At 51.7% G+C, this 71,065-nt stretch overlaps 1 protein-coding gene across 1 annotated transcript; it reads left to right on the top strand.

Moving 5' to 3' along the window:
- Positions 1-47,107: 47,107 nt before the first annotated feature.
- Positions 47,108-50,186, top strand: LOC136993016 (olfactory receptor 14J1-like; the record flags this gene model as incomplete). The annotated part of the gene is made up of 2 exons (XM_067303034.1): positions 47,108-47,851; positions 50,079-50,186. Coding segments are annotated over 2 exons (852 nt in total), but the record flags the coding sequence as incomplete, so codon positions are not given.
- Positions 50,187-71,065: the final 20,879 nt, after the last annotated feature.

Here is a 71,065-nt window from a genome sequence, read left to right as displayed (position 1 = left end):
TGGGAGAGCTTACCAAACCATTGGTCCAGGCAACAAAAACGGAGGAGACAGAGCCTTTGACCTGGACTCCAGAAAAAGAGAAAGCTTTTACATCTGTAAAAAGGGTGTTGGTCTCAGCCCCGGCTCTAGGACTACCAGATTATAGTAAGCCATTTGAATTATTTGTTCATGAACAACGGAGTAGCAAGTGGAGCATTCAGTCAAAAACTAGGTCCTCACCGTAGGCCAGTGGCCTCTTACTTCACCCAACTAGATGCGGTAATCAAAGGCACTCCAGGATGCATCTGAGCGATAGCAGCTACAGCAGCCCTTATTAGAAAAACACGACCTGTAGTTTTGGGTCACCCAATGACTGTGTATATGGCGCAGAAGAAGAAAGAGAATTGGAAAAAGTGGGAAGCAGTTCAAGATGAAAAAGGAATTTGGACTATCAGGGGTAAGCCCATCCTTTCCTTAAGGTATTTACTTTCTACGGATAGGTGATATCATGATCGTGGACATGGAGGAGCATCAACTGTCGCCTCATGTATTCTACAAACCTGGGCAGCTCCCGAGTGCATGTGGTTGCGAAATGCATAACAACAACCTGCCAAACTTGCCAAAAATTTAACGATACTTATCCAAAGATTAACAGAGGAGGCTGCCCAAGGGCTTATTTTCCATTCCAGCGTCTACAAATTGACTATGCTGACATGCCAGCAGCAGAAGGATTTAAACATCTCCTTGTGATAGTTGATCAACTAAGCGGCTGGGTGGAAGCCTTTCCTACCTGCAAAGCAGATACGGCTGCAGTGATTAAAGCCTTGTTAAAAGAAATTGTCCCTAGGTATGGAGTCCCAGAAACTATAGATTCAGATAGGGGTTCTCACTTTTCAGCAGGACTTTTAGGGAAATTATATCAAATGCTAGGAATTCATAGAGAACTGTACACACCTTATTATCCCTAGTCTTGAGGACAAATTGAGAGAAGGAACAGAACTGTTAAAAACAAGTTAGCACGGGTATGTACACAGGCAAGACTCAAATGGCCTAATGCCTTAAACTTAGTGTTGTGGGAAATTAGAACAACCCCTATACAACAGGTAGGATTATCCCCAGCAGAAGTCTTATTTGGGCATCAATTGGCTACAGGAACTTATATCCCAGCTAAGACCAGCCTGTTGGATGGAGATGAACAGCTAATCCAGTATGTTCTAGGTATGCAAAAAAGGTTTGAAAATCTTAAAATTATATATATATTTATTTGTGAGAGAAACACTGTCAAAGCTCAAGACATTTGTCTTGATACTGAACAAAATGTTTGTCATTTTGAAATACCTCCTGATGAAACCCCTGAAACTATACTTGTATATATTGGAAAAGGATGCATTTGTATGAGAACCCTCTGCAATCTTATATTTGTAGATAACATTACTGTAGACACAAGTAATCATTCAAATATTTGTGTTTGTAATTTCTCTAAAGTTATGGGCTGTGACTTTAATTATTCAGCTCCTGTTGTGTCTCATCAATTAATACAATCTAATTATACCTTAAGTCAAGATTTATTGCCTACCCCCATTGGAACGAACCTTACATTGGTACAGAAACTACTACAGCATGATGACCGTGTCAACTGTTAAAACGCATCCGAAACAATGGACAAAAAACTCTAATCACCGTTCATCATGATACAGAAGCGATACAGCACATCTTGGAAAGAGTGAAGAAGGATGGAGAATATCATTGGTGGGAGACACTTCTGGGATGGTCACCAACCACAACAGGGATCTATAATCACATGTTGCACCCAGTAGTAGTTGTGTTAAGTTTGACCATGTTATGCCTATTGCTTACAACCATATTGTACATAAGATTATGGTGAGTGATAGTACGCCTCGAAAGGCTTCGAGAACTCTGCTTAACATATTAGCAGGGATGCTTAATAAAAACAAAGGGAGGACTGTTAGAGAATATCAGACTGAAGCTGTCTAGAATTAATTGCTTAGCATAACTTGCTTAGCATTAGTAGCGAAATTTGCTGAAGCCTTAGGCCTGAGGCTGTGAACTTTTACTTAGATAAGTAAAAGGGGGCCCCAGAGCCGGTTCAAGCTGGAGAGATAAAGAAGTTACACAGACAGCAGGAGTAGCCAACCTTGAAGATAAGAAGCAGCCTGCCTAGAGACAATGAAGGGGCCCAGTGAAGAAGGGGAAGAACCCAGACCTAACTATTACTATTGGTCCAAACTCTCGCTTAAGGGGTGGGGAATTTAGATTGTAAGGGTATAATTGCCCAGGGATTTCTTTGTTCGGGGTCCCTCTTCAGAGGCACCCAGCTCGAGCTGTAATTACCACACGTGTATCATTAAATTTTATTTTTCTTCAGTCTGACTTTGAACTTGTGCCTCAGCAGGAACCTAGGGTTGGACCCTGTTATGGTGGCTGGCAAGCTTAATATTTTCCATAACATCCTCCTCCACAGAGCTGCTGCCCAGCCAGGCACTCTCCAGCCCCTATCACTGCAGGGTGTTGCTCTATCCCAGGTGCAGGACCTGGCATTTGTCCTTGTTGACCTTCACAAAGTTCCTGACAGCCCATTCTTGCTGCCTGCTGAGGTCCCTCTGAATGGCAGCCCTTGAGCTTATGACTGTTCCACCCAATCAGGTGTCATCTACAGAAGTGATCAGATTTCCATTCTGCAGGTCACTAATGAACCTTTCAAACAGGACAGGATGTGGAGTGTAGACCCCTGCATACCCCACCTTTACCTGGCTTCCCCGTAAAGCATGATCCATTCATGAAAACCCTCTGATCTCGATCATCCAAGCAGTTTTTTGCCCATCTGGATGTCTACTGGACATCCACTACTCTCCTCTCCTCCACAAGTACTGGTCTTTTATCACAGAAGGCAATCAGGTTGGTCAGGAATGATTTGCCTTCAGTAACTCCATGCTGACTGTTCCCAGACACCTTCTTCTCCCTCATGTGCCCAGAAATGTGATCTGAGAGGATTGCCTCCATGACAAACCCCTCACCAATGTGAGGCTGAATGGCCTGCAGCTCCCTGGTTTGTCCTTGTGGCCTTTTTAGAAGATGCGCACAACGTATTCCTTCTTCTGGTCTTTGGGACCCCTCCCCCCATCCCCGATCTCCACAACCTTTCAAAGATGATAGAGAGCAGCCTTGCTGTCACAGCAGCCAGCTCTCTCAATGTCCATGGATGCCAGCCATCCAATCCCATAGACTTCTCTGGGTTGCCCAGCAACCACTCCTAAAAGGCCTGGCTTCCTGTAGGTCCCATGCTGGAACTGCTAGAGACATGTGGATGTGCTGGACACCCCAGGCATCTGACATGGGCTGCCAGCCTATTTCTATGCCATTAAATCAAGTGTCTGCACTGAATTGCATTAGCTGTTTGTAACATTGGGATCTTCCTGCGTCTCAGCTTCATAGTGAGTGGAGCTCTAGCAGTAGGAGGCATCTAGTGTCATTTCAGATGGCCAAGGGAATTCTCCACCTGACCCCCAACTCATGCTACAGAAGGATGGGGGTGTCACAGTTGCTCCATCCGAGCAAGAAGACTCTGGCACATGCCTTGGTCCACCTCTTTCTCTTCCAGTGTCACCAGGTGTTTGTGTGTTGAGCAACTGACTCCCACCCTCCATCACCAGTGATTATAGTGGGCGATTAGACAAGGAGCTCCCATGCAGACACCTCTGTTGTGCACACTTCATTTTTTTGCAAGGGGAATCCCACCTCCTGTGTGTTTTTTGTGGAGTTCACAGGAGGGATCTGCATCCCACGGTATCCCAGGGACTTCTAAATGGGCATGCAATGTCCAGACTGACTCATCTAAATGAAAACGTGAACCATGGGTGAATGACCTCCCTTCTTGTCCGCTTCTAGGTGTCCTGCCTAGTTAAGACATGGGAATATGGATTTCCAGGGTGCGATGTTTCCACCTGTCATACATAACCATCCTCTGATGAAACAAGTGACAATGCTGTAACTGGTCTCTCTGTATTGTTTCAAGAGGGACCATCAGTGATTATTTCAGTTAGTTTCAGTGAACATTTCCCAGGAGGAGGGAGCACAAGGGACAGAGAAAGTCACATCTTCAGCTGGGCCTCTGCTCCTGAGCAGGGTCAGGCTCTGGGGATGGAGGCAATTCATGGCAACCAAGCAGCACTGCCCAGACAGCTGTGTGCAGGAGCAGCTCCTCTGCAAAGAGCAGCAGGACTCCAGGTGCTGCCGGCTGCTGCTGACATGAGAGGAGACAAGGCAGAGAGAAGTGCAAGGCAGTGTGGAATGGGAGGACAGAGGAGAGCTTCTTGTGAGAGAAATCTTCACAGCCCCTGAAACAGTAAGTCTCTGGCTGCAGGGCAATGCTACTGAGGTTCCTGGAAGGGTCTTCTACACCTATTTCATCCCATGACTGATGATAGGTTTTTTTAAGGATTGCTTTCCTTTGCAGAGGAGGGAGAGATGCTTCAGAGCAGGGAATCCCCTGCCACACCGTCACAGGGACAGGGCATGCTGCTACTTTCTCCCAAGGATGGCTGCAGGGCTGTGAAGCTGGGATATGCACACAGGTCTGCACAGGGCTGTCATTCAGAGCAGTGTCGCTGCACTGCAGAGGAAGGTGCAAAAAAGGCTACTTGAAAGGGAAGGAGCTTTCCTTCCAGGGTTTCCAGGTTCCTAATGTTGGCAGGGAGAAAAAAGGAAAGAGTCTTCTGGTTTGGCAAGGAACTGGGACTCACTGACCTTCCCTCTCAGAGATCAGTAGGGCTGTGAGAAAGCTCAGCAAACCCTTTCAGCCCGACCTCCACCTACAGCAGCACCAGCAGCACCTTTATGGACTTCTCAGGGTTTATGTGACCTGCTCCTTTGTACCTGTGAGCACAGAAATGCCCTGGACAGTGCCCTGATCCAGGAGGTTTCTGTAGGGCAGAACTGCGCAGAGAGAGGGTGGGACAGGGTCTGTGAGTATGGACAGGGAAAAGATGTTGGGAGAGAGAAAGCTCCAGGCAGCAGGAACAGCCCCAGGCAGTAGAGATGGGCAGGGAATGAGGGGGAACTGCCAACAGAATCATCATGGGAGGATGGATTTGGGCAAGTCATGGTCAGTGGTCAGTCCCTCCGATGCAGACACCTTCCTCTGAGCAAGCTCCCTGTGTCTCCTCTCCCACGCAGCAGAGCTTCTGCCCTGACAGCCATGGGGTCCAGGGCATGAGTTGCCTTCTCTGCAGCCAGACCAGCGGCAGAGGAGAGGTGCCTGACAAAGGGACTGAGAGTGACTGCCCTGCGATGTCACTGCCTACGAGACGGCATGCCTAGCTGGTAAGGTGAAGGCTTTCCTGAGTTCCTGTCTGTCTGTCTCTTCTTGCGTCCCTTTGCAGCAGGATCATGGTGTTGCTCCTTGTTTCCCCTCCTCTCCATGATGCTCCTGTTCTTGTTCTCGGGCTCTCTGGGGTTGGTGGTTTTCAGCTGCAGTTCAGACATTGATGCTGCAAGTTGTGCAGCAGAGGGGGTCTGCATGGGAATGAGGGTGCCCCAGCCCCCTTCTGACTTGTGGAGCTCCAGAAAATGCAGTCCGTGGGTCTGGGAAATGAGTTGACTCTCCCTTAAGGCGAACCCATCTTCAGCCCTAAGAGTCCTTTGACTGTTTTCCGAGAGTCCTGGCAGACTGCATGCTGCCCTCTAGAAAGGCACTGCTGTCTCATAGCACCTCTGTGATATCTGAGAGACCCGTGAGGAAGGTGGAGAGACACTGAGAGTATGGAGATGGTGGTGGGAGGCTGTATGTAGGCATCTGCAAAGAGCCCTGTGTGTGCTTGGCTAGAAGGGGAGTGTGGAGATCTCCCTCAGGTGCCCGGAGAAAGGGTGAGAAGTTTGGAGCTGTGCACTTTGAAGCTGGACTCGTGTGCTCTCAGCAGGGGCTGGTTTCTTTCTAGGGCAACATATGAGTGTGATCATCCTCCAGCTCAAAGAGGTGGATGCACAGGACAGCTGGGAATGAGACTAGTAGACAGACTAGCTGTCCTCAGTCTGCACCAAATGACAGTGAATCTGTTTTTCTCAGGAGTCACAGTGGAAACGTCGAGTATTTCTACCTTTGAGGAACACTCCCCAGGGGTGACAACAACATCTGAAAGAAAAAAAAAAAACCTGAAACTCTCTTCCTCAAACCTTATTCTTTAAAATTCAGAGTGAAGACACTGAAAAGCCCTTCTACACGCTGAGTGGATTTCACCTGCTGGAAATTGTGCATGTCAGAGCTGGTCACCCCTGTTCCCGTGTGCCCACAGCTTTACATCAGGGTTGACTCCTGTGGAGCCCATGGGCAGAGGTCCCTGCTCCTCACAGCCCACTCAGCCAGTGCAAAGCTGAGCCCAAGCAAGGGAGCTGCACAAAGATCCTCTCATTAAAGAGAGAAGCAATGTGGGGGCTTGTATGAGAACGGCAACATTTGGGGGTTTCTTTGATTGAAAATTCTCTGCTAACTTCTCAATGTCTTTTCTTCTTTGCACAGTCCCCCATGCCTAGAGATAGAAAAATGTCCAACGGCAGCTCCCTCAACGAGTTCCTCCTCCTGGCATTTGCGGACACACGGGAGCTGCAGCTCTTGCACTTCTCACTCTTCCTGGGCATCTACCTGGCTGCCCTCCTGGGCAACGGCCTCATCATCACAGCCATAGCCTGTGACCACCGCCTCCACACCCCCATGTACTTCTTCCTCCTCAACCTCTCCCTCCTTGACCTTGGCACCATCTCCAACACTGTCCCCAAATCCATGGCCAATTCCCTGTGGGACACCAGGGCCATTTCCTACTTGGGATGTGCCGCCCAGGTCTTCCTGTTTTTCTTCTCAGTTGGAGGAGAGTTTTCTCTTCTCACTGTCATGGCCTATGACCGCTACGTTGCCATCTGCAAGCCCCTGCACTATGGTACCATCATGGGCAGCAGAGCTTGTGTCAAAATGGCAGCAGCTGCTTGGGCCAGTGGTTTTCTCCATGGTCTTCTGAACACTGCTAACACATTTTCCATACCACTCTGCCAAGGTAATGTGGTGGACCAGTTCTTCTGTGAAATCCCCCAGATCCTCAAGCTCTCCTGCTCAGACTCCTACCTCAGGGAAGTTGGGCTTATAGTGGTTGGTGCCTGTGTTGGCTTTGGGTGTTTCATTTTCATTGTGCTGTCCTATGTGCAGATCTTCACTGCTGTGCTGAGGATCCCCTCTGAGCAGGGCCGACACAAAGCCTTTTCCATGTGCATCCCTCACCTGACTGTGGTCTCCCTGTTTGCCAGCACTATCATCTTTGCCTACCTAAAGCCCCCCTCCATATCCTCCCCAGTTCTGGATCTAGTGGTGGCTGTTCTGTACTCGGTGGTGCCTCCAACACTGAATCCCCTCATCTACAGCATGAGGAACAAGGAGCTGAAAGATGCCCTGAGGAAAGTGATTTCCTGGACATTTTTCAGCAGTGGTAACATTGCCATTGCTCTCCACAAATGACTCCCACTGTGTTCCGTACCAGGACTGAGCTTTGTTTGTTCACTTTATTTTTATTATTACAGTTGTTACTATCATTATTAGTATTTATAATCATGTTGCTACACAAATGCTTGGGTTCATTCCACCTTCACTGAGCCTGCTCTGTCTCACTTGGTGCCCATATAAAGTTGTGTCTAACAGTGGATCAGAGCTGAGTCCCTCACAGTACCTCTTTAATAAAGTAGGTTCTTCCAGGTGCAGTGCCTGAAGGCTGGGCTTCCTCCAAAGCTAGTGTCAAGAATCACCCCAAGGAATTGCAGTCCAGGAGGGCCTGTTGCACAGGGTTCTCCATGGGTCCAGGAGCAAAAAGCTCATAATCATGTTATGATCTCTTAGAGATGAAGGGCTGGATTTAGGGCTCACCCATCGGTGTCCAGTGATAGTGGAGGGGATGAATGGTCATGGATTTACATATCCACAGCTGTCCCACAATTTAAGGCCCAGTGTCAGATGTCCATCCTTCTGGAGGGGAATCTGAGGTGCCAGGAGAACACAGGACATCTCCTGGGACAGCGTGTGCCTGGCATGGGCGGTGAGTGGAACCTTACAAAGGGAGAGATCCTCCAAGGTGGAGTCACTTAAAGGTAAAGCACTAAATGCAGCGATCTAAAGGCAAAAGGGGACTCTGCAATCCCAGGAGAGGCAGTTGGGACCTAGCTGGTATGGGGAAGGGAGACTGGAGAGTGACATGTCACCCTCTGTGAAATACCAGGGGCAAGATCTAGAGGTGCACCTGGACACAACTAGTAGCTTTGGAAATACTCCACAGCCCCTCCAAGCACTTACCACATCTGCAGACCCCTGGAGGGATTAGAGGCCGTGATCCCCATTTGGTTGGATCTGCCTCCCACCCTGACCAGCACAGCCAGTGCAGAGTCACCCTGTGGTCCTGTGGCCCCCCAGCCTGCTCACTCTGCAGAACAGCACTGTCAGCTTGGTGCCCAGTGGGGAGAGCAGGGAAGGACGTGCAGAAATGGCCAGCGAGATCAGAGGAGGGACTGGGAGAGATGAGAAGGAAGTGGAACTGGCCTTGAAATTGTCTTGGAGAGAGAAATGCCAACTTTTAATCCAAGACAATGTTCAGAGTGTGGGTACATTAAAGCAAGCTCATGGTGCAGAGCCAGAAGTCCTTGTTGTCCTAGCTCTCCACATGGCCTCAGAAGCGGCTGAAGAAGGATGAATGCTCCCCACCCTCCCAGCTCCTAGTGCCATCATCCCTCCTGAAGGGAGGCACCAAAAAGAAGGCTGGGACCCCTTGTGGGAGCTTGCGTTGAAGGAAGCAGGACCTGGGAGCCATATCAGTTTGCTGCTGTCCCTCACGCCCTGTCCCCAGCACATCTCCTTCACACAATCTATCTCCCCCACCCTGTGTGCTGGTCCTTACCCCAAAAGTCACCCCCAGACAAGGCTCCATGTCCAGCTGGAGGACCGGATGTCCAGCTGTGAGCCCTCGGAGGACGAGCCCTCTGCTGGGTTCTCTGCAGGGCTGGCAGGGAGCATGCAGAGGAGGTCCTGGGGCCATCTCCTGGGCCTGTAGACCATCCTCCTCCCATGGGGGCCCTCAAGCAGGGTGCCTCAGTGCAAAGATCCAGCCCAGCTTGTTGCTGCATGAACAGAGGGGAGAAACTGCCCCAGGAAACTCCTCCCAGACCCAGACCCAGACCCTCATACCAGCCATTTCCAGCACTGGCCATTCCCCACAGTCCTGGTGAGGGGTGATCTTTGAATGTGACCAGCTCTGTGTGCCTGCTGGCCGCAGCACCTGTATGGGGGTAATGGCCAGTCCTGCCTGGCCCTTCCCTTTGGGCTTAGATCTCAGCAGACCTTGGAGCATGGCCTTCTGCTAACCCCGAGAGGACAGGATCAGGACTGAGCAGGACCTGGGGACTGGTGGGAGGCTGCAAGGCAGGAGGGCCATGGGGGACAGGGCACCAAGGGCTGCCATGCAGACCATGCCTGGAGGACATTTCCCCACCCCTGAATGTACCTTGTCCTGTGCAGTGTCAGTGCAGTGGGGCCATGGGGCCACATGGAGGGCAGCAGGGCTGAGTCAGCACAGGGACAGGAGGGAGATGGGAGCCATGACACCCCAGAAGCTCCCACCAGTCATGGAGGGGACTCACTGCTGCTAGCAGGGTCGGGGGTTTCTCAGGGTCTGCAGGCACTGGCACCGCCTGCCAGGACTCCCAGACCCATCACAGATGGTCAGTGCCCAACAGTGCAGTTCACAGGGCCCCCCCGTCCTGTTTCACCATCCTCTCTCAAGAGCACCACCGGGTGCATCACTCCCTGCTCAGGTGCGGAGAGTAGCTGCTGGAGGGCTTCTCTTCTCATGCCTGCTGCCCCAGCGCTACCCTGGCATTGGCTCACAGGCTCTGCCCTGGGTAATGTTATATCTCCATACACTCTACCCTGAGACCATGTAGGGATCTGCAGTGCATAGCTCTGCTTGGAGGTGGCCACCACAGCCTGCCTGTGTGGTCCCAGGAGATCCCAGCAAGGCTGTGCTTGGAGGTGAGGCTGTGACTGTCCTCAGTCAAAGTAGATGGGATGGTCTGTCTGGGGCCAAGGGGAGGAAAGGACAAGAGACAACAAGGAGAAGAGGCAATAAAGCAAATATCAAAGGAGTTTAAGGAAAAAATAAAGAAATAACCATGGTAGTTGAGCAGCACTGGAGCAGGGGACAGGAAATCTCTAAAAACTCTCCTGGAGAAAGCACCTACCAACCTGATCTAACTGTCAAGTTAGTCCAGCTCAGAGCAGATCATGCTGCTGGAGATCTCTGGTGGTCCCTCCCAACCCAAATCCCCTAGGAGGAAGGGGCTGGAAGGCAGAGTCCTGGGCGGGGGACACTGTTGTGATTTTGAGGCCTTGCTGGCCTTTGTACTGCCTGGTCAAGCTTTTCCTCAGAGTCACAGTGAGCGAGTTGATCCTCAAAAGGAGTCTCTGCTCCATGGGCAACAGGAGTCAAAACAGTGCTGGGAAACTACAGAGAAGTTCTTAGTAACACGCCAGGCATTCAGGCCCTTTGACTGCTGAGGTGTCCCCAGACCAGTGCTTTGCATCCTGGGTCTGAAAGGCTGAGAAATCTTTAGAGCCAGAGCAGATCAGAGTCCCATCTCCTGGACTCACGAGTTACAGGCCATCAGCAGGGCTGTAGCGACTGCAACAAGGGAATCACTGCCCAGGGCATGAGCAGATCCCCCTCTGACCTCCCCTCTCTCTTCACACCCCGGAACAGACATGGTGTTTCCCGTGTTGTCCCTCTCTGCCAGGCTGTATTCCCAGCTGGAGGGGACGCAGCCTTAATACTGGGGAAATGCAGGAGAGACCAGTCTCATCTAGAGGAGCAGGATCGCACCACACCTGCTTGGTGGCCAGGGCTGCAAGCTGCAGACCCCACTCTCTTCCCCGCACATCTCCTGCCTGGGTCTGCAGGGTGCCCAGCAGCAAGGCAGGCATGCCTGGGGGTCTGGTGCCATTGGGGTGGTGGCCTTTGGAGCAGCCTCTGTCAGTGAGGGACTCAGGAGCTTCTTTGGCTCCATGTTAGTGGCAAAGTTTGTGTCCCAGCTTCTTCTTTCTGGATAGCCGAGGATTTCATTCTCGGAAGAAGGGGAAAAACCCTTTTGTCCTTGGGATCACCCCATCAACCCTCTACTGTCTTCTTCTCTATCACCCCCAAAATCCTTTGACAGGAGTATTTTTTTGCTTTCTGACCCTCTATCTGACCCTGCTTTGAGCAGCAGGTTGCACTACAGGTCTCCTGTGGTCCCTTCAACCTGAATTATCCTGAACACCTATGATCTCAGGCACCATTCCAAGCACAGAGCAAATGTCTCTGGGACAGGAGTCCTTTGTGCTTTATGTGACCATCTAAAAGAAGGCAGGTGAACAACTTCTCCTCCCCGTTGACTGCAAGGGCAGCCTGGCAGGCACTGCCTCAGGCATAGCTACGTTACTCCGTTAATTCTTTGAATGCACCTTTAACCACCTGAAAGGCCATTGCCTGGATCCCCTCAGGGGTGAGGGGAGAACAGCAAGCTTTTCTGTGGTGTGATTTCTGTACCTCTGTAGTTCGTGCCTCTAAGTAGATGGTGCCATCCTCCCCTTGGTTTCTTGCCTGAAGCTCAGCCTGGATGGGGATGTGAATGTGGAGGTTGCCTGTCACTGCAGTGACCGTGAGATGGTGGAGAGGTAGGAGGAAGAACAGAATGACCACCCTGGACTGCAGCAGAGAGGATTTCATCTTGTTTGGGATGGAGATAGGCAAGCCAAAGCTCAGCTGGAGCTAGAGCTAGGAAAGGATGGGGAGGGTAACCTGAAGGGCTTCTGCAGTTATGTTGTCAGCACAAAGCAGGCAGCCAAGGAAAATGTGGTGTCCCTGCTCAGTGGGACAGGGGACGTAGTGACAAAGAGAGGGGAAAGGCTGAGGAGCTCATTGCCTCTTTTACCTTGTCTTTTCCTGGTCTTGTCTACTGCCAGGCCTCCCTGGCCCTCGAGTCCTTTAGCAGCACCCGGGTTGGCAAAGCCTCACCCATGGTAGAGGAAGACGTAGCTGGGGAGAACTTTTGCCCAGTGGTCACACACAAGTCCAGGGGACCAGACGGGAAGCACCCCAGGGTGCAGGGAGAGGTGCCTGGAGTCACTGCAACGCTGCTCCCAATTGTCTATGAAATGTCATGGTAATCAGGGAGGTTCCTGATGACTGGGAAAAGGCAGACAATGCACCCATTTTGCAGAAGGGCAGGAGGGAGGGTCTGGGGAACAACAGGCTGGTCCTCTTCATCTCAGTCCCTGGGAAGATGGTGGAGCAAATCCTCCTGGAAACCATCTCCAAGCATAGGAAGGAGAAGGCCTGGAAGAGGCAGCATGCTTTGACCAAGGGGAAATGGAAAGCATGCCTGACCAACCTGATTGCCTTCCACCGTCAGATGAATGTCTGCGTGCACAAGGGGAAAGCAGGGGATTTTGTGAACTTTCACTTTAGCAAAGCCTTTGGCACAGTCCCCCAGAGTCTCCTTATCGGCAAATTGTTGAGCTCTGCCCTGGATCAATGGACCATAAGGCCAGTGGAAGATTGGTTGGACCAGCAGGCTGAAACGCTGTTATCAGTGGTACAAGTTCCAAGTGGCAGCCGGTTACCAGCAGCATCCCTCAGTGATCAACCTGTGGGGCAGGACTGTTAACATCTTGATGAATGGCCTGCACAGTGCATGGAGCGCACTCTCAGCACCCTTGTGGACAATGCATAAGTGGGGGGAGCCCCTGGGCAACCTCATCCAGTTGCCTCTGCATTGACCAGTGCGGCTGGGACTAGGTGACCTCCAGAGGTCTCGTCCACCGCAAGTGCTGTGATTCAGTGCACTGTTCCCTGGAGAGCTCTGTAAAGAGAGAAGAGGCCGAGGAAGAAGAAAGGCCAGAGAGGCAGAAGAAGAGAGCTGAAACATTACAGTTTAAATAAAGTAGTTCCTCCGAACAAAGTTTCTCCATTCAGAGTGCTGGTAGCAAAGGTATTTTGATGAATAATGTGTATATATATATATATATGTATATATATATATATATGTATTCACTCGCATAGACAGGCTAATTCCTGTAGGGCGTGAACATGGTGCTGCCAATTAATAAGAAAGAAAAAAATATATGGCAATGGTAAAAACTGTGTGAAATTCTGGAAACGAGGATTTCTTGTCAATTGTTGCAGTGAGTTATTTTTTGAGATCTCAACTTATGACTAGGATCCACTTTTGGGGCTTGATTCATTTGACCACAGAGAGAGGCTATTGCTGCCTGAGATGCCCTGGGGTAGCTGTGTTGCCATGTGGTGCTGGAAATTTTGGAGGCAGCTCCTGCAGTACCTGAGGTTTTCATTAGGAAAGGTATCTCAAAACCACTCAGTTGAGACAACTTAGTTCCCTCCATAGAGTAGAAAGGAAGTGCAGAGAACTGGATTTGACAGAGACATCTGCACTGATGTGGTCTGGCCTGGGGTGAGATCAGCGTCTTCCTTGTTCTCAAGGAGCTCTCTTCTTGCCCTGTTCTATGTGTCCTGCCTAGTTAAGAGATGGGAATCAGGGCTTCCAGAGCCAGACATTTCCATGTCTTCCACATAACCATCCTCTGATGCTACAGTTTGTAATGCTGGAATCAGTCTTCCTTCAGTGCTTAGAGAGGGCCCATTGGTGATTATTTTAGTCTACTTCAATGAACATGATTAAAGAGTGGACATCTTCAGGAAGGGTATTAATCTGGGGAGAAGAAATCTTGATCTGCCCTTGACCTTGTGTTTCCACTGCTCTGTCTGTTAGGCTGTGGATAAAATCTTAGTGATCTCTCACAAATCTCCACATGTCCTGATTAAATTGGTCATTTCTAAAGGCATCTTTGCATCAGACTCTCTGGACATATGCACTTCCCATAGTTTCCCAGTTATCCTCCTCCCCTTGCTCTTTATCCTTTCAAGTACCTCTCAACTCTCCAGGTGCTGCTCTGAGCTGCTGGGAGTCTGAAGCTTGCCTCGTCTTTCAGCAGTCTCCTTGTCTCTTTAGCCACCTCCTTTGTTGTGTTTCTTGCGTATCCTTTCCTATCTATCTGTGGAGAACATTTCAAGGAAGGTTATGCCTTGTGGGCAGTGGACCTCACTGGAGGCAGCTTGGACTTGACATACAGTGGACGAGTTGTTTTTTTGTATCTTTTATTAACTGTTCCGAATTATAATTTGTTTGTTTCCAATTAAGAAAAACCCTTCTGTTTCTGCTTGCAACTACTTCTCTGAGGAAAGCAGGTGGGAATTGGTGCACATGAGCTGTACCATTCAGCTGCAGACTTGAGAGGAAAAAGATTTGATTTTCACAAGAGTGATGTGAAGTCCCCAGTGGCTGATGAGGGAAATGGCAGGGTTGGGGAGCTGGGGAGGAAGGTTCTCCATACAGGTCTCCTGCCAAAAATACTGCTTTGCCTACATGCCCTGACTTCATTAGGAGACACTGTGGGTCAGTATGAATTGGGGAATGTGGGTATGACTTATTCTGAAAGCTGAAGAATGAAGAAAGCTTAAGAAGCAGACATCTTTCTGTTCAGGTGCTCATTGAAATCTTCCTAATTTCAATACTCTCCTGAAAACTTTCCAATTAGTGACACAAGAATTGAAGAGCTGAAGAAAGTTATGGAAAGAGGCATGGCTCCTTTGGAATTTTTGCATTTGAATGACCCCTCGGGTATATTTGGTGCTGAGCCCATGAACTTCAGATCCTGAGAGGAGGCTGAAGCAACCTCTCAAGCAGTTAAAGTCAGAAGAAGATTCCAATTTTCTTGGAGCATTAATGGGTTCCACTGAGGGCCATTACCAACAAAGGCTCCCCAGGGGCTGATTAGAGCCGAAAGTTGGAGGCCCTGATTGCAGGTAGGCAAAGGCAATGTGAGGGTGGCTGTGATGCCAGGTCAACCTTGATGTGTGTTATCAAGCAGAGTGACCAGGCCCTGACAGACAGCCCCTGGGTAGGGTGATGATTTCCATCACGCATTGGTCAGGGCTCTTCCTGGGGGCAGTGTGAGGGTGGGGGTGCACAATGCCAAGTGCAGAAGCATGATAGGGCACCTGCTGGGCTCCCAAGGGACAAGGAGGCAGCAAGGCCACAGTGCTTTATGGAAACAGCAACTTCTCGGGGGCCTCGGTGTCAGAGACACCAGCCATAGCCAAGAGGACAAAGATCTAGCTGTGCTGGGATCTTTCAGCCTTGGCAGTGACCTCAGCTATCTCCACCACAGGCTGTCCTATGCTTTCCCATGCCTGTGCCTGTTTCCCTGCAGACTGTACACACCCAAGCTGCTTCCCCACCTTGCTCTCAGTCTGGGATCTCCCCAGCTCTCCTGATGTCTTCCTGTCCTCACTTGCTTTTCCTTGAAACAGAAAGCCAGGGGCTGATCACAGACTCCCTCTGGGTGACCTGTTGCACCTCAGCACCTCCCTAGGAGTGACATTCTTTTGACCTGGAGTCCAGTCTGAACCTCCCAAGATGCAGTTTGTGGCTCTTTCTCCTTCTCATCCTGTTTCCCACTCCCAAGAAGAGATCCAAGATCTTTTCAAGCACTTGGAGGCTACTACTGTACTGCCCTTCGCCTCCATTTCACCAGGCTGAAGAAACCCAGGTCCCTCAGCCTCTCCATACAGTCCATGTGCTTCAGCACACTAACCCCATCTTGGAAGACTCCTCTGGACCCTCTCCAGTTGCTCCCCATTCCTCCAGCACTGGGCAGCCCACACTGGGACACACTATTCCAGACATGGCCACACCAGGGCTGAGTCGAGGGACATAACAATTCCACTTGTCTGGGTGGCCACACGCTTCCTGCAGCAGCCTCATATGAAGCTGGCCTCATTTGCAGTGAGCGTGCACCACTGGCTCATATGGCATCCCTCGTAACATCCAGGCCCTTCTCCTCAGGGTCACTCCTCTGACGGTCAGGTGACAGCCTCTCCTGATGCATGGACTGTTCTATCCCCTGATGCAGGACCTGCCACTTCTCCTTGTACAACAGCATGAGGTTTCTGTTGGTCAAATCCCCAAGTTTCTCAAGGCCCCTCTCGACTGAAGCTCCTTTGTGTCAGCTGTAAATGAGTGTGTGCAGATGGCTCATCCTGTCTTGCGGTGCCTCTGACAGGATAACAGCAGGAGGACCTGCAGGACACTATGCATAATAAAAGGAGGTAGTTGTTTAAAGGGACTGCTGGCAAAGGTAGGGATCACCATGGCAAGCATCTCAGAAAAGCTCCATGAAGAAAGCAGAGCCAGGGTCAATGGAGAAAGGGTAAAGAGGGGTCAGCTGCCTGCATGGGAGGATATCAGGATGTTAGAAGAACCTGGAAGGTGGAAAAGAGGGAAAAATGCAATAAAAGGTGAAACAAAAGAACAATCAGGGCTATTTGGGGGTAGCTGCCAAGCAGTCCTGAATCTGAATGACACTAACCGGAGCAGGAGAAGGAACATGCAGTTGATCTGATCATACTTTTGTGAGATCTGCTTCCACAATCACAGGCAAGCTGAATGTTTTCCCAAGGTCAAGAGAAGACTTGGGGTGGAAGGAAATGCAGAATCATTCCATCTGGAAGGAACCCAAGGATGTCTCTGGCCCAACCTCCTTCCCACAGCAGGGTCAGCTATCAGGTCCGATCAGGCTGCTCAGGGCTTTACTCATTTCGGACTTGAAAACCTCTGAGGATGGAGATGGCACAGTCTCTCAGGGCAACCTGCCCCCGTGCTTGACTTTCTGGATGGGTCAAAAGTTTCTCCTTACACCCAGCCTGAATCTCTCTTCTTTCAGCTAATGCCCATCGGCCTTCACCCTCGCATCATGCACAGCAGTGAAGAGTCTGGCTCCATCTCCTTGATGACGTCCTGGTAGCTATGGCGAGACTACTATTAGGTGTCCCCAAAGCCATCCCTTCTCCAGGCTGAACAAACGCAGCTCCCTCACCTCCCAGAGTGACAAAGTCAACATTACCTGTGTGTGCCTAGGAGCTTTAAGGCTCTTTCAGTCCTTCTGGCTATTCTTGGATCAGCAAAGGACCTCATGGATGTTAGAGTGTAATCACCCTTACACCATGACTTTCTGCATATGTCACACTCATTTGGAATCGTGTTGTAATGTACAGGTGTTGTAGGCTGTGAGGAGGACTCACTCTGGACAAGCAGTCACTCATAATGAAACCTTGACTGAAAACCTTTCAGGTCCAAGAGGCAACCTCACACCACTAGGAGGGGCTGGCTCTGGGGAGGCCATGTCAGAAAAGGATTTGCTGCCTGCAAGAATTGCAGTGGCTATCGGTAGAGAGGACAAAATCACCAAATCATTCAGGCTGGAAGGGACCTTGGGAGGACACTAGTCCAACCTCCTGCTCACTTAGGTATCAACACTGAATTCAGAACATGTTCCTCAGGGCTTTGTCCAGCTGTGTCCTGCAAGCCTCCTAGAAGAGAGAGTCCCTAACCACTCTGGACCCCACTTCAAATGCTTCAGGATCCTCATTGATTTTTCTAGCTTCTATACAATTTTAACTGCACTTGTTTCAGCTTATAGCTGTTTCCTCTCATTCTCCTGCCGTGAATTCCTGTAAAAACCTGGTTCATTATCAGTGGCAACCTTGAGCTGGGAAGCTGCTATGAGTCCTCCCCAAAACCTTCCCTTCTCTGTGCTGAACAAGCCCTGTTCCCTCAGCCTCTCCTCACCGGGCAAGTGCTCCAGCCCCCAACCACCTTGGGGGCCTGCCACTGGACTCACTCCATGTGATCAACAGCGTTCTTCTGCAGGCAGCCCCAACTGGACACAGTATCTAGATGGGCTCTAACGAGCGTTGAGTAGAGGGAGATAATAACTTCCCTGAATCTCCTGGCTGTGCTCCTGTTCATGCCACCCAGGACACTGTGGCCTCCTTTGTTGCTAGGGCAAGCTGCTGGCTGATGTTCAGCTCCCTGCCCACAGACTTCCCAGCCCGTATTATTGCAGGGTGTTGGTCTACCCCAGGTGCAGGACCTGCATTTGTCCTTGTTGAATTTCACAAAATTCCTGACAGATTGTTCCTCCTGCGTGTTGAGGTCCCTCTGAATGGCAGCCCTCAAACATATGACTCTTCCTCCTGATGAGGTGTCATCTACAAACGTGATGAGAGTTGCATCCTCCAGGTCACTGGTGAACCTGTCAGACAAGACAGGTCCGAGTATAGACCCCTGCATGCTCCACCTTTACCTGGCTTCCTGGTAAAGCATGACCCATTCAAAAAACCCTCGGAGCTCCATCATCCAAACAGCTTTTTATCCACCCAAGTGTCTACCCATCTTAACATGATGCCTTATTGTATTCAAGAATATTCATGGAGACAGTGTCCAACACCTTGCTAAAATCATGGTAAATGACATCCAGTACTTTCTGCTCCTCCACAATCACAGGTCTTTTGTCACAGAAAGCAATCAGGTTGTGCAGGAATGATTTACCTTCAGTGAATCCAGTCTGACTGTTCCCAGGCACATTCTTCATGTGCCCAGAAATGTTTTCCAAGAGGATTTGCTCCATAACACACTCCTCACCAAAGTGAGGCTGCAGGGCCTGCAGCTCCCCAGGTTGTCCTTGTGGCCTTTCTTGAAGATGGGCACAACACATTCCTTTTTCTGGTCATTGGGACCTCCCCTGATCTACACAACCTTTCAAAAGGTGATAGAGACTGGCCTTGTTATGATGTTGGCCAGCCCTCTCAGTGTCCTTGGATGCAGCCCATCGCATCCCAGAGACTTGCCTGGGCTGAGTACTTACAAGCAATCCCTCACTCAACCCTCATCCCCTGCTGGCTGTTTTTCTCTTCTGGAGTCCTGACTCGAGGCACAACAGCTCAGGAGACCTTGCTGGTGAAGACTGAAGCCAAGAACGCACCGAGCTGCTCAGACCCATCTGTATCTGCTATTACTAGAGCCCCTGCCCCATTCAGCAGTGAGACCAGGTGTTCTTTGATTATTCTTTCTGTGTTACTGGAGTAGTAGCAGCTCTTCTTCATGCCCTTGACATCTTCTGCAAGTGTCTACCCTCGGGGAGCTTTGGTTTCACCATTCCTACTTTGGTGGACAACAGCATCCTGTTGAACCAAGCCGATCTCCCAAGATGTCTCCTAGTTCTAATGGGTATCGCTATGGACCATCCTTGTGCTTGGTGGCTGCTGTCCTTAAAGACCTGCTGGCTTTCCCAAGCTCCATTGCCCCTCGGAGCTGCCTCCAATGGGATCCCCCACCAGTCCCCTGGAGAGGAGTTTCCCCCTTTCATGGCTGGAGTCTGTACACTACTATTGTCCTTCCTCACTGCCCTCACGATCTGGGACTCCACTTTTCCATAGTCACTGCAGCCAAGGTTGCCACAGATTATCACAGCCCTGGTCTGTGCTTCCTTATGTGCGAGTACCAGATCCAGGTGAGCGTCACCCTTCCTGACCCATCAGGGAGCATTGCTTGGAAGCTGTCGCTGACAGCCTCCAGAGATCTCCAGGACTGCTTGCACTCTGCTGTTTGCCCTTCCAGTGAATGTCAGGTAGATTAAAGTCCCCCCATAAGAACCAGGCCCTGTGACCCACTGACTTCCTCAGGTTGCTTAAGGGAGACTGCATCCACCTCCTCACCCTCATCGGGTGGTCTGTAACTCCCATCACAACATCACCTTTACTCTGATGCTCATGCACAAGCTCTCACCCAAACCCTTGTCCATCCCATGCAAGAGCTCCATCCATCTGAGCTGTCCCTTCACACCAGGGGCATCCCCCCTGCTCATCTTCCCTAACGGTCTTGCCTGCAGAGCTTGTACCCTGCCATCACAGCCCTCCAGTCATGGTAGTGGTCCCACCACTTCTCAGTTATTCCAACCATGTTTCAGTCCTGTGACAGCTTGTGCATCTCCATCTGCTCCTCTCTGTGCCTCTCAGGCTGCATGCACTTGTGTATATTTGGGTTGCAGAGCCTCAGCTATGGCACAGAGAGCAGACTGGTCATGGTGAAACCTGTTACCAAGAGCCAAGGACACCGTGTGTGCAATAGCCCCACTTCAGAGCAGAGCCATGCTGGCCTAGATAGCAGGTGGCAATGTAATGGTGAAAGGAGGTTCCCACTAAGAGAGCAAAGCCTGCAGTGCCCAAGGCCAGCGAGAAACAGAACTGGGCTGAGCAGGAATGCCAGGAGAGGCGTTGGCTGCCTGAACTGATTAGTAGCACCTTGGGGCCTGTGACAGAGGTGAAGTGATCTCCAGGCAGGACAAGGTGCCACTGAAGAAGTCCCTGGGCCTGTGTGGCCTGTGATCCAGGCACCCTGAGGTCATCTTTAGCCCAATCCCTGTTCATATCATCTTGGGGGTGAGAAGAGGTTCAGGCAGAGAAAAGCAAGAAGGGTTTGAGAGTGCAGAGACTAGAGCAGAGGCCTTGGTGGGATGTGCCTCTCTCATTTATGCAGCACACTTGAATGCAGTCAGGATGGACTTTCCCGAAAGGCAGTGGTGGGATCCAGTTGTTTGGGCACTGGTAGGAAACCTGAATTACCCTGGGGAACTTGCCCAGCAGCCACTCCAAAGGAGCCATGGTTTTCCTTTAGACCCCATGGTGTATCTGCTAGAGACATGCGGATGGGCTGAACACCCCCAGGCATCTGACATGGCCCTGCAGGCCTATTTCTGTGTCATGGAATCAAGTGTCAGCACTGTGTTTGCAATGTTTGCAGCTGTTTGTAATGTTGGGATCTGCATGTGTCTCAGCTTCCCAGTGAGTCGAGCTCTGGTAGCAGTGGGCATCTAGTATCATTTCAGGTAGCCAAGGCAGTTCCCCTCCTGGCCCCCACCTCATGCTCTAGAAGGATGTGGGTGTCACACTTGCTCCATCAGAGGAAGCAGACACTGGCACATGTTTTTGACCACCTCTGTCTCTTCCAATGTCACCAGGTGTTTGTGTGTGAGCAACTGACTCCCACCCTCCATCTCCATTGATTGCGATAGGAGCATGGACCAAGATCTCATATGGAGACATCCATGCTGTGCTCCCTTCTGCCTGGGCAAGGGGACTCCCACCACCTTTGTGGTTTTTATGGAGCTCACGAGAAGGATCTGAATCCCACACCAGTCCAGGGCCTTCTAAAGCACCCTGAGAAGCCCAAAATGACTCATCTGAATCAACATCTGAACCACGTGTCAGTGAGCTGCCTTCTTGTCCCCATCTAGGTGTCCTGCCTAGTTAAGAGATGGGAATAGGAGCTTCCAGAGTGGGACATTTCCAGCTATCATAGATATAGCCATTCTCTGATGAAATAAATTGCAGTGTTGGAATCAGTCTCTCTCCACTCTTTAGCAAAGGACAATAGCTGATTATTTTAGTCTACCTCAGTGAACATTTCCCAGGAGGATGGAGCAGAAGACCTGCATGGTCATGCATAGACCAAGATCTCGCATGCAGACATCCATGCTGTGCTCACTTCTGCCTGGGACAGGGGAATCCCACCTCCTGTGTGCTTTTTGTGGAGCTCACGGGAGAATCTGAATCCTATGCCAGCCCAGGGCCTTCCAAACCAGCCTGAGAAGCCCAAACTGACTCATGTGAATCAATACCTGAACAATGGGAAAAGGAGCTCTATTCTTATACCCATCTAGCTGTGCTGCCTAGCTAAGAGATGGGAATGGGGGCTTCTTGAGTGGGACTTTCCACCTCTCATAGATAACCATCCTCTGATGAGACAAATTGCAATGCTGGAATCAGTCTTCTTTCAGTGCTTAGAGAGGGACCATCAGTGATTATTTTAGTCTACTTCAGTGAACATTTCCCAGGAGGAGGCAGCAGAAGGGACAGAAAAAATCATGCCTTCAGCTGGGCCTTTGGTCCTGAGTGAGGCCAGGCTCCAGGGATGGAGGGAGCTCATGGCAACCAGGCAGCACTGCTGAGACACAGCGCTGTCAGGAGCAGCTCCTCTGCAAAGAGCAGCAGGGCTCCGGGCACTGCCTGCAATTTCTGCCAGAAGATGAGACAAGACAGGGAGAAGTGAAAGGCAGTGTGCAGCGTAAGGACAGAAGAGAGCTTCTTGTGGGAGAAATCTTCACAGCCCCTGACACAGTAAGTCTCTGGCTTCAGGGCAATGCTACTGCAGTTCCTGGCAAGGTCTTGAAACCCATCCAGTCACATGATTGGATTTTTAAAGATCGCTGTATCAGTTTCAGCTTTACAGAGGAGGAGGAGATGCTTCAGAGCAGGGATTCCCAGTCACAGTGCCACAGGGACAAGGCATGCTGCTACCTTCTCCCAGGGACGCTGCAGGGGGGTGAAGCCTGGGTGTGCTCACAGATCTGTCCAGGACTGTAATTCAGAGCAGTGTCTCTGTGCCGCAGGGTGCTGTGTGCCTGGAGCAGTGACTCTGCTGCCCACAAGGGTCAGCACTCAGCCTGCCCGGGGAGCTCCCCGCAGCACTGTGGGGAGAAGCTCTGGGTGGGAGGAGAGACCCGTGGCAGGGCAGCTTGAGCCTCCTGTCAAGAGGATGCTGCATGGGTCAGGGCTGCCCACAGCTCCATCTCACTCGCAGGACATTTCTAGAGGGGACTTTCCAAAAGCAAATACAAGGCAGGGAATACATGAAAGGGAGGGAGCTGTCATGAGTCTGTGCTTTCAGTTTGATTCTCTCTGGCTGGGGTAAAATGGGATTGGATCTGTCAGCTTTAGACAGGGGACGGAGGCTCCAAAGCAGTGACACTGAGAGAGGAACAGTTCTGGGAGGGACTCAGCAAATGCCTTCATGCACCCCTCAGCCTCAGGACAGAACCAGCATCACCTTTCCAGCCTCACCAAGGTTTCTCTCACCTGCTCCACAGCACCTGCAGACACGGAGGTGCCCTGGGCAGTGTCCTGCCCCCGGGAGGTTTGTGCAGGGCAGAGCTGAGCTCTCAGCAGGTGGGATGGGGTGTGTGAGCACTGAGAGGGGAGAGATGTGGGGATGGAGAAACAGGTCCCCACAGGGACGGCTCCAGGCAGCAGAGTCATGCTCCAAGTGTGAGAGGAAACTGTCACCTCCAAGGCCTCCCCTCCTCTCCCAGCCAGCACAGCCCTCTGCTCTCAAGGCTGTGGGGTCCAGGGCAGGAGTCGTTTCCTCAGCAGCCGGACATGCAGGAGAGGAGACACTCGTGAGTGCCCCTCTGTCCCTCCCTGGCCCTGCCTCCCTCCACACAAATATCATGGTATTGCTGCATGTTTCCCATCTGCCCATGCTGCCCTTGTGCTTCCCCTTGGACTCTCTGGGCAGGGGGGTTTCTGATGCAGTTCAGACACTGACCCTGTGGGTCCTGCCATACAGACAAGTCCTTGACAGTGAGATGCCCAAGTGCCCCTGTCACCTGTGGGGCTCTGAGCAATGCAGTGTGGGGGTCTGGGAATGAGCCAACTCTCTCGCCAGGACACCCCATCCTTAGGACATTCCGCCATTTCCCTGGGGTGTCTGGCTGGGCTGCAAGCTGCCCTCCACAAGGACACAGCTCTCCCATTGCAGCTGCGTGTTATCTAGGTGCCCCAGGGAGAAACCACCTAGATATGGAGGCCACGCTGGGACATGCTGGTGGGAGGGTGGATGTGGGCAGCTGGAAGGAGCCCAATGTGTTGCTCTCTAGAAGGGGAGGGCTGAGACCTGCCTCACATCCCCTCAGAAAGAGTGCTGATGGGCACTTTGCAAGTGCATTCCTTTGCTCTCTGCGGTGTCGTTTCTTTTTGGGGTAACACGAGTGCAACTGTCCTCCACCTCCGAGGTGCGAGCACACGGCAGCTGGGCAGAAGGCAGATGGACAGACCAGCTCTGCTCCCTCTGCACTCAAGCCAGAGTGAATCCTTTTGCCTCCGAGGAGTCACAGCTGCTCACTCTGAGTGCAGCAGCAATGCTGAGGATTTCTACCTCCAGGAATTCCTCCTCAGGTGTGACAGGGTCAGCTAAAGAAAACAAAAGAAGCCTTAAAACCCTTAATGCACCCACATTATTTAGAGGGGGGGAATGAAGATGCTGAAAATGCCTTCAGCATTATCAGTGGATGAAATCTGGCTGGAACTGGGAATACAACATTTTAGTCTCCCCTGTTCCCATGTACTTACTGCTGTAGGTCAGGGCTTACTCCCCTGGAGCCCATGGGCAGAGGCCCCTGCTCATCATGTCAAACTCAGCCAGCACAAATCAGACCTCAAGCGATGGAGCTCAGTGATGGTGTTGCTGAGATGGGGAGAGATAATGTGTGTGTTTGGGAGGGTTTTATGAGAATGTTTTGCTCAGAGAAGTCTGCCCTAATTTGTCAATGTGTCTTCTTCCTCAGACAAACCCCTTGTGCCCCATTGGAACAAATGTCCAACAGCAGCTCCCTCAACGAGTTCCTCCTCCTGGCATTTGCGGACAAGCGGGAGCTGCAGCTCTTGCACTTCTCACTCTTCCTGGGCATCTACCTGGCTGCCCTCCTGGGCAACGGCCTCATCATCACAGCGGTAGCCTGCAACCACCACCTCCACACCCCCATGTACTTCTTCCTCTTCAGCCTCTCCCTTCTTGACCTTGGCAACATCTCCGTCACTGTCCCCAAATCCATGGCCAATTCTCTGAGGGACACCAGGGCCATTTCCTACTCAGGATGTGCTGCCCAGGTCTTTTTCTCCTTTTTTTTATTTGCAGCAGAGTATTATCTCCTCACAGTCATGGCCTATGACCGCTATGTTGCCATCTGCAGACCCCTGCACTATGGGACCCTCATGGGCACCAGAGCTTGTGTCAAAATGGCAGCAGCTGCCTGGGCCAGTGGTTTTCTCATTGCTCTTCTGCACACCAGAAACACATTTTCCATACCACTCTGCCAAGGCAACACAGTGGACCAGTTCTTCTGTGAAGTCCCCCAGATCCTCAAGCTCTCCTGCTCAGGCTCCTACCTCAGGGAAGTTGGGCTTCTTGTGGTTACTGCCTGTTTATCTTTGGGGTGTTTCATTTTCATTGTGCTGTCCTACGTGCAGATCTTCACTGCTGTGCTGAGGATCCCCTCCGAGCAGGGACGACACAAAGCCTTTTCCATGTGCCTCCCTCACCTGGCCGTGGTTTCCCTGTTTGTCAGCACTGGCTCCTTTGCCTACCTGAAGCCCCCCTCCCTCTCATCCCCAGTTCTGGATCTGGTGCTGGCCATGCTGTACGCAGTGGTGCCTCCAACAGTGAACCCTCTCATCTACAGCATGAGGAACAAGGAGCTCAAGGAGGCACTGAAGAAACTGGTTCAGTTCGTCCTGTTTCAGCAGCAATAAGCTGCCCATCTCTCCTCACAAGTGATTTCCAAGCCATCTCAGGGAACATTTGTAGTTTGGGCATTCTACCTGTTATAAGCATGTTTGTACACCAATGTCTGAATTCATCTCTCTTCTCCAGTGTCACAAACCCCATCTGTCTGACTCAGAGGCCTTCTATAAATCTGCTGACCACTGTGTCAGAGCTGGCCTCCCTTGCAGCATCTGCGAAATAAAAGGGGGTTTCATCAGTACACGGCCTGAAGGCTGGGCTCTTCTTCCCAAACTGGAGCCAAGAATGTGCTCAGGGAATTGCCGCCGAGAAGGCCCTGTTGCCATGCCTGGGTTTTCCATGTTCTGAGGAGGATGTGGTCATAGGGTGATGTGTGAGGGAATGAGGGCTGGATTCAGCTGTCACTGGTGGGTGCCCAGTGGCCCTGGAGAGGGTGAGTGCTCACGCGGTGTCTGCTGGGGGCTGTCTCAAATATTAGAGGGCTGGTGACAGATGCCCATCCTTCTGGAAGGCAATATGGGGCCACCAGGTGAGCAGAGGGGGTCTGCAGGGACAGCATGTGCCTGGGATGGGCAGTGAGTGGAGACTCACAAAACCAAGTGGAGTCACCCAAAGGTAAAAGGCCAAACCGAGGAATGCACCAAATCAGGACTCTGCAACCTCAGGAGAGGCAGTGGGGACTCATCAGGCACAGGGAAGGCAGCCTCAACGGTGCTTCATGTCACCTACAATGAAAACCATAGCTGGATCTAATGACCCACCTGACCCCATCCTGAGCCATTGGAAATGCCTTGTGATTGCTCTGAGCATCTTCCACAGCCACAGATGCCTGGAGAGGGGTTGTCAGGTGCAGTGATGCTGGGTCAGCCGGGTCTACCCTGACCAGCATGGCCAGGGTGGAGTCACCCCAGGGCCCCACAGCCTGCTCGCCCTGCAGAGCAGCACCACCAGCCTGGGGAGCAGAGTGGAGGGGTGCAGGAATGGCTGGGCAGGCCAGCATGGACACACTGACCTGGGGAAAGGCTCTCTGGGGAGCAGGGACATCCCTGGAGAAGAGCAAAGGAGCCATTGGTTGCTTGTGGGGAAGAATAAACGAAAACCTGTTTCTGAGTGTGTCAGCTCAGGGTAGGCTGCCCTGTCACTGGAGCTGCCTGAGGAGCCCTGGGGCAGGACTCTTGTGCTGTCCTGGGGAGAGGGGCTGCCCAGAGGGGCTGCAGGCAGCCACAGTTAAGGATCTCCTGGTGATGAGAGCAGTGGAGACACAGTGTGACTACCTTCCATTTCCTTGTGCCATTGCTGGCCCCCAGCCCTGGTGCTGATGGGGAGGCTGACACCCCTCTGTGCCTCCCAGGACCTGCTGTGCCCTTCAGAGGGGCTGTGACTGTGGAGTGAGTGCCCAGAGCTCTGCAGCACCCTACAGCAGGCACTGCTGCGGGACCACCCCAGCCTGGGCTGCTCTGGTGGGTGGTCTGGGGAGAGGGCACGGGAGGTGGCGAGTGTCAGGGAGGATCTGGGTTTGGCTGGAAAGGGGCCAGGAGAGGAAGAATGCCAGCAGGCAGCTGCTCTGTGTGAAGGCATTGTGGGAGCACACAGCCATGTGCTTGCAGGGCAAATGCAGGTCTCCTGGGAAAGGCACCAGGATATGGCGGGTGCAGGAGAGAAGAGCCCAGGTTGTTCCCTGTGTTGCACAGACACACTGGGGAAGCTGCCCCAGGGCCATCGTCCGAGACCAGCCCCTCACATCACCCCTTTCCCGTGCTGGCTGCTCACCCCAGCTGTGGGGTTGTCCATGGCCAGCTGCGTCCTGCTGCAGGTTTCTCTGTCCCAACGGAGGGGAAAAGGGCAGCCTTGCATAACCTCTCTTCTGCACCAGATCCTGGCAGATCCTTGGAGCATGGCTGTTTGCTGACCCCCACGTGGGGCACAAGTCAGGCTGAGTAGGGGCCCTCCAGACTCCAGGGGAATTTTTAAGAGTCATTTAATAGTCCGCCAGCCCTTTCCATGTCCAAGGTCTCTGGTTGCACCTCCAGCTGTGCTCTGGCTTTCCTCACTCCATCCCTACGTGCACAGACAATGTCTGCATGATCCCTCTGGGCAGCCCGTCCCCTTTCCACCCTCTGTGCACGTCCACCCCAACACCCTGAGTGCTGGTGCTGCTGCCAGGGAAGAGGTGGAGGATCCCTGCAGCCGTTCCTCAGGGATCTCCCCAGGGAAACGCTGTGCCCAGTCGCAGACTCAGCCCCAGCCCCAGCAGGGCAGAGGGGAGCTGCCCTCTCCTGACCCCCCTGCATGTGCCAACCCCACCTCAGCCCACTCCTGAAAGTCTTCAGCGCCGCCCTCAGGGGAGCTGCAGGTGCCTCTCCTAACCATGCATCGTAAAATCTGACCCAACTGAGTAGGGGTCCAAATCTGAAGCTCTCCTTACACCTTTACATTGGCTGTCAGGCAAGTGTTGCTGTGGATATATGGTCATCTTTTGCATCTAAAACCTTCTCTGGGTGCTGCTCAGGTCCCAGCATCCCTTTCTAAGGCTTTCTTGACTGTAGTGCAGAGACTGGTTCAAGGCAGAGATGAGGAGTCAGGTCAGCAGGATGGGCACAGGGACAGGTCTGGACGTGAGACGTGCAGGGCCAGGAACAGGCACATCCACAGCATAACTCAGGCAAGGCTCCAGCCTGTGGTGTTTCACTGAGGATGCAGGAATCACTCCAGTGCCCCTTCCCTGGGCCTCCTGGGTCCCCACTGCCTCTCTGGGGATTGCAGAGCCCTCATTTCCTCATGCATACCTGCATTTAGTGCTCTACCTTCTGGTCACTCCACCGTGGACTATCCCTCACTTTGTGAGGCTCCACTCACTGCCCACACCAGGCACATGCTGTCCCTGGAGATCCCCTGAGCTCTCCTGGGGGCCCAGATTCCCCTCCAGAAGGATGGGCATCTCTCATCAGCACTGTCACCTGTGGGACAGCCTTGGGCAGAAAATTCAGATACCATTCACCAGCTCCACTGGCACTGGTAACCGAGAGATGAACCCTGGATCCAGCCCTCAGTCCCTAACAGATCACATGGAGACTCTGAGCTTGTCCCCCGCATCCCATGGAGTTCACAAGCAGAGCAGCAGGCCCTTTTGTGGTGCAATTTGTTTGGGTGTATTTTTGACTCCATCTTCTGAAGAAAGGGCAGACTTGGAAAGGCCTTAAGAAGAGAAAGTCTTGCTGCTGTTGGTGGATGTATCTCCAAGAAAGCTGCAGCCCCCACGCAAAGGCTGCAGCAAGGAAATGCCTGCTGTGGCAGTGGAGGAAGAGTCCTGAGGAGCAGAGGGTCTGTTCCCACATGTTCTGTCCAGGATCTCCTCCCCTCCACTCCCACTCCACTTGGAGTGTTGGAGCTCTGTAGAGGGAAGGGACCAGCCCACAGTGACAGCCGGCTGCCACCCTCACAGAAGAGGGGTGTGGGATCACACCCTGAATGTGGCCAGGGGAGCTGAGCTCTCCTAACGGACACCGGAGTCATGGTCTCACCCTGCCTGTGCTCATCTGAGCCTGACTCTGTGCCCCTGAGCTCCCTTGGTGTCGAAAGAGACAGTGCTGAAAGAGACCCTGCAAAGGGAAACCCTGCTCATTGCACTGGGGGCATTGGAGGGAGCTCAGACTAGAGGGCTCTGAGGTTCCCCCATCTCTGCTGATGAAGGGGGAAGCCTGGCTTCCTGCTTCAACACGGCCTCTGGGTCAGATTCAAATGAGACATTCCTGAGGACAAGCGGCACAAAGCAGAATATCTTTTCTTTTACAAGAATATAACAGAAAAATAAGAAAGAAAGAAAGACACGAGCAACACATAGCTATGATGCAAAATATACCCTGGAAATGAGGAGCAAATGTTCATGGGATTGTTACTGGTGCTGACATTGTACCCATTGAATGAGTTTCCTCAGGGCATCTTTGAGCTCCTTGTTCCTCATGCTGTAGATAAGGGGGTTCATTGCTGGAGGCACCACCGCGTACAGAACAGCCACCACCAGATCCACAGATGCCAAGGAGAAGGAGGGGGGCTTCAGGGTGGCATATATTACAGTGCTGACAAAGAGGGAGACAACAGCCAGGTGAGGGAGGCACATGGAAAAGGCTTTGTGCCGGCCCTGCTCAGAAGGGATCCTCAGCACAGCAGTGAAGATCTGCACGTAGGACAGCACAATGAAAAGAAAACACCCAAAGCCTAAACAGGCACTGCCCACAAGAACCCCAGCTTCCCTGAGGTAGGAGTCTGAGCAGGAGAGCTTGAGGATCTGGGGAATCTCACAAAAGAACCGGTCCACTCTGTTGCCTTGGCACAGTGGTATGGAAAATGTGTTTCTGGTGTGCAGGAGAGCATTGAGAAAACCACTGGCCCAGGCAGCTGCTGCCATTCTGACACAAGCTCTGCTGTCCATGAGGGTCCCATAGTGCAGGGGTTTGCAGATGGCAACATAGCGGTCATAGGCCATGACTGTGAGAAGAGAATACTCAGCCAACATGAAAAAGACAATGAAAAATATCTGTGCAGCACATCCTGAATAGGAAATGGCTGTGGTGTCCCACAGGGAATTGGCCATGGATTTGGGGACAGTGGAACAGATGGAGCCAAGGTCAATGAGGGAGAGGTTGAGGAGGAAGAAGTACATGGGGGTGTGGAGGCGGTGGTCGCAGACTATAGCTGTGATGATGAGGCCATTGCCCAGGAGGGCAGCCAGGTAGATGCCCAGGAAGAGCGAGAAGTGCAAGAGCTGCAGCTCCCGTGTGTCCGCAAATGCCAGGAGGAGGAATTCATTGAGGGAGCTGCTGTTGGACATTTGCTCATTTAGGGCAGAGGGGGACTGTCTGATGAAGAAGACACATTGACAAATTAGGACAGACTTCTCTGAGCAAAACTTTCTCATAACCTCCCCCAACACACACATTACCTCTCCCTATCACAGCAGCAATGTCACTGACCTCCATCGTTTGAGCTCTGGTTTGTGCTTGTTGAGTTTGACATGAGGAGCAGGGGCCTGTGCCGGTGGGCTCCAAAGGAGCCAGCCCTGACCAACAGCACTGCAGACATGGGAACAGGGGTGAATAAACTGTTATATTCCCAGATCCAGTCAGAGTTAATCCACTCCTAATGCTGAAGGGATTTTCAGCATCTTCACTGCAACTTCTAAATAATGTGGGTACATTAGTAGTTTTAAGGCTTCTTTTGTTTTTTTTAGCTGACCCTGTCACTCCTGAGGAGCATGCCTGGAGGTAGAAATCCTCAGCATTGAGCATTGCTGCTGCACTCAGAGTGAGCAGCTGTGATTCCAGAGAGGCAAAAGGCTTCACTCTGGCTTGAGTGCAGAGGGAGCAGAGCTGGCCTGTCCATCTGCCTTCTTCCCAGATGCCTTGTGCTCCCACCTCGGAGGTAGAGGACAGTTGCACTCCTGTTACCCAAAAAAGAAACGACACCGTGGAGAGCAGAGGAATGCACTTGCAAAGTGTCCATCGGCACTCTCTCTGAGGGAATGTGAGGCAGGTCTCAGCCCTCCCCTTCTAGCCAGCAACGCATCGGGCTCCTTCCAGCTGCCCACACCCACCCTCCCACCAGCATGTGTCAGCGTGGCCTCAGTATCTAGGTGGCTTCTGCCTGGGGCACCTAGATAACACACACCTGCAATGGGAGAGCTGTGTCCTTGTGGAGGGCAGCTTGCAGCCCAGCCAGACACCCCAGGGAAATGGCGGAATGTCCTATGGATGGGGTGTCCTGGCAAGAGAGTTGGCTCATTCCCAGCTCCCCACACTGCATTGCCCAAAGCCCCACAGGTTAGAGGGGCACTTGGGCAACTCACTGTCAAGGATACGTCTGCAGGGCAGCACCCACAGGGTCTCAGTGTCTGAACTGCATCAGAATCCCCCCTGCCCAGAGAATCCAAGGGAAAGGACAAGGGCAGCACAGGCAGGTGGGAAACATCGAGCAATAGCATGATATTTGTGGTGAGGGAGGCAGGGCCAGGGAGGGACAGAGGGGCACTCAGGAGTGTCTCCTCTCCTGCATGTCCGGCTGCCGAGGAAACGATTCCTGCCCTGGACCCCACAGCCTTGAGAGCAGAGGGCTGTGCTGGCTGGGGGAGGAGAGGAGGCGTTGGAGTTGACAGTTTCCTCTCACACTCTGACCATGACTCTGCTGCCTGGAGCCATCCCTGTGGGGAGCTGTTTCTCTGTCCCCACATCTCTCCCCTCTCAGTGCTCACACACCCCATCCCACCTGCTGAGAGCTCAGCTCTGCCCTGCACAAACCTCCCGGGGGCAGGACGCTGCCCAGGGCACCTCTGTGTCTGCAGGTGCTATGGAGCAGGTGAGACAAACCTTGGTGAGGCTGGAAAGGTGATGCTGGTTCTGTCCTTAGGCTGAGGGGTGCATGAAGGCATTTGCTGAGTCCCTCCCAGAACTGCTCCTCTCGCAATGTCACTGTTCTGGAGCCTCCGTCCCCTGTCTAAAGCTGACAGATCCAATCCCATTTCACCCCACCCAAAGAGAATCAGACTGAAAGCACAGACTCATGACAGCTCCTTCCCTTTCATGTATCCCCTGCCTTGACCTTCCTTTTGGAAAGTCTCCTTCAGAAATGTCCTGGGAGTGAGCTGGAGCTGCGAGCAGCCCTGACGCACGCAGCACCCTCTCAAAGGAAGAATGAACCTGCCCTGCCAGTGGTCGCTCCTCCCACTCAGAGCTTCTCCCCACATTATCGTTATGAGCTCCCTGGGCAGGTTGAGCGCTGACCCTCGCAGGCAGCAGGGTCATTGCCCCAGGCACACAGCACCATAGGGCACAGGAACACTGCTCTGAATCACAGCCCTGGGTGAACCTGTGTGCACACCCAGGCTTCACCCCCCCTGCAGGATCCCTGGGAGAAGGTAGCAAGATGCCCTGTCCCTGTGACGGTGTGGCAGGGAATCCCTGCTCTGAAGCATCTCCTCCTCCTCTGCAAAGGAGAAGCCGGGAGAGACTTCCTTAAAAATGTAATGGTGAGACTGGAATGATTTCAAGACCTTTCCAGGAACGTCAGTAGCATTGCCCTGCAGCCAGAGACTTACTGTGTCAGGGGCTGTGAAGATTTCTCCCGCAAGGAGCACTCCTCTGTCCTCCCACTCCACACTGCCTTGCACTTCTCTCTGCCTTCTCTCCTCTCATGGCAGCAGCAGCAGGCAGTGCCCGGAGCCCTGCTGCTCTTTGCAGAGGAGCTGCTCCTGCACACAGCTGTCTCTGGGCAGTGCTGCCCAGTTGCCATAAACTCCCTCCATCCCTGGATCCTGGCCCCACTCAGGACCAAAGGCCCAGCTGAGCTCATGACTTTCTCTGTCCCTTGTGCTCCATCCTCCTGGGAAATGTTCACTGAAGTAGACTAAAATAATCACTGATGGTCCCTCTCTAAGCACTGAAGGAAGACTGATTCCAGCATTGCAATTTGTCTCATCAGAGGATGGTTATCTATGAAAAGTGGAAATGTCCCACTCAGGAAGCCCCTAGTCCCATCTCTTAGCTAGGCAGCAAACCTAGATGGGCAGAAGAATAGAGTTCCTTTTCCCAGAGTTTAGGGAATAATTCAGATGAGTCAGTTTGGGCTTCTCAGGCTGCTTTAGAAGGCCCTGGAATGGCATAGGATTCAGATTCTCCTGCGAGCTCCACTAAAAACACACAGGAGGTGGGATTCCCCTTGCCCAGGCAGAAGTGAGCACAGCATGGATGTCTGCATGCGAGATCTTGGTCTATGCATGACCATGCCGGTCTTCTGCTCCATCCTCCTGGGAAATGTTCACTGAGGTAGACTAAAATAATCAGCTATTGTCCTTTGCTAAAGAGTGGAGAGACACTGATTCCAGCATTGCAATTTATTTCATCAGAGGATGGCTATCTTGGAAAGGTGGAACTGTCCCACTCTGGAAGCTCCTATTCCCATCTCTTAAGTAGGCAGGACACCTAGGTGGGGACAAGAAGGGAGTTCATTGACACATGGTTCAGGTGTTGATTCAGATGACTCGGTTTGGGCCTCTCAGGATGCTTTAGAAGTCCCTGGGCTGGTGTGGGATTCAGATCCTTCTCATCAGCTCCATAAAAAACACAAAGGTGGTGGGAGTCCCCTTGCCCAGGCAGAAGTGAGAACAGCATGGATGTCTGCAAGCAAGATCTTGGTCTATGCTCCCATTATAATCAATGGAGATGAAGGGTAGAAGTCAGTTGCTCACACACAAACACCTGATGACATTGGAAGAGAGAGAGGTGGTCCAAGGCATGTGCCAGTGTCTGCTTGCTCTGATGGAGCAAGTGTGACACCTACATCCTTCTAGAGCATGAGTTGGGGTCAGGTAAGGAATTTCCTTGGCCACCTGCAATGATATTAGATGCCCACTGCTACCAGAGCTCCACTCACTAGGAAGCTGAGACACATGCAGATCCCAACATTGCAAACAGTTGATGTCATCCAGTTCAGGCACTTGATTCAGTAACACAGAAATAGGCCTGCAGGGCCATGTCGGATGCCTGGGGGTGTCCAGCACATCCACATGTCTCTAGAGATACACTATGGGACCTCTAGGAAAACCATGCCCCTTTAGGGTGGTTGCTGGGCAAGTGACCCAGGGCAACTTGGGGTTCCTACCAGTGCCCAAACAACTGGATCCCACCACTGCCTTTAGGCCAAGTCCTGTTGATCTGCAGCCAAGTCTGCTTCAAAAATGGGAGAGGTACATCACACCAAGGTCTCTGCCCTAGTCTCTGCACCCTTAAAACCTTCTAGCTTTCCTCCCCCTGAAACTCTTCTCACCCCTCAAGAGGATATGAACCAGGACTGGGCTAATGATGACCTCAGGGTGCCTGGATCACAGGCTGCCCAGTGCCAGGGACTTCTTCAGTGTCACCTTGTCCTGCCTGGAGATTGGTTCACCTCTGTCACAGGCCACAAGGTGCTGCAGAGTCAGCTCAGGCAGCACAGAATCACAGAATCACAGAATCGCTGAGGTTGGAAGGGACCTCTGGAGATCATCTAGTCCAACCCCCCTGCTCAAGCAGGGTCACCTAGAGCACATTGCACAGGATTGCATCCAGGCGGCTTTTGAATATCTCCAGAGAAGGAGACTCCACCACCTCTCGGGGCAACCTGTTCCAGTGCTCTGTCACCCTCACAGTGAAAAAGTTTTTCCTCATGTTAAGATGGAAGTGTCTGTGTTTCAGTTTGTGCCCATTGCCTCGCGTGCTGTCGCTCGGCACCACTGAAAAGAGTCTGGTCCCATCCTCTTGACACCCTCCCTTCAGATACTTGTACACGTTGATAAGATCTCCTCTCAGTCTTCTCTTCTCCAGGCTGAACAGGCCCAGCTCTCTCAGCCTTTCCTCATAAGAGAGATGCTCCAGTCCCCTAATCATCTTTGTGGCCCTTCGCTGGACTTGCTCCAGTAGTGCCACATCCCTCTTGTACTGGGGAGCCCAGAACTGGACGCAGTACTCCAGATGTGGCCTCACCAGGGCTGAGTAGAGGGGGAGAATCACCTCCCTCGACCTGCTGGCAACACTCTTCCTGATGCACCCCAGGATACCATTGGCCTTCTTGGCCACAAGGGCACATTGCTGCCTCATGCTTAACTTGGTGTCCACCAGCACTCCCAGGTCCTTCTCAGCAGAGCTGCTTTCCAGCAGGTCAACCCCCAACCTGTCCTGGTGCCTGGGGTTATTCCTCCCCAGGTGCAGGACCCTGCACTTGCCTTTGTTGAACTTCATGAGGTTCCTCTCTGCCCACCTCTCCAGCCTGTCCAAGTCTCTCTGAATGGCACCACAGCCCTCTGGTGTATCCGCCACTCCTCCCAGTTTTGTATCGTCAGCAAACTTGTTGAGGGTGCACTCTGTGCCTTCATCCAGGTCACTGATGAAGAAGTTGAACAAGACTGGACCCAGTACTGACCCCTGGGGGACACTGCTAGCTACAGGCCTCCAATTAGACTCTGCACTACTGATCACAACTCTCTGAGCTCTACCATTCAGCCAGTTCAGTTCAGCCACTCACAGACATGGCTCCATGCCCAGCTGGAGGACTGGATGTCCAGCTGTGAGCCCTGGGAGGACGAGCCCTCTGCTGGGTCCTCTGCAGGGCTGGCAGGGAGCATTCAGAGGAGGTCCTGAGGCCATCTACTGGGCCTGTAGACCATCTTCCTCCCATGGGGGCCCTCAAGCAGGGTGCCTCAGTGCAAAGATCCATCCCATCTTTTTGCTGCATGAACAGAGAGGAGAAACTGTCCCAGGAAACTCCTCCCAGACCCAGTCTCTCATACCATCTATTTCCAGCACTGGCCATTCCCCATGGTCCTGGTGAGGTGTGATCTTTGAATGTGACCTGCTATGTCTCCCTGCTGGGCTCAGCACCTGTATGGGGGGAAATGGTCAGCCCTCTCTGGCCTCTCTCGCTGGGCCCAGACCCCAGCAGACCCCAGACAATGGCCTCCTGCTAACCCCAGGGGGACAGGGACAGGGCTGGGCAGGTTCTGGGGGCTGGTGGGAGGCTGCCAGGCAGGAGGGCCATGGGCAACGGGGCACCGCAGGCCCCCACCATGGTGTGGGGATGTTTCCCCACCCCAGAATGCACCATGTCCTGGGCAGTTCCTGCACAGTGAGGCCTTGGGGTCACATGGAGGTTAGCAGGGCTGGGCCAGTGGAGGCATGAGGTGCAGATGGGTGCCATGGCACTCCAGAAGCTCCTGACAGTCATGGAGGGGACTCACTGCTGCTAGTAGGATCGAGGGTTCTCGAGGGCTACAGGCACCAGCATCACTTGCCAGGACTCCCAGACCCAGCACAGATGGTCAGTGCCCAACACTGCACTGTGCCCCTTGTCCTGTGTCACCATCCTCTCTCAGGAGCACTGCTGGGTGCATCACTCCCTGCCCAGGTGTGGAGAGGAGCTGCTGGAGGGCTTCTCTTCTCAAGCCTGCTTCCACCGGCTCAGCCTTGACATCGGCCCACAGGCTCTACCCTGGGTCATATTATGTCTCCATTAGCTCTCATCTGAGAAAATGTAGGGACCTGCAGTGCATAGCTCTGCTTGGAGCTGGCCACCATGGCCTGCCTGCACAGTCCCAGGAGATCCCAGCAAGGCTGTGCTTGGAGGTGAAGCTGTGATTGTCCTAAGTCAAAGTTGATGGCATGACCTGGCTGGGGGCCAAGGGGAGGAAAGGACAACAGAGAACAAGGAGAAGATGCAGTAAGGGAAATTTCAAATGAGTTGAGGGAAAAAATAAAGAAATAACCATGGTAGTTGAGCAGCACTGGGACAGGGGACAGGAAAGCTTTGAAAACTCTCCTGGAGAAAGCACCTACCAACCTGATCTAACTGTCAAGTTAGCCCAGCTCAGAGCAGACCGTGATCCTGGAGATCTCTGGTGGTCCCTCCCAACCCAAACCCTCTAGGAGAAAGTGGCTGGAAGGCAGAGTCCTGGGCAGGGGACACTGTTGTGGGGTTGAGGCCTTGCTGGCATTTATACTGCCTGGTCAAGCCTGTCCTCAGAGGGACACAGTGAGCGAGTTCATCCTCAGAAGGAGTCTCTGCTCCAGGGAAAACAGGAGTCAAAGCAGTGCTGGGAGACTACATAGAAGTTCTCAGGAACACACCACGAATTCAGGCCCTTTGACTGCTGAGGTGTCCCCAGACCGGTGCTTTGCATCCTGGGTCTTAAGGGCTGAGAAAATCTTTAGAGCCAGAGCAGATTGCAGTCCCATCTCCTGGGCTCACAGGTTACAGGGCATCAGCAGGGCTGTCCTGGGTGCAGGGAGGGAAACAGTGCCCAGGGCATGAGCAGATCCCCCTCTGCCCTCCCCTCTCTCTTCACACCCCAGAACAGAGATCTTGTTTCCCACGTTGGTCCTCCCTGCCAGGCTGCATTCCCAGCTGGAGGGGATGCAGTCTTCCCACTGGGGAAATGCAGGAGAGCCCAGTCTCATCTAGAGGAGCAGGGTCCCACCACACCTGCTGGGTGGCCAGGGCTGCAGGCTGCAGGCCCCACTCTGTTTCCTGCAGACCTCCTGCCTGGGGCTGGAGGATGCCCAGCAGCAAGGCAGGCATGCCTGGGGGTCGAGTGCCATTGGGGTGGTGGCCTTTGGACCAGCCACTGCCTTTAAGGGACTCAGGAGCTTCTCCGCCTCCATGTTAGTGGCAAAGTTCTTGTCCCAGCTTCTTCCCTCTGGAGAGCTGGGAATTTCATTCTCGGGAGAAGGGGAAATAGGAAACCATTTTATCCACGTGATCACCCCGTCAACCCTCTACTGTCTTCTTCTTCTCTATCACCCCCAGAAGTTCTTTGGCAGGGGCATTCTTTGGTTTCTGACCTTTCTATCTGACCCTGCTTTGAGCAGCACGTTGCACTACAGGCCTCCTGTGGTCCCTTCAACCTGAATTACCCTAAAAGCCAATGATCTCAGGACCCAGTTCAAGCACAGAGCAAATGTCTCTGGGACAGGAGTCCTTTGTGCTTATTGTGACCACCTAAAAGAAGGCAGGTGAACACCTCCTCCTCCCTGTTGCCTGTAAGGGCAGCCTGGCAGGCACTGCCTCAGGCATATCTACATTACAATGGAAATTCTTTGCATCTACCTTTAACCACCTGAAAGGCCATTGCCTGGATCCCCTCTGTGGTGAGGGGAGAAGAGCAAGCTTTTCTGCGGTGTGATTTCTCTACCTCTGTAGTTTGTGCCTCTGAGTAGACGGTGCCACCCTCCCCTTGGTTTCTTGCCAGAGGCTCAGGCTGTATGGGGATGTGAATGTGGAGGTTGTCTTTCACTCCGTGATCGTGAGATGGTGGAGAAGTGAGAGGAATAAGAGAGTCACCGCCCCGGACTGCAGCAGAGAGGATTTCATCTTGTTTGGGATGGAATTAGGCAAGCCAAAGCTCAGATGGAGGTGGGCTGGAGCTGGATCTAGAAAGGGATGGGGAGGGTAACCTGAAGGGCTTCTGCAAGGATGTCGGCAGCACAAGGCAGCGACACAAGGAAAATGTGTTCTCCCTGCTCAGTGGAACAGGGGATGTAGTGACAAATACAGGGGAAAGGCTGAGGAGCTCATTGCCTCTTTCACCTTGTCTTTTCCTGGTCTTGTCTACTGCCAGGCCTCCCTGGCCCCCAAGTCCTTTGGCAGCATCTGTGTTATCAAAGCCTCAGCTGTGGTAGAGGACGATGCAGCTGGGGAGGACTTTTGCCCAGTGGGCACACACAAGTCCACGGGAGCAGACATGAAGCACCCCAGGGTGCAGAGAGAGGTGGCTGGAGTCACTGCAACGCTGCTCCCAGTTGTCTATGAAATGTCAGGGCAATCAGGGAGGTTCCTGATGACTGGGAAAAGGCAGACAATGCACCCATTTTGCAGGAGAGCAAGAGGGAGGATCTGGGGAATGACAGGCTGGTCCTCTTCCTCTCAGTCCCTGGGAAGGTGATGGAGCAAATCCTCCTTCCTGGACAGAAAACCATCTCCAAGCATAGGAAGGAGAAGGACTGAAGAGGAAGCATGCGTTGACCAAGGGGAAATGGAAAGCATGCCTGACCAATGTGATTGCCTTCTGTCGTAAGATGAGTGCCTGCGTGCACAAGGGGAAAGCAGGGGATTTTGTGAACCTTCAGTTTAACAAAGCCTTGGACACAATCCCCCAGAGTCTCCTTATGGGCAAATTGTTGAGCTCTGCCCTGGATCAGTGGATCATAAGGCAGGTGGAAGATTGGATGGACCATCAGGCTGAAACACTGACATCAGTGGTACAAGTTCCAAGTGGCAGCTGGTTACTAGCAGCATCCCTCAGTGATCAACATGTGGGGCAGGACTGTTTAACATCTTGATGAATGGCCTGCACAATTGATGGAGTGTATTCTCAGGACCCTTGTGGACAATGCATAAGTGGGGGGAGCCCCTGGACAACCTCCTCTAATTCCCTCTGCATTGACCAGGGGAGTTGGGACTAGGTGATGTCCAGAGGTCTCGTCCACCCTAAGTGCTGTGATTCAGTGAATCTTTTCCTGGAGAGCTCTGTAAAGAGAGAAGAGGCCGAGGAAGAAGGAAGGACATAGAGGCAGAAGAAGGGAGCTGAAACATGTTGATTTAAATAAAGTCGTTCCTCCGAACAAAGTTTCTCCATTCCGAGTGTTGGTAGCAAATGTATTTTGATGAATAATGTGTGTGTGTGTGTGTGTATATATATATACATTTGCATAGACAGGCTAATTCCTGTAGTGCATGAACATGGTGCTGCCAATTAAGAAGAAAGAAAAAAAAAATATGGCAATGGTAATAACTGTGTGAAGCTTTGGAAACGAGGATTTTTATCAATTATTGTACTGAGTTATTTTCTGAGAAGATTTCAACTTCTGACTAGAATCCACTTTGGGGGCTTGATTCATTTGACCACATAGAGAGGCTATTGCTGCCTGAGGTGCCCTGGGGTAGCTGTGTTGTCATGTGGTGCTGGAAATTTTGGAGGCGGCTCCTGTGGGACATGAGCTTGTCATTAGGAAAGGTATCTCAAAACAACTCAGTTGAGACAACTTAGTTCCCTCTTTGGACGAGAAAGGGAAGTCCAGAGAATTGGATTTGACAGAGACATCTGCACTGAGGGGGTCTGGCCTGGAGTGAGATCAGTCTCCTCCTTGTTGTCCCCAAAAATGAAGTCACACTTCATTGACCATGCAGGGAATGAAAAGGGAGTGTGGCGAGATGTCAATGAGCTCCCTTCTTGCCCCATTCTCTGTGTCCTGCCTAGTTAAGAGATGGGAATCGGGGCTTCCAGATCCAGACATTTCCACCTCTTGCACATAACCATCCTCCGATGAGACAGTTTGTAATGCTGGAATCAGTCTCCCTTCAGTGCTCAGAGAGGGCCCATTGGTGATTGTTTTAGTCTACTTCAATGAACATGATGAAAGAGTGGAAATCTTCAGGAAGGGTATTAATGGCGGGAGAAGAAATATCGATTTGCCCTTGACCTTGTGTTTCCACTGCTCTGTCTATTAGGCTGAGGATAAAATCTCAGTGATCTCTCACATATTTCCACATGTCCTGATTAAATTGGTCATTTCCAAAGGAATCTTTGCATCAGACTCTCTGGGCATATGCACTTTCCATAGTTTCCCAGTTTCCTCCTCCCCTTCCTCTTTATCTATTCAGATACCACTCAGCTCTCCAGTTGCTGCTCTGAGCTGCTGGGAGTCTGAAGCTTGCCTCGTCTTTCAGAAGTCTCATTGTCTCTTTAGCCAGCTCCTTTGTTTTTTTTCCTGTCTATCCCTTCCTATCTATCTGTGGAAAACATTTCAAGGAAGGTTATGCCTTGTGGGCAGTGGACCTCACTGGAGGCAGCTTGGACTTGGCATACACTTGAGGACTGTCTTGTATCTTTTATTAAACGGTTCCAAAATATAATTTCTTTGTTTGCTTTTAAGACAAAATCTTCTGTGCCTGTTAGCAGCTAGTTCTCATAGGAAAGCAGGTGGGAATTGCTGCACATGAGCTGTAACATTCAGCTACAGCCTTGAGTGGCAAAAGGTTCGATTTTCACAAGAGTGATGTGAAGTCCCCAGTGGCTGATGAGGGCAATGGCAGGGCTGGGGAGCTGGGGAGGAAGGTTCTCCATACAGGTCTCCTATCAAAAATACTCCTTTGCCTACATGTCCAGATTTCATTAGGAGACACTGTGGGTCGGTAGGAATTGGAGAATGTGGGTGTGACTTATTCTGAAAAGTGAAGAATCAAGAAAGCTTAAGAAGCAGACATCTTTCTTTTTCAGGTGCTCATTGAAATTTGCCTAATCTCAATACACTGCTGCAAACTTTCCAATTAACCACACAAGAATTGAAGAGCTGAAGAAAATTATGGAAAGAGGCATGGCTCCTTAGGGATTTTTGTATTTTAATGACCACTTGGGTGTATTTGGGGCGGAGCCCATGAACTTCAGATCCTGAGAGGAGGCTGAAGCAACCTCTCAAGAAGCAAATCCCAAGCTTTTTGGAAAGATAATGAGTCCCACTGAGGGCCATTACCAACAAAGTCTCCCCAGGGGCTGATTAGAGCCGAAAGTTGGAGGCCCTGATTGCAGGTAGGCAAAGGCAATGTGAGGGTGGCTGTGATGCCAAGTCAACCTCAATGTGAGTTATCAAGCAGAGTGACCAGGCATTGACACCCAGCTCCTGGGCAGGGTAATGCTTTCCATCCTGCATTGCTCAGGGCTCTTCCTGGGGCCAGTGTGAGGGTGGGGGTGTTCAACACCAACTGCAGGACCATGATACAGTACCTCCTGGGCTCCCAAGGGACAAGGATGCAGCAAGGCCACAGTGCTTTAAGGAATGGCGTCTTCTCGGGGGCCTCGGTGTCAGAGACACCAGCCATAGCCAAAAGGACAAAGACCTAGCTGTGCTGGGAGCTTTCAGCCTTGGCAGTGCCCTCGGCCATCTCCACCACAGGCTGCCCTATGCTTTCCCACGCCTGTGCCTCTTTCCCTGCAGACTGTACACACCCAAGCTGCTTCCCCACCTTGCTCTCACCCCACGATCTCCCCACCTCTCCTGATGTCTTCCTGTCCTCCCTTGCTTTTCCTTGAAACACAAAGGCAGGGGCTGATCACAGACTCCCTCTGGGTGACCTGTTGCACCTCAGCACTACCCTACGATGACATTCTTTTGACCTGAAGTCCACTCTGACCTTCTCAAGATGCAGTTTGTGGCTCTTTCCCCTTCTCATGCTGTTTCCCCATACTAAGAAAAGCTGCACCATCTCTGAAACCACCCTTCAAGCAGCCACAGGCTCCTCCTATACTGCCCTTTGCCTCCAGTTCAGCAGGCTAAAGAATCCCAAGTGCCTCAACCTCTCCTCATGGATGGGTTTATTCCCACCTAGGCACAGCACTTGACACTACTCTTGTAAATATTCATGATGTATCTGTTGTCTGAATCACTCGAGTTTCGCAAGATGCTTTGGGACTGAAGCTCCTCAGTGTCAAAGTAAAGCAAAACAAAAACAAACAAACAAACAAAAAGCAGTCTAAACCAGTGCCAATGAGCTAAGGGTGAGCAGGTGTGGTGTGGTCTCTATGGGATGGGATCAGATTGGTAAAAGAGACAGACTTAGAAGGGGGGAAAGAAAAATAAAAATAAAATTAAAAGTGAAGCCAAGGATTGATCAGGGCTGTCTTGGGGATTCCTGCCAAGAAGCCCTGCATCTGAGCAATTCTGAGTGGAGGAGGACAAGAAGGCTGGCCTGCTTCTACTGTCACAGGGCACCTGCATGCTTTCCCTGACATCCACAAGAGAAGATTGAGAGTGGGAAGAATCATGGACTCCTTTGGAGTTCAAGGGACCTCAAGAGGTTTCTGTCCCTTCATGCGCCAAAAATGTGATCTGAGAGGGTTCACTGCATGACTCACTCTTCATCAAAGGGAGGCTGAACTGCCTGCAGCTCCCCAGGTTGCCCTTGTGGCCTTTTTGGAAGATGGATGTAACTATCGCCTTTCTCCTACTATCCCATCCCTGATCAGTTCCTCCTTCTTTGAAATTTCCAGACACAAGAAAGCATCACCCACATCGGCCCATCTGGCAGCTGTGCAAAGAAGTTGTCCTTGATGCCCTCCAGAAACCTCCTGGCCTGCTTGCACTCTGCTGTTTGCCCTTCCAGTTCAGGCCAGGGGGATTAAAGTCCCCATGACAAGAACCAGGGCCTGTGATCCACAGACTTGCTCAGGTTGCTTAAAGGAGACTGCATCCACCTCCCTACCCTCACTAGGTGGTCTGTAGCTCCCACCATGATGTCACCCCTGCTGTGATGCTCACCCACAACCACTCACCCAAACCCTTGCCTCTCCCAAGGAAGAGCTCCAAACATCCAAACTGCCCCTTCACACAAAAGACATCCTCCCTCCTCATCTTTCCTGACAGTCTCTCCTGAAGACATTGTACCCCACCAGCATTGCCCTCCAATCATTTGAGGATCCCACCACACCTCGGTCATTCCAATGATGTTTCACACCTGTGAAAGCTTGTACATCTCTATCTGCTCCTGCTTCTCCCCCAGGCTGCATACATTTGCATATATTAGTGTTGCAGAGCATCAGCTGTGGCACAGAGCAGACTGCTTGTGGTGCAACCTATTAGCAAGAGCCAAGAACACTGGGTGTGCAATGGCCCCACTTCAGAGCAGAGCCATGCTGGCCTAGATAGCAGGTGGCAATGTAATGGTGGAAGGAGGTTCCCACTGAGAGAGCAAAGCCTGCAATGCCCAAGGCCAGTGAGAAACAGAGCTGGGCTGTGCAGGAATGCCAGGAGAGGGGTTGGCTGGCTGAGCTGATTTGTAGCACCTTGGGGCCTGTGACAGAGGTGAAGTGATCTCCAGGCAGGACAAGGTGCCACTGAAGAAGTCCCTGGACCTGGACAGCCTGTTATCCAGCCACCCTGAGGTCATCATTAGCCCAGTTCCTGCTCATATCACCTGGTGGTGAGAAGAGCTTCAGGCAGAGAAGGGCAAGAAGGGTTTGAGAGTGCATTGACTAGGGCAGAGACCTTGGTGTGATGTGCCTCCCATTTATGCAGCACACTTGAATGCAGACAGGATGGACTTTGCCTAAACGCAGTGGTGGGATTCAGTTGTCTGGGCACAGGTAGAAAAGTCTGAGATAACCTGGGTTGTCTGCCCAGCAGCCACTCCAAAGGGGCATGGTTTTCCCATAAGTCCCATCCATACAGTTGTGCTAGAAACCCCAGGCATCTGACATGGCCCTGCCAACCTGTTTCTATGTCATTACATCAAGTGTGTGCACTGAATTACATTAGCAGTTTGCACTGTAGGCATCTCCATGTGTCTCAGCACCATAGTGAGGGGTGCTCTAACAGTAGTGGGCATCTAGTGTCATTTGAGATGGCCAAGGGAATTCTCCACCTGGCCCCCAACTCATGCTCTAGAAGGATTTGGGTCTCCCAGTTGCTCCATCAGAGCAAGCAGATACTGGCACATGCCTTAGACCACCTCTCTCTCCTCAAATGTCACCCGGTGTTTGTGTGTGGGCAACTGACTCCCATCCTCCATCTCAGGTGATTACAATGGGAGATTAGAGAAGGAGCTCCCATGCAGATTTCTGTGTTGTGCTCACTTCACCTTGGGAAAGGGAATCCCACCTGCTGTGTGTTTGTGGAGTTCATGGGAGTTTGGTGAATCCCACTCCAGCCCAGGGCCTTCCAAACCAGAATGAAATGCCCACATTGACTCATCTGAGTCAGCACCTGAACCATGGGTCAATCAGCTCCCTTCTTGCCCCTTTCTATGTGTCCTGCCTAGTTAAGAGATGGGAATCGGGGCTTCCAGAGTGGGAAATTTCCACCTCTTGCCGATAACCATGCTCTGATGAAACAATCTGTAATGCTGGAATGAGTCTTCCTGCTGTGCTTAGAGAGGGCCCATTGGTGATTATTTTAGTTTATTGGAGTGAACATTTCCCAGGAGGAGGAAGCACAAGGGACAGAGAAAGTCATGAGCTCAGCTGGGCCTCTGCTCCTGAGTAGGGCCAGGCTCTGGGGATGGAGGGAGCTCATGGCAATCGGGCAGCACTGCCCAGACACAGCTGTGTGCAGGAGCAGCTCCTCTGCAAAGAGCAGCAGGGCTCCGGGCACTGCCTGCTGCTGCTGAGATGAGAGGTGACATGACAGAGAGAAGTGCAAGGCAGTGTGGAGTGGGAGGACAGAGGAGAGCTCCTTGTGGGAGAAATCTTCCCAGCCCTTGACACGGTAAGTCCCTGGCTGCAGGGCAATGCTACTGACGTTCCTGGAGGGGTCCTCTAAACCCAGCCCGTCCCATAACTGATAGGCTTTCTAGGGATTGCTCTGCTGGCACATCCAGTGCATAGGCAGAGGAGGAGATGCTTCAGAGCAGGGATTCCCTGCCACACTGTCACAGGGACAGGGTGTGTAGCTCCATTCTGCCAGGGAAGGTGGCTGCAGGGGTGTGAAGCCAGGGAGCACACACAGGTCTGCGCAGGGCTGTGATTCAGAGCAGTCTCCCTGCGCTCCAGGGTGCTCTGTGCCCGGGGCAGTAACTCTGCTGCCTGCGAGGATGAGCCCTCCACCTGCCCAGGGAGCTCCCCACAGCACTATGGGGAGAAACTCTTAGTGAGAGGAGCGACCCCCGGCAGGGCAGGTTCATTCTTCTGCTGAGAGGGTGCTGTGTGGGTCAGGGCTGCTCACAGCTCCAGCTCATGCACAGGAGATGTCCGAGGGGGTCTTTTCAAGAGGAGATCAAGAGAAGGGCTGCTTGAAAGGGAAGGAGCTTTCCTTCAGATGTCTGCATTTTCAGTTTCCTAATTTTGACACGGAGAATGAAGGAACAAGTTTTCTTTTTTGGGAAGAAAGTGGGAGTACTAAACCTTCACTCTCCGAGATTAATTGGTCTGTGAGAAACCTCAGGAAGCCGCTTCATCCCAACCTTAGCCTACAGACAGCATCAACATCACCCTTGTGGCCTCATAGGAGTTTATGTGACCTGCTGCTTGGGCTGTGCATGCCCAGAGATGCCCCTAGAGAATGCCCTGATCCGGGAAGTTTCTGTAGGGCAGAAGTGAGCACCCAGCGGGTGGGATGGTGTCTGTGAGCACTGACTGGGAGATGTTGTGACAGAGAGAGAGCTGCCAGCAGGGACAGCTCCAGGCAGCAGAGATGGGCAGGGAATGAGAGGGAAGTGCAGGGCATGAGCCACCTTCTCTGCAGCCAGAGCTCTGGCAGAGGAGAGGGGCATCTCTCCTGCTATGGGCCCATTTTGGGCTGCCTGACAAAGGGGCTGAGAGTGACTGTCCTGCAATGTCACCATCTGTGAGGTGACATGCCCAGCTGGGTAAGGGGAAGGCCTTCCAGAATGCCTCGCTATCTCTCTCCCTGCCACCCTTGGCAGCAGGATCATGGTGCTGCTCCTTGTTTCCTCTCCTCTCCGTGCTGTTCTTATTCTTGTTCTTGGGCTTTCTGGGGTTGGATGTTTTCAGCTGCAGTTCAGACATTGATGCTGCAAGTTGTAGAACAGAGGAGTCTGAATGGGAATGAGGCTGCCCCAGCCCCCTTCTAAACTGTGGAACTCCCAGAAATGCAGTCAGTGGGGCTGGGAATTGAGCTGACTCTCCCTTAAGGAGAGCCCATCTTCAGTCCTAAGAGTCCTTTGACCATTTCCTTATAGTGTCCTGGCAGACTGCGTGATGCCCTCTAGAAAGGCACAGCTGTCTCATAGCACCTCTGTGATATCTGAGAGACCCATGAGGAAGGTGCAGAGATGGTGAGAGTATGGAGATGGTGGTGGGAGGCTGTAAATGGGTATCTGCAAAGAGCCCTGTGTGTCCTTGTCTAGAAGGCGAGTGTGGAGAGCTCCCTCAGGTGCCCGGAGAAAGGGTGAGAAGTTTGGAGATGTGCACTTTGAAACTGGACTCGTGCTCTCAGCAGGGGCTGGTTACTTCTAGGGCAACATATGAGTGTGATCATCCCCTAGCTCAAAGAGAGAACTGCAACATTTGGGGGTTTCTTTGCTTGAAAAGTCTCTGTTAACTTCTCAATGTCTTTTCTTCTTTGCACAGTCCCCCATGAATGGACATAGCAATATGTCCAACAGCAGCTCCTTCAACGAGTTCCTCCTCCTAGCATTTGTGGACACACGGGAGCTGCAGCTCTTGCACTTCTCACTCTTCCTGGGCATCTACCTGGCTGCCCTCCTGGGCAACGGCCTCATCATCACAGCTGTAGCCTGTGACCACCGCCTCCACACCCCCATGTACTTCTTCCTCCTCAACCTCTCTGTTCTGGACCTTGGCACCATCTCCACGACAGTCCCCAAATCCATGGCCAATTCCCTGTGGGACACCAGGGCCATTTCCTACTCAGGATGTGCTGTTCAAGTCTTTGTGTTTGTCTTCTTGTTTGCAGGAGAATATTCTCTACTCACAGTCATGGCCTATGACCGCTACGTTGCCATCTGCAAACCCCTGCACTACGAGACCCTCATGGGCACCAGAGCCTGTGTCAAAATGGCAGCAGCTGCCTGGGGCACTAGTTTTCTCTATTCTGTGCTGCACACTGCTAACACCTTTTCAATACCACTCTGCCAAGGCAACACAATGGACCAGTTCTTCTGTGAAATCCCCCAGATCCTCAAGCTCTCCTGCTCAGACTCCTACCTCAGGGAAGTTGGGCTTCTTGCAGTTAGCGCCTGTGTAGCCTTTGGGTGTTTCGTTTTTATTGTGCTGTCCTACGTGCAGATCTTCACTGCTGTGCTGAGGATGCCCTCTGAGCAGGGACGACACAAAGCCTTTTCCACGTGCATCCCGCACCTGGTTGTGGTCTCCCTGTTTGTCAGCACTGACATGTTTGCCTACCTGAAGCCCCCCTCCCTGTCCTTCCCAGCTCTGGATATGGTGGTGGCTGTCCTGTACTCGGTGGTGCCTCCAACATTGAACCCCCTCATCTACAGCATGAGGAACAAGGAGCTCAAAGATGCCCTGAGGAAAGTGATTTCATGGACCTTTTCCAGCAGTGGTAACATCGGCATTGCTCTCCACAAATGACTCCCCCTCCGTCCTGTACCAAGACTGAGCTTTTTTTGTTAACTTTATTTTCATTATGACTTTTATTACTATTAGTAGTAGCACTTGTTATCTGTGTTGCTACACAAATGGTTGGAATCATTCCACCTTTACTGAGACTGCTCTGTCTCACCTGGTGCCCATATAAAGTTGTGTCCAGCACTGGTTCAGAGCTGACTCCATCACAGTATCTCTGTAATAAAGTAGGTTCTACCCAGTGCAGTGCTTGAAGGATTACTCTTCCTCCAAAGCTGCTCTCTGTCACGCCCTGTCCCCAGCACATTTCTTTGAGACAATCTCCCCCACTCCGCATGCTGATCGTTACCCCAAAAGTTACCCCCAAACAGGGCTCCACACTCAGCTGGAGGACTGGATGTCCAGCTGTAATCCCTGGGAGGACGAGCCCTCTTCTGGGTGCTCTGCAGGGCTGGCAGGGAGCATGCAGAGGAGGTCCTGGGGCCATGTAGACTATCCTCCTCCCATGGTGGGCCTCAAACAGAGTCTGTCAGAACACAGATCCAGCCCCGCTTGTCACTGCATGAACAGAGAGGAGAAACTTTCCCAGGAAAGTCCTCCCAGACCCAGCCTCTCATACCCGCTTTTTCCAGCACTGGCCTTTCCCTGTGGTCCTGGTGAGGGGTGATCTTTGAATGTGACCAGCTCCATCTGCCTGCTGGGCTGAGCACCTGTATGGGGGGAATGGCCAGCCCTGCCTGGCCTCTCTGCGGGCTCAGACCTCAGCAGACCCCAGAGCATGGCCTTCTGCTAACCCTGGGGGGACAGGAACAGGACTGGGCAGGGTCTGGGGACTGGTGGGAGGCTGCCAGGCAGGAGGGCCATGGGGGACAGGGCACCAAGGGCTGTCATGGGGACCATGCTGGAGGGATGTCTCCCCACCCCAGAACAAACCCTGTGCTGTGCCTGCACTGTTGGGCCGTGGGGACACATGCAGGGCAGCAGGGCTGGTCCAGTGAAGGCATGAGGTGCTGATGGGAGCCATAACACTCCAGAAGCTCCCAAAAGTCATGGAGGGGACTCACTGCTGCTAGTAGGACTGGCGGTTTCTCAAGGGCTACAGCCACCAGCACCACCTGCCAGGACTCCCAGACCCAGCACAGATGGTTGGTGCCAAGCACCGCAGGTCACAATGCCCCCCATCCTGTGTGACTATCCTCTCTCATGAGCACTGTCGAGTGTGTCACTCCCTGCCCAGGTGTGGAGAGGAGCTGCTGGAGGTCTTCTCTTCTCATGCTTGCTGCCCCTGGCTCAGCCCTTGCATCGGCCCACAGGCTCTGCCCTGGGTCATGTTATGTCTCCATACGTTCTCATCTAAGACCACATAGGGATCTGCAGCACATAGCTCTGCTTGGAGATGGCCACCACGGCCTGCCTGCTTGGTCCCAGGAGATCCGAGCAACGCTGTGCTTGGAGGTGAGGCTGTGATCGTCCTAAGTCAAAGCTGGTGGGATGGTCTGGGTGGGGGCCAAGGGGACGAAAGGACAAGAGACAACAAGGAGAAGATGCAGTAAGGGAAATTTCAAAAGAGTTTAACAAAAAAATACAGAAATATCCATGGTAGTTGAGCAGTACTGGGGCAGGGGACAGGAGAATTTAAGAAATTCTTCTGGAGAAAAAACCTACCAACCTGATCTGTCAAGTTAGCCCAGCTTAGAGCAGATCATGGTCCTGGAGATCTCTGGTGGTCCCTCCCAAACCAAATCCTCTAGGAGGAAGGGGCTGGAAGGCAGAGTGAGGGGCAGGGGACACTGTTGTGGGGTTGAGGCCTTGCTGGCATTTGGACTGCCTGGTCAAGCCTGTCCTCAGAGCCACACAGTGAGCAAGTTCATCCTCAAAAGTAGTCTCTGCTCCATGGGCAACAGGAGTCAAAGCAGTGCCGGGAGACTACATAGAAGTTCTCAGGAACACACCAGGCATTCAGGCCCTTCGACTGCTGAGGTGTCCCCAGACCGGTGCTTTGCATCCTGGGTCTTAAGGACTGAGAAATCTTTAGAGCCAGAGCAGATCGGAGTCCCATTTCCCAGACTCACAGGTTACAGGGCATCAGCAGGGCTGTACTGGCTGCAAGGAGGGAATCAGTGCCCAGGGCATGAGCAGATCCCCCTCTGACCTCCCCTCTCTCTTCACAACCCAGAACAAGATTGTGTTTCCCATGTTGGCCCTCTCTGCCGGGCTGTATTCCCAGCTTCAGGGGACGCACGCCTCACATTGGGGAAATGCAGGAGAGCCCAGTCTCATCTAGAGGAGCAGGGTCCCACCACACCTGCTGGGTGGCCACAGCTGCAGGCTGCAGACCCCACTCTGTTCCCTGCACACCTCCTGCGCTGGGCTGGAGGATGCCCAGCAACAAGGCAGGCATGCCTGGTGGTCTGGTGCCATTGGGTTGGTGGCCTTTGGAGCAGCCTCTGTCTGTAAGGGACTCAGGAGATTCTCCACCTCCATGTTAGTGGCAAAGTTAGTGTACCAGCTTCTTCTCTTTGGAGAGCTGAGGATTTCATTCTCAGGAGAAGGAGAAAAACCCTTTCGTCTATGGTATCACCCGTCAACCCTCTACTGCCTTCTCCTTCTCTATTACCCCCAGAAGTCCTTTGGCAGTGGCATTTTTTGGTTTCTGACCCTCTATCTAACTCTCCTTTGAGCAGCAGGTTCCACCACAGGCCTCTGTGGTCCCTTCAACCTGAATTATCCTGAACGCCTATGATCTCAGGCCCCATTTCAAGCACAGACCAAATGTCTCTGGGACAGGAGTCCTTTGTGCTTTATGTGACCATCTAAAAGAAGGCAGGTGAACACCACCTCCTCCTCCCTGTTGACTGTAAGGCAGCCTGGGAGGCACTGCCTCAGGCAAATCAACATTACTCCGGAAATTCTTTGCATCCACCTTTAACCACCTGAAAGGCCATTGCCTGGATCCCCTCAGTGGTGAAGGGAGAACAGCAAGCTTTTCTGAGGTGTGATTTCTGTACCTCTGTAGTTCGTGCCTCTAAGTAGATGGTGCCACCCTCCCCTTGGTTTCTTGCCTGAAGCTCAGCCTGGATGGGCATGTGAACGTGGAGGTTGTCTGTCACAGCACTGACTGTGAGATGGTGGGGAAGTAAGAGGAATAACAGAGTCACCACCCTGGACTGCAGCAGAGAGGATTTCATCTTGTTTGGGATGGAGTTAGGCAAGGCAAAGCACAGCTGGAGCTGGGCTGGAGCTGGAGCTAGGAAGGGATGGGGAGGGTAACCTGAAGGACTTCTGTAGGGACATTGGCAGTACAAGGCAGGCAGGCAAGGAAAATGTGTTCTCCCTGCTCAGTGGGGCAGGGGACGTAGTGACAAAGAGAGGGGAAAGGCTGAGGAACTCATTGCCTCTTTCACCTTGTCTTTTCCTGGTCTTGTCTACTGCCAGGCCTCCCTGGCCCACGAGTCCTTTGGCAGCATCTGTGTTAGCAAAGCCTCAGCTGTGGTAGAGGACGATGCAGCTGGGGAGGACTTTTGCCCAGTGGGCACACAGAAGTGCATGGGACCTGACGGGAAGCACCCCAGGGTGCAGGGAGAGGTGGCTGGAGTCACTGCAACGCTGCTCCCAATTGTCTATGAAATGTCAGGGTAATCAGGGAGGTTCCTAATGCCTGGGAAAAGGCAGACATCGCACCCATTTTGCAGAAGGGCAAGAGGGAGGGTCTGGGCAATGACAGGCTGCTCACCTTCCTCTCAGTCCCTGGGAAGGTGATGGAGCAAATCCTCCTTCCTGGACAGAAAACCATCTCCAAGCATAGGAAGGAGAAGGCCTGGAAGAGGCAGCATGCGTTGACCAAGGGGAAATGGAAAGCATGCCTGACCAACCTGATTGCCTTCCACCATAAGATAAATGCCTGCATGCACAAGGGGAAAGCAGGGGATTCTGTGAACCTTCACATAAGCAAAACCTTTTGCACAGTCCCCCCAAGTCTCCTTATAGGCAAATTGTTGAGCTCTGCCCTGGATCAATGGACCAGAAGGCAGGTGGAAGACTGGATGGACCATCAGGCTGAAACACTGACATCAGTGGTACAAGTTCCAAGTGGCAGCCAGTTACTAGCGGCATCCCTCAGTGATCAACATGTGGGGCAGGACTGTTTAACATCTTGATGAATGGCCTACACAGTGGATGGAGCGCACTCTCAGCACCCTTGTGGCCAATGCATAAGTGGGGGAAGCCCCTGGGCAACCTCATCTAGTTCCCTCTGCATTGACCATGGCAGCTGGGACTAGGTAATGTCCAGAGGTCTCGTCCACCCTAAGTGCTGTGATTCAGTGAATCTTTCCCTGGAGAGCTCTGTAAAGGGAGAATAGTGAGAGGAAGAAGGAAGGACATAGAGGCAGAATAAGAGAGCTGGAACATGTTGATTTAAATAAAGTCGTTCCTCCGAACAAAGTTTCTCCATTCAGAGAGTTGGTAGCAAATGCATTTTGATGAATAATGTGTGTGTGTGTGTGTATATATATATATATATATATATATATATATATATACACACTTGCATAGACAGGCTAATTCCTGTAGTGCATGAACATGGTGCTGCCAATTAATGAGAAAGAAAAAATATCTGGCAATGGTAAAAACTGTGTGAAGTTTTGGAAAAGAGGATTTCTTGTCAATTGTTGCATTGAGTTATTTTTTGAGAAGATCTCAACTTAGGACTAGGATCCACTTTTGGGGCTTGATTCATTTGACCACATAGAGAGGCTATTGGTGCCTGAGATGACCTGGGGTAGCTGTGTTGCCATGTGGTGCTGGAAATTTTGGAGGCGGCTCCTGTGGGACATGAGCTTGGCATTAGGAAAGGTATCTCAAAGCAACTCAGCTGAGACAACTTAGTTCCCTCTTTGGACGAGAAAGGGAAGTGCAGAGAACTGTATTTGACAGAGACATCTGCACTGATGGGGTCTGGCCTGGAGTGAGATCAGCCTCCTCCTTGTTGTCCCCAAAAATGAAGTCACACTTTGTTCACTCTGAAGGGAATGAAAAGGGAGTGTGGCAAGATGTCAATGAGCTCCCTTCTTGCCCCATTCTGTGTGTCCTGCCTAGTTAAGAGATGGGAATCGGGGCTTCCAGAGCCGGACATTTCCACCTCTTGCACATAACCATGCTCCGATGAGACAATCTGTAATGCTGGAATGAGTCTTCCTTCAGTGCTTAGAGAGGGCCCATCGGTGATTATTTTAGTCTACTTCAATGAACATGATGAAATGGTGGAAATCTTCAGGAATGGTGTTAATCTGGAGAGGAGAAATATTGATCTGTCCTTGACCTTGTGTTTCCACTGCTCTGTCTATTAGGCTGAGGATAAAATCTCAGTGATCTCTCACATATTTCCACATGTCCTGATTAAATTGGTCATTTCTAAAGGCATCTTTGCATCAGACTCTCTGGACATATGCACTTTCCATAGTTTCCCAGTTTTCCTCCTACACTTGCTCTTTATCCTTTCAGGTACCTCTCAACTCTCCAGTTGGTGCTCTGAGCTTCTGGGAGTCTGAAGCTTGCCTCGTCTTTCAGCAGTCTCCTTGTCTCTTTAGCCAGCTCCTTTGTTGTGTTTCTTGTCTATCCTTTCCTATCTACGTGTGGAAAACATTTCAAGGAAGGTTATGCCTTGTGGGCAGTGGACCTCACTGGAGGCAGCGTGGACTTACCATAAAGTTGAGGAGTGCTCTTTTGTATCTTTTATTAAACTGTTCCAAAATATAATTTGTTTGTTTGCAATAAGAAAAACCCTTCTGTGTCTGTCTGCAGCTAGTTCTCGAAGGAAAGCAAGTGGGAATTGGTGCACATGAGCTGTACCAGTCAGCTACAGCCTTGAGTGGCAAAAGGTTCACTTTTCACAAGAGTGATGTGAAGTCCCCAGTGGCTGCTGAGGGAAATGGCAGGGCTGGGGAGCTGGGGAGGAAGGTTCTCCATACAGGTCTCCTGTCAAAAATACTGCTTTGCCTACATGCCCTGACTTCATTAGGAGACACTCCGAATCAATATCAGTTGGAGAATGTGTGTATGACTTATTCTGAGAACTGAAGAATGAAAAAGCTTAAGAAGCAGACATCTTTCTTTTCGCGTGCTCATTGAAATCTGCCTAATTTCAATACACTCCTGAAAACTTTCCAGTTAACCACACAATAATTGACAAACTGAAGAAAGTTATGGAAAGAGGTCTTAGGGTTTTTTTTTTGTATTTTAATGACCCCACGGTGTATTTGTGGCTGAGCCCATGAACTTCAGATACTGACAGGAGGCTGAAGCAACTTCTCAAGAAGTTAAAGTCAGAAGAAAATTCTAAGTTTCTTGGAGCATAATGGGTCCCACCAAGGGCCATAATCAACAAAGGCTCCCTGGGGCTGATTAGAGCTGAAAGTTGGAGGCCCTGATTGCAGGTAGGCAAAGGCAATGTGAGGGTGTCTGTGATGCCAAGTCAACCTTGATGTGTGTTATGAAGCAGAGTGACCAGGCACTGATAGCCAGTCCCTGGGCAGGGTGATGCTTTCCATCCCACATTGCTCAGGGCTCTTCCTGGGGGCAGTTTGAGGGTGGAGGTGCACAATGCTAGATGTAGGACCATGATATGGCACTTTCTGGTCTCCCAAGGGACAAGGAGGCAGCAAGGCCACAGTGCTTTAAGGAATGGCATCTTCTCGGGGGCCTCAGTGTCAGAGACACCAGCCATAGCCAAAAGGACAAAGACCTAGCTGTGCTGGGAGCTTTCAGCCCTGGCAGTGCCCTCGACCGTCTCCACCACAGGCTGTCCTGTGCTTTCGCACACCTGTGCCTGTTTCCCTGCAGAATGTACACACCCAAGCTGCTTCCCCACCTTGCTCTCACCCTGGGATCTCCCTGCCTCTCCTGATGTCTTCCTGTCCTCACTTGCTTCTCCTTGAAACACCGAGCCAGGGGCTGATCACAGACTCCCTCTGGGTGACGTGTTGCACCTCAGCACTGCCCTACGAGTGACATTCTTTTGACCTGAAGTCCACTCTGAACCTCTCAAGATGCAGTATGCAGCTCTTTCCCCTTCTCATGCTCTTTCCCCCTAACAAGAAAAGCTCCATCATCTCTGAAACCACCCTTCATGCAATCAGGCTCCTACTCTACTGCCCTTTGCCTCCACTTCAGTGGGATAAAGAAAAGCAGGTCCCTCAACCTCTCCTCATGGACAGGAGAATTCCCACTTGGGCACAGGAGTTAACACTTCTCTTGTAAATCTTCAAGAGCTATTTGTTGTCCAAATCACCTGAATTTCTCAAGTTTCTTCTGGACTGAAGCTCCTCTGTGTCAAAATAAAACAAAATAAAACAAAACAAACAATAAACAAACAAACCAAACCAGGGCCAATGAGCTAAGGGTGAGCAGGGGTGGTGTGGGCAGTAGGGGACGGGATCAGAATGGTAAAAGAGACAGACTTAGGAGCAGGGAAAGAAAAAAAAAAAGGAAACTAAAAGTGAAGCCAAGGAGTGATCAGGGCTGTCTTGGGGATTCCTGCCAAGAAGCCCTGCATCTGAACAATTCTGACTGGAGGAGGACAAGAAAGCTGGCCTGCTTCCACTGTCACAGGGCACCTGCGCGCTTTCCCTGACATCCACAGGAGAAGATTGAGAGTGGAAAGAACCATGGACTCCTTCAGGGTGGAAGGAACCTCAGGAGTTCTCCAGCCCAATCTCCTTGCTCCCAGCAAGGTCAACTCTGGGGTCAGAGCAGGTTGCTCTGGGCTTCATTCAGTCTAGTGTTGGCAACCTCCAAAGGAGGAGACTGCACAGCGCTGTCTGGGCAACAAGTTCCAATGCATCCTCACAAAGCAAGTGCTGCAGCTCCCTGACTGTTGTGAGGGCCCTCGGCCAGACTCGCTGCCAGTTATCAACCTCTTTCTTGTTCTGGGAACCCAAACCTGGATGCAGGGTTCTAGATGGTGTCTAATGAATACTGACTAGAAGGCGATCACCATTTCCCTCCACCTCCTGCCTGTGCTCCTGCTCATACAGCCCACGATGCTTCTGGCCTTCTTTGCTGCCAGGGAACGCTGCTGGCTCATGTTTTGCCTCCTGTCCCCCAGCACCCTCACGTCCTTTTCCACAGAGCTGCTCCCCAGGCCCTCAGGCCCCAGCCTGTAACACAGTGGTTTCTAGCAGGTTCAAGCCCTGGCATTTGTCCTTGTTGAATTCCATGAGGTTGCTGACAGCCCATTCCTCCTGCCTGTCTAGGTCCCTCTGAATGGCAGCCCTCAAGCATAGGACTGCCCCCCTCCACACCCCCACCTCCAGTTAGGCGTCATCTACAAGGAGGATGATTGTTGCATCCTCCATGTAACTAATAAGAGTTGATAAACAGGACAACTTCCTGGAGAGACCCTGTGGTGCTCCACTTTTCCCTGGCCTCCAGGAAGAGTACTACCCATTCACCACTGCCCTCCCACCCTCTGGTCATTCAAGCAGCTTTTTACCTATTCAGTTGTCTGCTCATCTAGTCTGTAATGTTCTGACGTGCATACAAGAATATTGTGGGAGATGATATCTAACACCTTGCAAAGTCTAGGTAAAGGACATTTACTCTTCTCCATCTGCAAATACAATTTTTTTTAATGATAGAGGTAAACTGGGTTGGTTAGGCAGAATTTACCCTTGGTAAATCCATGCTAACTGTTCCCAGGCACCTGCTTCTCCTTCATGTGTCCACAAATGTGATCTGAGAGGATTCATTCCATGACTCTCTCCTCACCAAAGGGAGGCTGAACTGCCTGCAGCTCCCCAGGTTGCCTTTGTGGCCTTTTTTCGAAGATGGATGTAACAATTGCCTTTCTGCCGTCATTGCGACTTCACCCCATCTCCACAACCTTTCAAAGATGAGAGCGAGTGGCCTTGCAGGGACAGCAGTCAACTCTCACAGCATTCTTAGCTGCAGCCCATCCGACCTCATTGACTTGTATAGTTTGAGTTCTCACAAGTAATCCCTCACTAGCCTTGTCCACTGCTGGCTGCTTTTCTCCTCTGGAGTCCCCACTCAACACACAGCCCAGGAGACCTTGCTTGTGGCAACAGAAGCTAGTAAGGGGTTGATTTGCTCAAACCTATCTGCAGCTGCTGCTGTGAGATTCCCTGTCCCATTTAGCAGTGAGGCCACATTTTCTTTTTTTATTCTTTGATTCTTACGGAAGCAGTAGCAGCTCATCTTCATGCCCATGACATCCCCTGCAAGTGTCAGTGCTAGGGGAGCTTTTTCTTCCCTAACACCAAGCCTATGACCTTGGACAATATTTCCAAATGCCTCCTTTGCCTCTCCCTCCTTGCCCCTTCTGTATGCTGCCCTATCACCCTGGAGCTAAGGTGTGAGGTCCCTGTTTAGCCAAGCTAGTCCCCTGAGATATCTGTTAGTTTTACTGAGAAACGGGATGGACCATCCTTGTGCTTGGCAGGTACTGTCTTTAAAGTCCTGCTGGCTTTCCTGAGTTCCTGGGCCCTTGACAGCTGCCTCCTGTGGGATCCCCCATCACTCCTTTGAACAGGTCAAAGTCTGCTCCTCTCAAGTCCAGGGTCTGTACTCTGCTAGTGTCCTTCCTCACTCCCCTCAGGATTTGGGACTCTACTTTCTCATGATCACTGTAGGCAAGGCTGACACTACCCCATCCCTGATCAGTTCCTCCTCATTTACAGTTTCCAGATCCAGGAAAGCATCACCCTTATCCTGTTTCTGCATCTCCATCTGCCAAGCCTATGCCCCAGGCTGCATGCACTTGTGTATATTTTGGTTACAGAGCCTCAACTGTGGCACAGAGAGCAGACCGGTCATGGTGAAACATGTTACCAAGGGCCAAGGACACCGTGTGTGCAGTGGCCCTACTCCAGAGCAGAGACACACTGGCATAGATAGCAGGTGGCAACGTAATAGTGGAATGAGCTTCCCACTAAGAGAGGAAAGCCTGCAGTGCCCAAGGCCAGGCAGAAACAGTGCTGGGCTGGCAGAAATGGCAGGAGAGGTGTTTGCTGCCTGAACTGACTTTGAGGCACCATGGGGCCTGTGACAGAGGTGAACCAATCTCCAGCAAGGACAAGTGCTGCTGAAAAAATCCCTGGGCCTGGATGTCCTGTGATCCAACCAACCTGTGGACTCCACTAGCACAGTCCCTGTTCACATGATCTGGGGGTGAGAAGTTGTTCATGGAGAGAATAGCTGGAAGTGTTTGAGAGTGCAGAGACTAGAGTAGAGACCTTGGTGTGATGTGCCTCCCATCTATGCAACACTGTTGGATGTAGACGGGATGGACTTTGCCTGAAGGCAGTGGTGGGATTCAGTTGTTTGGGCCCTGGTAGGAAACCTGAGAGGCCTTCAGGTGCTTTCCCAGCAACCACTCCAAAAGGACACGGTTTTCCTCTAGGTCCTATGCTGTATTTGCTAGAGACCTGTGGTTGTGCTGGACACCACAGGCATCGGCCATGGCCCTGCCTATGGCCTATCTTTATGATACTGAATCTAGAGTCTTCACTGAACTATATTCACTGTTTGCATTGTACAGATCTGCTTGTGTCTCAGCTTCATAGTGAGTGGAGCTCTAGTAGCAGTAGGCATCTAGGGCCATTTCAGATGGCCAAGGCAATTTCCCACCTGGTCCCCACCTCAGGCTCTAGAAGGATGTGGGTGTCGTAATTGCTCCATCAGAACAAGCAGACACTGGCACATGCCTTAGACCACCTCTGTCTCTTCAGCTGTCACCAGGTGTTTGTGTGTGACCAGCTGACTCCCACCCTCCATCTCCAGTGATTACAACGGGAGCTTAGACAAGGAGCTCCCATGCAGACACACCTCTGTTGTGCTCACTAATTCAGAGCACTGTCCCTGTGCCCCAGGTTGCTGCGTTCCTGTCTAAGTGACTGCAAGTGACCGCCTGCGAGGGTCAGCACTCAGCCTGCCCGGGGAGCTCATCATGGCACTGTTAGGAGAAGCTCTGGGTGGGAGGAGTGACCTCTGTCAGGGCAGGTTCATTCTCCCATTGAGAGGGTGTTGCATGGGTCAGGGCTGCTCATAGCTCTAGCTCATGCACAGGACTTTTCCGAGGGGACTTTTCAAAAGGAAATCAAAGGCAGGGATTTCCTGAAAGAGAAGCCAATTTCCTGGCATGGTGCTTTACATTTCCTACCACCTGGCAAGGGGAAAATGGAAATGGAGCTGTCAGGCTTGGACAACAGACTGAGACTCATTAACAGTTTCCAGGAGCAGCCAATGTGTCAGCTAGGAACTTCTGAAAGTCCCTCCAGCCACCCCTTAGTCTATAGACAGCATCAGCTTCCCCTTTGCTGGCCTCCTCAGGGTTTATGTGACCTGCTCCTTAGCACCTTCAAGCACAGAGATATCCTGGGGCAGTGCCCTGCTACTGGGAGGTTTCTGCAGGGGAGACCTGAGCTCCCTGAGGGAGGTGTCAGCACTGCAGGGCCTGACCATGACTTGCTCAGCTCCATCCACCCATAATGTTTCTGTTGGCACTTCCCTCTCACTGCCTGCCCATCTCCACTGCCTGGAGCTGTCCCTGCTGGCAGCTCTTTCTCTGTCCCAATGTCTTTTCCTGGTCGGTGTTCACAGACCCCCTCCCACCCTCCGTGTGCTCATTCCTGCCCTCTACAAACCTCCCACAGGCAGGGTCCTTTCCAGGGGCATCTCTGTGCTTGCAGGTTCTAAGGAACAGGTCAGGGAAACCCTCACGAGGCCAAGAAGGTGATGGTGGTGCTGTCTGTAGGCTGGGGTGGGGTTGAAGGGACTTGCTGAGGTTTCTCTCAGACCTTCTGGGGGTGTTCAGCTGCAGTTAAGACACCGGCCCTGTGTGTCCTGCATGGTGTTCCCTTCCTGGCAGTGAGAAGCCCCAATCCCCTTCCAACCTGTGAGGCTCCTGGCAATGCATTTCATGAGGTTGGGGAATGAGCTGACTCTCCTTTTGGGAGAGTCCATCTTTAGGACCCTTGACTGCTTCTCGGGGCTGTGCTGTCAAGCTGCAAGCTGCCCTCTGGAAAAGCACAGCTTCCCTGGAGCGTTTTTGTAATATCTGAGAGTCCCTGGTCTGGTCATGTGAGTCAGAAACCTTGTCACACTCTTCATCACTCTCTCCATGTTGGGAAAGAGAGCGAAGAATTTGGAAATCTTCACTGTGAAACTGAACTCCTCTGCTCCCAGCTCAGTCCAGTGTCCAGTTTCTTTCTTAGAGGAATTTGTGAGTGTGGTTGTCCTTCCCCTGAGTGAGGTGCAAGTGCAGGGCAGTGAGGGGCAAGACTCATGGACAGACCAGGTCCCGTGACCCTATTCAAAGTAACAGCGAGTCCTTTTTTCCTCTTGGGATGTACAAGGGCTCATGCTGAGAGCAATTGAAATGCCAAAGATTTCTACCCCCTCAAAGAACGCTCCCACTGGGAGATGGAGTCATCTAAAATATAAACATACGTGTGTGTGTGTGTGTGTGTGTGTGTGTGTGTGTGTGTGTTTGTGTGTGTATGTATATCCTCAGACTCTTCCAGTGATCATTTTGCAGAGAAAAATGGGTTTCCAAAAGTTGAACAGCCCTTCCACATACGCGGTGGACATAATCTGCTGCAGCATGTGTGCATCAGAGCTAGTCACTTCCCATTCTCTCTGCAGTGCCTGCAGGAAGGGCACAGATGGTAAATGGGTGCGAGGACAGGGTCTATCCCATTGGGACAGAGACATCTAGAAAGGGTCAGGTCACGCCCTGCCTTCACTTGACTGTTTCTCTGCCTTGCTGGAGTGGCAGCTGGTGTGGCTGATTCAGATACAGACACCTCTGTTGAAGAGGGCAAGGCTGGGGGAGATGAATCCCTCACAAGGGTCTTCTCCTTCAGACACAGCTGCCACGAGAGATGTATTCAGCTCTCATCATGGGAAACAGGGAAACTTCCCACTGGTACCTGGACCAAATCCCCTGCTCCCAGCTCCCAGCGCCCATCCCCAGGTATCCCACCACATTGCAGGGTCGTTTTGACACCTTCATTTACACCCCCCCAGCAGAGCAGGAATGACTCCTCTGGAGCCCATGGGCAGAGGCCCCTGCTCCGCATGGCTCCCTCAGCCAGTGTAAAGAGAGCTGCAGAAAGGGAGCTGAGTGAAAGTAAAGGACAGAGGAAAGGTGGGGGTTTCTATGAGACACAGAGTGGGTTTGGCTCAGAGAAGCCTGCTCTAACTTGCCACTGTCTTTTCCTCCTTGGACAGTCCACAAAGCCCCAAGGAAGCAAATGTCCAACAGCAGCTCCTTCAACGAGTTCCTCCTCCTGGCATTTGCGGACACACGGGAGCTGCAGCTCTTGCACTTCTCGCTCTTCCTGGGCATCTACCTGGCTGCCCTCCTGGGCAACGGCCTCATCATCACAGCCGTAGCCTGCGACCACCACCTCCACACCCCCATGTACTTCTTCCTTCTCAACCTCTCTGTTCTGGACCTTGGCACCATCTCCACCACTGTCCCCAAATCCATGGCCAATTCCCTGTGGGACACCAAAGTCATTTCCTACTCAGGATATGCTGCCCAGGTCTTTTTCTCCTTTTTTTTATTTACAGCAGAGTTTTATCTCCTCACTGTCATGGCCTATGACCGCTATGTTGCCATTTGCAGACCTCTGCACTATGGGACCCTCATGAGCAACAGTGCTTGTGTCAAAACGGCAGCAACTGCCTGGGCCAGTGCTTTTCTCAGTGCTGTGCTGCAAACTGGGAACACATTTTCCATACCACTCTGCCACGGCAATGTTGTGGAGCAGTTCTTCTGTGAAGTTCCCCAGATCCTCAAGCTCTCCTGCTCAGACTCCTACCTCAGGGAAGCTGGGCTTCTTGTGGTTAGTGGCTGTTTAACATTTGATTGTTTCATTTTCATTGTGCTGTCCTACGTGCAGATCTTCACTGCTGTGCTGAGGATTCCCTCTGAGCAGGGTCGGCACAAAGCCTTTTCCACGTGCCTGCCTCACCTGACCGTGGTCTCCCTGTTTGTCAGCACTGGCTCCTTTGCCTACTTGAAGCCCCCCTCCCTCTCATCCCTGGCTCTGGATCTGGTGCTGGCCATGCTGTACGCAGTCGTGCCTCCAACAGTGAACCCTCTCATCTACAGCATGAGGAACAAGGAGCTCAAGGAGGCACTGAAGAAACTGGTTCAGTTGGTGCTGTTTCAGCAGCAATAAGATGCCCATCTCTCCTCACAAGTGATTTCAAGCAACATTTGTGGTTGGGGCAGTCTATCTGTGATAAGCATGTTTTTACACAAACGTCTGAATTCATCCCTCTTCTCCAGAGGCACAAACCCCATCTGTCTGAATCAGAGGCTTTGTGTAAATCTGCTGAGCACTGTGTCAGGGCTGGCCTCCCTTGCAGAATCTCTGTAATAAAAGGGGATTTCATCAGTACACTGCCTGAAGACTGGGCTCTTCTTCCAAAGTGGGAGGCAAGAATGCACTCAGGGAATTGCACCCAAAAAGGCCCTGTTGCCGTGACTGGGTTTTCCATGGGCTAATGAACATGAGCTCGTAAAGTGATGTATGAGGGAATGAGGGCTGGATTCAGCCCTCACTTGTGGGTGCCCAGTGGCCCTGGGGAGGGTGAGTGCTCAAGAGGTATCTGTAGCTGTCTCAAATATTAGAAGGCTGGTTACAGATGCCCATCCTTCTGGAAGGCAATATGGAGCCACCGGGAGAGTAGAGGCTATCTCCATGGACAGCATGTGCCTGGGATGGGCAGCGACTGGAGACTCCCAAAACCAAGTGGAGTCACGCAAAGTCAAAGCCCTTTTGCCGTGCCTGGGTTTTCCATGGGCTAAGCAGGATGCGCTCATAGGGTGAATGTGTGAGGGAATGAGGGCTGGTTTCAGCCCTCACTTGGGGCTGCCCAGTGGCCCTGGGGAGGGTGAGTGCTCAAGTGGTATCTGCTGGGGGCTGTCTCAAATATTAGAGGGCTGGTGAGAGATGCCCATGCTTCTGGAAGGCAATATGGAGTCACCAGGTGAGCAGAGGCTATCTCCATGGACAGCATGTGCCTGGGATGGGCAGTGACTGGAGACTCCCAAAACCAAGTGAAGTCACGCAAAGTCAAGGGCCAAACCTAGCAATGCACAAAATCAGGACTCTGCAATCTCAGGAGAGGCAATGGGGACTCCTCAGGCACAGGGAAGGCAGCCTCAAGGGTGGTTCATGTCACCTACAATGAAAACCATGGCTGGATCTAATGACACACCTGATCCCATCCTGAACCATTGGAAATGTCTTGTGATTGCTCTGAGCATCTTCCACAGCCACAGGCGCCTGGGGAGGGGGTTGTCAGGTGCAGTGATGCTGCACCAGCCGGGCCTACCCTGACCAGCACAGCCAGTGTGGAGTCGCCCCAGGGCCCCACAGCCTGCTGGCCCTGTAAAGCAGCACCACCAACCTGGGGAGCAGAGCGGAGGGGTGCAAGAAAGGCTGGGCAGGCCAGCACAGCCACTGACCTGGGGAAAGGCTCTCTTGGGAGCAGGGATGTCTCTCGAGAAGAGCAAAGGAACAATTGTTTGCTTGCAGGGAGGAAGAAATGAAAACCTGCTTCTATGTGTGTCAGCTCAGGGCAGGCTGCTCTGTCGCTGGACACTTTCACTAACTGAATCTGTTCATTGTATCATATATCATCGTTCCTTCCCTTTCCTCTAAGTGTTTTCCAGTTTTCAGTTTCCAACCAACGTTGAGGAACCTTGGTGTTCTGCTTGAGAAAGCTGTCAAGTTGATGGAAGGTTACTCCAAGTGATACTGATGGATTAAATAGTGCAAAAAAAGGCATCATTTGTTCGGTCATATGAGAAGTTAACCAGAAGTCTGCGTGGTGATTTGGTCAAAACCATAGGTCCCATCACAATGGCTTTTGTTGCCTTCCATGTCTGGAGTACCCATCTCACTGTTGTCAGAACCATGTGCAGCTTCCCATCCAGTGCGTTACTACATAGAGCTACATTTAGACTAACTTTAGCTCTTAGGGTTAGTATAACATGATTGCCTACAATCAGTCCTTAACCTCGTGCTATTACAGATGGTGTTTCTCTTGTAACTATAGTTTTGAAGATGGGTTGTGACTGATCTTCAGTACCCAAGTTGTCCCATGGGCAGCATGAAAAGGCAGAACCTGTTAGAGACATGTTTTGGGTGTTTTTTTTTTCCAGTTATCAGTGTTCCCACAGTCAGCAGGTAACACCCCATTTCCCTGCAAGAGAAGACACCCAGGTCTTGGACATAACCCAGGCCTCACTTACAGTTAACTTTCTCCCCTCAGTGTCTACAGCATCCCATGCTCCTTTTCCATGGGAAAAGAGCAGAGTCACCCAGATTGATCCCTTAGCTGGATGTTTAACCACAACCTCACCTCCAGGACTTTGATGGGGTTTTATTTCTCTTTTAACAGGAATTCAGGCAGCTACTGACACAAACCCCTTATCTATGGGACTTCCCCTAAGAGTTTGTCGCTTATTTAGCCACCTTACAACTTCCCACAAGTGGGATCCCCACTTAGAAGTATTCTATGAGAGAAGAGTCACTCTTGTGCAGCTGTTGTTTCTGTCGGCCACTCCATCTGTCTACTACTCCATTACTTGGAGGTTGATACCATAGGTGAAAAGTCTACTCTCCTCTGTCTGAAGCATGCCACATTTGCAGTTCTTTATGCTTAAAATGTGTTCCATTATCAGATTGGATTTCTCTGGGAAAGGGGAAAGTAGCAAACCAGTGGTTCAAACCAGCAAGGCTTGCTAGTCCAGTTGCAGCGCAGGTGGGGTGCACATTCCCTCTGCCGATAATTATTTCTGCTCCTGCAAGGATTTATTTCCAGCCTTCAGGTGTTTGCATGAGTCTGGAATGTCCTAAAAAAAAGGCCACCCTCTGGTTCCCTTTGTGCTGAGATAAATTCTGCTTGCTTTGAGGCAGCTGTGGTCCATCACAGCCTGCGTTCTTCTCTGAACATTCCTCCATGGTAGGAATTGGTTGGTTGGTCACAATACAAGATGCAAGTAGAGTTCAATTTCTCAGAAGATGTTCTAGGCTACCAGGCTAGAATGCACATAGGTGCCTTTGTCAAAATAAACACCTGTAGGTACGAAAAGAGGCTCCTAGTCTTAAATAGGGTCAAGTATGAAATTCAAAGAACACAAAGCTCAAGGGTTTGAAAAGGAAGGATTGCTTCTACCCTAAAAAAAATTCTTAATTTAATAGTCATCTCAGAGAAATTTCTGTTTGAGTTCACATGAGACTAGCTGTTTTGCTTTTTTAAAGCATGGGTAAAGTTTTTTTAAGTTTTACAACAAGTTTTTAGGCAATGGATAGGCATCTTCTTCCAGTTCTAACCGTGCAGGGCCAGGTACAGCCCTTTCCACCCTGCTCTCCCCCAGCACCTCTTCCCTGAATTCAGGGTGCCCTGCACAATGTCCTTCCTTTTGGGTGAAGGGGGACTGCAGTTCTCCAAGAAAGAGGCTGCAGCCTCAGCACTTGTGGCAAGGGGTCGCACAGCAAAATGGCCATGGGAGCTCCCTGCCCCGTTGCTGCTCATCTTTGAGAGCTGCTGGGGGGGGGGGGCAGTTGGTGTTAGGAGTTGTGGGAGGGGGTCCCTTGCAGGAGTGGTCCCTCCCGGAGAGCTGGAGTGCCCTCCTGTGGGGTCTGGACTCCCATCACAGAGAGCATTGGGGACCGTCTGCCTGCAGTGCCACCAAGGACAGAGCCCCAGGAAAGGTGCAAGATACACAGAAGAACACGGGAAGGGCCCAGGGGAACAGGAATCCAAAGGGGTCAGGAAATGGGATGTGTGGGAAGGCCATGACTTCCATGTAGGAAGGATGTTTCTCTGGTCTCCCACCAAAAGGAACCTGGTGATGACTGACCCCGGCTTTCCAATGCCAAAGTGTGGTAGGGGATACCCAGGAATACTTGGGGGTTATCCAGGGTTTGGGGGGGCAGCAATTTGGGGTGCTCTTTTGGGAGATACTCAGGGCCATTTAAGGAATGTGGAGTCCTGGGCGGTGTGAACAGCAGCACAGCCAGGAGATGGAGGGAAGTGATTATCCCCCTCTACTAAACACTGCTTAGAGCCCTTCTAGATACTGCTTCCAATTGGGGCTCCCTGTAGAAGAACGCTGTTGATCACATGGGGTGAGTCCAGTGGCAGGCCCCCAAGGTGGTTGAGGGCTGCAGCACTTGCCCTGTGAGGGATCAGGGCTTGTTCAGTGCAGAAAAGGGAAGGTTTTGCAGAGGACTCATAGCGGCTTCTCAGCTGAAAGTTGCCACTGATAATGAACCAGGTTTTTACAGGAATCCATGGCAGGAGAATGAGAGGCAACGGCTATAAGCAGAAACAAGTGCAGTCAAAATTGTATAGAAGGAAGAAAAATCAATGAGGACCATGGAGCATTTGAAGTGGTGTCCAGAGGGGTTAGGGACTCTCTCTTCTGGGAGGCTTGCAGGACGCAGCTGGACAAAGCCCTGAGGAACTTGGTGTGAATTCAGTGTTGATTCCTAAGTGAGCAGGATATTGGACTAGCGTCCTCCCAAGGTCCCTTCCAGCCTCAATGATTTGGTGATTCTGTCCTCTCTGGCGATAGCCACTGCAATTCTTGCAGGCAGCAAATCCTTTTCTGCATGTGGGTTAGCACCTGACATGGCCTCCTGAGAACCAGCCCCTCCTAGTGGTGTGAGGTTGCCTCTTGGGCCTGAAAGGTTTCCAGTTCAAGGGTTCATTATGAGTGACTGCTTGTCCAGAGTGAGTCCTCTTCACAGCCTACAACACCTGAACATTACAACACGATTCCAAATGAGTGTGACAAATGCAGAAAGTCATGGCATGAGGGTGATCGCACTCTAACATCCATGAGGTCCTTTGCTGATCCAAGAATATCCAGAAGGATTGGAAGAGCCTTAAACCTCCTAGACATACACAGGTAATGTTGACTTTGTCACTATGGGAGGTGAGGGAGCTGGGTTTGTTCAGCCTGGAGAAGAGAAGGCTTTGGGGACACCTAATAGCAGCCTCCCCATGCCCACCAGAATGTCGTCAAGGAGATGGAGCCAGACTCTTCACTGTTGTGCATGAGGCAAGGGTGAAGGCCAATGGGCATTAGGTGAAAGAAGAGAGGTTCAGGCTGGGTGTAAGGAGAAACTTTTTACCCATCCAGAGAGTCAAGCATGAGGGCAGGTTGCCCAGAGAGTGTGCCATCTCCATCCTCAGAGGTTTTCAAGTCCGAAATGAGTAAAGCCCTGAGCAACCTGATCGGACCTGTTAGCTGACCCTGCTGTGGGAAGGAGGTTGGGCCGGAGACATCCTGGGGTCCCTTCCAGATGGAATGATACTGCATTTCCTTCCACCTCGAGTCTTCTCTTGACCCTGGGAAAACACTCAGCTTGCTTGTGATCATGGAAGCAAATCTCCCAAAAGTGTGATCAGATCAACTGCATGTTCCTTCTCCTGCTCCACTCAGAGTCAGTCAGGTTCTGGACTGCTTGGCAGCTGCACCCAAATAGCTTTTTTTTTCCTTTTTTTTTTTGCTTCATCTTTTATTGCATTTTCCCTCTTTTCCAACATCCAAGTTCTTTTTAGATACCCTCCCCTGCAGTCAGCCAACCCCTGTTTATTCTATCTCCATTGGCCCTGGTTTTGCTCTCTTCAAGCAGCTTTTCTGAGCTGCTTGCCATGGTGATCCCTACCTTTGCCAGCAGTCCCTTTAAACGACTACCTCCGCTTCTTACCCGTAGTGTCCTGCAGGTCCTCCTGCTGTTATCCTGTCAGAGGCACCGCAAGACAGGATGAGCCATTGCACACACTCATTTACAGTTGACACAAGGGAGCTTTAGTCAAGAGGGGCCTTGAGAAACTTGGGGATTTGGCCAACAGAAACCTCATGCTGTCGTAAAAGGAGCAGTGGCAGGTCCTGCATCAGGGGACAGAACAGCCTGTGCATCAGGAGAGGCTGGCACCTGACTGTCAGAGGAGTGACCCTGAGGAGAAGGGCCTGGACATTACGAGGGATGCCATATGAGCCAGTGGTGCACGCTCACTGCAGATGAGGCCAGCTTCATACGAGGCTGCTTCAGGAAGAGTGTGGCCACCCAGACAAGTGGAAATATCATCCCCCTCGACTCAGCCCTGGTGTGGCTGCATCTGGAATAGCGTGTCCCAGCGTGGGCTGCCCAGTGCGGGAAGAATGGGGAGCAACTGGAGAGGGTCCAGAGGAGTCTGCCAAGATGGGGTTAGTGTGCTGAAGCACATGGCCTGTATGGAGAGGCTGAGGGACCTGGGCTTCTTCAGCCTGGTGAAATGGAGGTGAAGGGCAGTAGAGTAGTAGCCTCCGAGTGCTTGAAGTGATCATGGATCTTTTCTTGGTAGAGGGAAATAACATGAGAAGGGGAAACCAGGCTGAAACGGGAACTCACAGCTCAGCTCCAGGTCAATAAGGCAGCATACAAGAAGCAGAAGGAGGGATATGCAGCAAAGGAAGAATTCAAAAATATTGTCCAGTAAAGATGGGATGGTGTTAGGGAAGCAAAAGCTCTCAGAGAGTACACACTGGCGGGGGACATCAAAGGCATGAAGAAGAGCTGCTACTGCTTCAGGAACGGTAAAGAATAAAAGGAAAATGTTGGCTCTTTGCTGAAGGGGGCAGAGAATCTAGTAAGAGCAGATGTAGGTAGGTCTGAGGAGCTCAGTGCCTTTTTGGCTTCCGTCTTTGCCAGCAAGGTCTCCCGGGCTGTTGTGCCTAGAGTCAGGGCTCCAGAGGAGAAAAGCAACCAGCAGTGCATGAGGGCTGAGTGAGAGATGACTTGCAAGAACTCCACCCCTACAAGTCAGTGCACTTGGAACGGCTGCACCCAAGGACACTGAGAGAGCTGGCTGCTGTCATAGCAAGGCTGCCCTCTGTCATCTTTGAAAAGTTTGAAAAAGATGGGGTGAGGTCCCACTAACTGCAGAAAGGCAAACGTTACATCCACTCTCAAGAAAGGCCCAGAGGGCAACCCAGGGAACAACAGGTCATTCAGCCTCAACTGGTTGAGGAGTGTGTCATGGAGTGAGTCCACTCATTTCTGGGCACATGAGGGAGAAGAAGGTGATAGGGAAGAGTCAGCATGGATTTGCCCAGGGTAAATTGTGCCTCACCAACCTCATTGCCTTCTAGGATTGCATAGCTCTATTTGTGTTTGGAGAGCAGAAAATGCCTTTCAACTTGATTTGAGGAAGGTGTTTGACACTGTCTCCCACAATATCCTTCCGGAATACAGTTTAGAAATGTACCACCTAGATGGGTGGACAACCAGATGACTTTATTAGCAACATGGAAGAGGCAATACTCACTATGCTTGCTGAGGACAAAAGAACTGCAGGGGACCCCAGCCATATGCTTGAGGGCTGCTATTCAGAGGGACCCAGACAGGCAGGAGGAATGGGCTGTCAATAGATGGAGTCCAGGGCATGAGCCACCTCCTCTGCAGCCAGACCTCTGCCAGAGGAGAGGGGCATCTCTCCTGCCACAGGCCCATTTCATGCTGCCTGACAAAGTGGGCTGAGAGTGACTGCCCAGTAATGTCGTTGTCTGTGAGGCGGCATGCCCAGCTGGCTAAGCTGAAGGCTTTCCTAAGTCCCCCTCTGTCTCTTTCTCCTTACCTCCTTCGGCACCAGGATCATGGTCTTGCTCCTTGTTTCCCCTCCTGTCCATGCTGCTCCTCTTCTTGCTCTTGGGACAACTTCTTCGCACTGCTGCCAGATGGGATGAGAAACGTGATGCTTTCTTGTATCTGAAAATTTCAAACAAGGAGGAACTGATCAGGGATGGGATAGTAAGTTTCAGCCTTGTCTACCGTGACCATGAGGAAGTGGATTCCCAGATCCTGAGGAGAGTGAGGAAGGACAGTAGCAGAATACAGAGCCTGGACTTCAGAGGAGCAGACTTTGGCCTCTTCAGGGGACTGGTGGGAGAACCCATGGGAGGCAGCTGTCAAGGGCCCAGGAGCTCAGGAAAGCCAGCAGGTCTTTAAGGACAGCACATGCCAAGCACAAGGATAGTCCATCCTGATACTCAGTAAAACTAGCAGATATCTCAGGGGACCAACTCAGCTAAACAGGGACCTCGCACTTTAGCTCCAGCGTGATAGGGCAGCATACAGAAGGGAGAAGAAAGGAGAGGCCAAGGAGACATTTAAAAATATTGTCCAGGGTCATAGGCTTGGTGTTAGGGAAGAAAAAGCTCCCCTAGCACTGACACTTGCAGGGGATGTCAAGGGCATGAAGATGAGCTGCTACTGCTTCCGTAAGAATCAAAGAATAGAAAGGCAAATGTGGCCTCACTGCTAAATGGGACAGGGAATCTTGTAGCAGCAGATGCAGATAGGTCTGAGCAACTCAACCCCTTGTTAGCTTTCATTTCCACAAGGAAGGTCTCCTGGGCTGTTGTGCCTTGAGTCAGGACTCCAGAGGAGAAAAACAGCCACCAGTGGACTAGGGTCGTGAGGGATTACTTGTGAGAACTTAAACTATACAGGTCAATGAGGTTGGATGGGCTGCAGCCGAGGATGCTGTGAGAGCTGACTGCTGTCCCTGCAAGGCCACTTGCTATCATCTTTGAAAGGTTGTGGAGATGGGGTGAAGTCCCAATGACTGCAGAAAGGCCATTGTTACATCCATCTTCCAAAAAGGCCACAAGGGCAACCTGGGGATCTGCAGGCAGTGCAGCCACACTTCGGTGAGGAGTGAGTCATGCAGCAAACCCTCTCAGATCACAATTCTGGGCACATGAAGGAGAAGAAGGCACCTGGGAACAGTTAGCATGTATTTACCCAGAGTATATTGTGGCTCTCCAACCTGATTGCCTGCTATTAATAAATAACTGTATTTGTGGATGGAAAAGACTAAATGCCCTTTACCTAGACTTTAGCAAGGTGTTTGACACTGTCTCCCACAATATTCTTGCATGCACGTTAGAACGTTCCAGTCTAGAAGAGCAGACAACTGGATGGGTTGTAGATGAGGGCTGCCATTCAGAGGGACCTAGAGAGGCAGGAGGAATGGGCTGTCAGGAACCTCATGGAATTCAACAAGGACAAATGACAGGGCTTGCACCTGCGATAAACCAACACCCCACTGTGTCACAGGCTG

Source organism: Apteryx mantelli, chromosome 11 (genome assembly GCF_036417845.1).
Source record: "Apteryx mantelli isolate bAptMan1 chromosome 11, bAptMan1.hap1, whole genome shotgun sequence".
NCBI lineage: Eukaryota > Metazoa > Chordata > Aves > Apterygiformes > Apterygidae > Apteryx > Apteryx mantelli.
This window is presented reverse-complemented; position numbering and strand designations above follow the sequence as displayed.